Source organism: Myodes glareolus, chromosome 6 (assembly GCF_982192425.1).
Source record: "Myodes glareolus chromosome 6, mMyoGla1.1, whole genome shotgun sequence".
In the NCBI taxonomy this organism is placed as follows: domain Eukaryota; kingdom Metazoa; phylum Chordata; class Mammalia; order Rodentia; family Cricetidae; genus Myodes; species Myodes glareolus.
Genome location: NC_142031.1, coordinates 76,837,327 through 76,909,415, shown reverse-complemented (window position 1 = coordinate 76,909,415; position 72,089 = coordinate 76,837,327). Strand labels below are relative to the sequence as shown.

Genomic DNA, 72,089 nt, shown 5'->3' with positions numbered 1-72,089 from the left:
AAATCAATGAGACAAAGAGGTTGTTCTTGAAAATCAACAAAATAGACAAACTAAATAAAAGACAGAGAGAAAATATCTAAATTAACACAAACAGTAATAAAAAGGGGACATAAGAACAGACACGGTGGAAATCCAGAGAATCATCAGGTCATATTTTAAAAACCTGTACTCTACAAAATTGAAAAACTGAAAGGAAATGGACAACTTTCTGGAAAAATTTCACTTACCAAGATTAAATCAAGAACATATAAGCAAATTAAATAGACATATTACTGCTGAAGAAATAAAAATGGTAATCAAACGTCTCCCCCCCCAAAAAAAAACAAAAACAAAAAAAGCCTAGGACCAGAGGGTTTCAGCCCAGAAGTCTAAAAGCTTTTCAAAGAAGAACTAATATCACTGCTCTTCAAATTGTTCCACACAAAAGAAACAGAAGAAACAATGCCAAACTCTTTTTATGAGGCTGCTATTACCCTGAAACCTAAACCACATAAGGACATTTACTAAGAAAGAGAATTACAGATGTTGGCTATTGGATTGCTGTATATTGCCTTAATTATGTTTAGGCATGTTCATTGTATTCCTACTGTCTCCATGACCTTTATCATGAAGGGATGTTGTATTTTGTGAAAAGCTTGTTAAGAATCTAATGAGATGATCATGTGGTTTTATATTTTTCAGTTTGTTTATATGATGGATTCCATTGACAGATTTTCATATGTTGAACCATTCCTGCAACTCTGGGATGAAGCCGACTTAATCATGGTGGATGATGGTTCTGCTATGTTCTTGGACTTAGTTTGCCAGTATTTTATTGAGTATTTTTGCATTAATGTTCATGAGTGAGTGTGGTTTGTTTCCCCTGTGGGAACCCCAGTGGCATATCATGACTGACTGGAATAACAGTCACCTGATCTCTCAATAATTCATGTTATTATTTGTATAACTAGAACCCTTATGCTATTTCCTGTCTTTTCATTTTTCTTTTAATTATTCCTGAGGCTTATGCCTTTTAACTTTTCCTCAAAATATCTACCAATACAATACCATGTTATTCAAGATAATTGAAATTATCATCAGCAAGCATATAGTATGTTCTAGGCAATGACCTAGGATGAAACTGTTTACAAGCAAAATATGATAATTGTTTATTCCATTGCTTGCCACATAACGATTCAATAATAATTCATTGAATGATTGGTTGTTGTTAATTATACTTCAAACATAATAGCTTTTCATTATGGGATGACAACCTGAAATAATTATAAAAATTTAATTGGTAAGTAAATATTAGGAAGATAATGAGTAGTAGAAAATGTGGCTTGAGAGTTATAAACACAGCTTCACACACACACACACACACACACACACACACACACAAATAAATACATGTTCTATAAGTTCCCAAAAGTTTGAAAAGCTGCAATAGTAAATATGGACCATGAACTTTACCTCAAAATTAGGATAGTTTTAAGTGAGAGTTTCTGAAGAAACTTTTTCTTTCTTCATAAATCTTTAACATATAAACTAAATAAAATCAGAATATATTGTTATGCAAAAGATATTATTAAGATTTCTTATATGACTAGATGGTCTTCCTATAAAATAAGGCTAGGACTATTTCCAATATCCAAGTTCATGGGTCAAATTAGAGAACAGGCAAGAATCGAAACTGTCAACCCTGAAACATACATACAAATAACAATATATGGACTCAACTGATTCAATTTAGGAATATATATTTATATACTTATGCAATATAAATGCAATAATGATTGCAAACAAGAGATTACATGAATATAAATAACAGTGTCAAGGGGTATATGGGAGGGTTTTGGGAAAGAAAAAGGATCAGAGCTTGTAATTAAGTTATAATCTCAAAACTGAAATACAATGTTAAGGGTTTATCTGTCAGACTGTCTGGACACAGTAGATGAGATTTGTGGAGGAAGCAGAATTTAGAACATTGCCAAAGAAAACTTCTATTAGGGACTGTCCCTGATGTGGGATTTCCCTCTGTGTACTGTGAATGTCATTGATTAATAAAGAAACTGTCTTAGACTTGTAATAGGGTAGAATAAAGCTAGGCAGGGAAAACTAAAATGAATGCTGGAGAAGGAAGGCGGAGTTTAGAGAATCCATGGAGCGGCTGCCAGAGACAGACTTGCCAGAACTTTGCTGGTAGGTCACAGGCCTCATGGTAAATTTAAATAATGAAAATGGGTTAAGTTAAGATGTAAAAGCTAGTCAATAGGAAGTTAGAGCTAATAGGCCAAGCCGTGATTTAATTAATACAGTTTCTGTGTGGTTATTTTAGGATACTGGCTGACCAGGAAATGAACGAAATGGTCTCCTACAACATGTCCCTACCTATTCTTACCAAGCAATGGACTTTATGTTGTTACCTCCTATAATTCTTATGTTGTCCAGGTTTACAAGGGCCTCTCACTGTGGATAGAAATCAATGCAAGCTTCTAATCATTTATGGAATCTTATGGACAATTTCTCAGTGTCCACTCAATTTGGATAAATATATGCTAAAGCACAGCATTGAATATAGCAAATATTTATAGTGTATTGCCTCGATGCCATATGCAGTTCAATATTCTTTCAATAGAGAAAGAAGTAAGATACTTGCTCTCTAGACTGTAATATATGGACATTAGGAGACAGGTCTTAAATGTCTTCAAACACATAAAATGAGAAAAAATTAAATTGGAAAAGTTAAATGGAAAAAAATAAGAGAAAAATGATAAAGTGTTGAAGAAGAAAAGGATTGACTAAGCTGAGAATGTCAGAAGTGACTCTGACAAGTTCAAATGCTATGGAGAACTAGTGGAAAATGAGAAAGTGACCATATGTGAAAGGTCACAGAGGAAGCAGAGTTACTAAGGATGGAAGGAACTTGGAGTGGGGCTAGGTCACAGCAAGGAGCATGAGAGTAATGAGCTTGAGGAACAGTGAACAAGATGAAAAGGAGACAGAAAATCATTTTTGAAAGGCTGTTCAGTCTGTAATAAATGGTCTGAATATTGTCCTACCAAAATAGGAAGTTGCTAAAGGTTTCAGCAGAGGTGTGAAATTGTTCGATTTATATGTCAGGCTGTGACTTTTATTTGAGAAAAGACTCAGGAAAGAAACAGGGAGACTCATATTAGACAGTATGGCAATAGTTCAAAGGATAGTCCCTCTGTCTACAATGGTATGCACACGAGTGAACTGAAAATGTTTACAATTCTTTTGTTCAGGAGAGGAAGAAAGTGAAAATTTAAGACACAATTTCAATGAATTTTTTAATAAGAATTTAATTTAGATGACAGGAAAGCTAGCCCAGTTCTTTTAAAGAGCATTGAATTCAAAATGTATACAGAGTCCAGCAACAGGAACACAAAATTTCACCAGAGATAGAGCGGACAAATTTTAATTGTGTGCAGAAGTTCTTTTCACAGTTTATCCTTATGAGATAAACTTTGCTCCAAGCATATTCTTGTGTTCTTTCACTTCCTGAACTCAGCATCACATTCAGCTATGTGGTCTTTACTTGAATAGGTCTCATGAGTATGCACATACTTATATATTGCCATCAGTTCTGCTCAGTTTTTGTTAGGTCATCGTTTAGCAACCTCAAGTACTTCCTTATCTAAACTGCTAAGTATTGAAAGGGTGAGCCTTATGAGTCAAAGTTTGCATAGATATAGAATAGGAATTAGGTGAGACTTGTTTCACATCCTGACTTATTAGAAGTTAAGACTTAATTTCTAGACATGTAATAAAAATAATTTTTTTCCCAAAGTACAATGCCAATCTCTGATAAACTTTACTGACCTAAGATAGAATGATAAAAATAGGATAATGCTGCTTTGATCCCAACATCTATGCATGTATTTTTAAATTTATATTTATATATCCACATTTGTCAACTCTCTTTTCTTGAAAAGGTTTGAACATTATTTTGATATTATGTCCTTTAGGCCTGTTCAAGACTTCAAGTACCTGCTGAGATAGATTATATATCCTATTAATAAATGTCATATCTAAGGGAGTTTTAAGATACTGGGTCATAAGTAAGAATAGGTGATTGCAAATAATGACAGTAGTTCCTACTGCAATCACAGTTGGTACAGGAAAGAATGATCCCAATCAGCAGAGATTCTTTTATTAAAATAATGTGTCCAATGCTGTGTATGTCTCTTTAAGATACACTGAAGGATTATGGGAGTCCAGGTTGTCCATCCTTTGTGAGTTTGTGTGTGTGTGATCTGAAATCCTATTTGAATAAATTATTAAGCTGATATATACATCAAGAAACTGAACTTCTCATAACCAATAAATCATACTTGATTAAGTTCTGAGAAAATGCCCACATTCAAATATGACTTTGTTTATTAAATATAATATATAAAATGTAGCTTGCCAATTAAAATTGCTCTTATTTATATATATGAGAACATGTTCCCATAAACTATATAATGAAGAATGAGTTTAACAGTACTAAATATGAAGAGTTTGGAGTAAATACTGCTAAAGTTTGCATTAAATGACTATATCAGAGAGGTTTAAAATAAATGATTTGATAGAGTTGCATTTTCATGTAAATCCATTTTAAACGATGCATACTAAATTCTACTATAAAATATTTTCTCTTAAACAGACCAACTTAATCTTAGGAATGTTTTGTTGTAGATATTCTGAAATTATTCATTCAGGCTAAAGACAAATACAATAATAAGAAGAAATTGAGTTGCAGTTTCCTATGGCAGAAGAAATTGCTACTACATAATCTATGAACAGGTACATTAAAATCCAGTGTGACTGTGGGAGTTTGCCAATCTTTAGGGAATTGTACATGCGTGTACACAGGAATTATGAATATGAGACAATATCAGAAGTAGATCCAATGCTCATCAGCCTTTCAAAGGAAAAGGAATTGGCTTATGAATAACAGTAAATTATTAATAGATATAAATAGCAAATATTGAGGTAGTAATTGGGTGTGTAAGGTAAGAAGCAAGGAGACCTACAGTATCTCAATCATAAACTAGAGAAGTACAATGAAATTGGACTGTGGCATGATAAATCAGAAGAAACCAGAGAATTGTAGTTTCTTCCTAGTTACTCCTCAAATCACTTCAGTCTGTGAGGCTAATAATCATAAATGCAGAGAGTGAGCAAAGTTTAATGTATTAAGTGATGTTTCAGCATGAAATTGGAGGATTCCCTGTCCCACCCTATCCTGTTGCCATCTAAACGATCACGATCATACAAGAACTTAATATTAGTTACAAATGCTTGGCCAAATAACCCAGGCTTATTAATAACTAGCTCTTACCTTTAAGTTAACTCATTTCTATTCATCTGCTTTGCCATGTGCTCTAATATATCTAATATCTAATATTTCTTGGTCCTTCTGTGGCTAACTGGCATCTCTCTCAATATGACTCTCCTCATATAAGTTCTCAGTTTGGTTGTTCCACCTAACCTTATTCTTCCTTGTTATTGGTCCAACAGATTTTATTATTAACCAATGAGAGGAATACATAGTCACAGCATATAGAAAGATCAATCCAATGCACAAGCATATTCATGACAGTTTTGTCAACTAAAGCCAAATAAATGCTATGCTATCTGAAATTGGAGGTTGGAGAAAGAAGTCAAATTAGCACTTACTTTACTTTTTTTTGTATTTTCTTAATGCTCCTGATGTTACACTACATGACAGAGTCTGAGGACAGGTTCAATATTTTTGTTTAGGAAGGGTTCATGGGACTGTTAGGTGTAAAAGCTTTCTAGCTATAAGGTCCTTCTTTAACGATACACTTTAAAGACTCTGATAATTTTACAAAAGCTGCTTTATTTTATTGCATATGCCAGAATTTGAAAGCTTTGATCACTGTGATTCTATTACACCATTGTGGCAACCTGGTGTCACTATTTTGATCAACATCTTGGAAGTGGAAGGCATCTAGACAACTAATGGCTTCTCTAAGGGACAGAGTCATGCAATCAGAAATGATATAAACCAGCCCTGACAGAGAGTAAATGTTGCATAGGATATTAGATGGTGTTATACTTGTGGATTCCTGATAATTTCCTTAGTGCCAGGTTTCTCATTAGTCATATAATGGATTCTTCAACCAAGATCTTTTTTGCTCTTCCTCTCTGTCCTTTTCCTATCTTGACCATCTTGTTCCCTTATATTCTTCTCCTTCTTTCTCTCCCTAATAGTGGAGAGTGTACCCAGACTGGTGTTCCCCTGTAATCATATTAATGACTACCTTAATTGTCATTATATAAATTTTATTAAGCAACTGATAGAAGCTCATACAGACATCCACAGATAGTACAGGACAGAGTTCCCAGAGTCCTGTCAAAGAGGGGGAGGAGTGATATTATGAACAAAGGGTTCAAGACCATGATGATGATAACCACAGAGACAGCTGATCTGAGGTAGTAGAAGTTCAGACTCTGACTGACAGTGAGGGAACCTGAATAAGCCTAAACTATGTCCTCTGAATGTAGGTGACAGTTATGTGGCTGGAACAGATTGTAATGCTACTGACAGTGGGACCGGGATTTATTCCTAGCAATTGAACTGATTTTTTGGAGCCCATTCTCCTTGGAGGGATACTTTGGTCACCCTTGATAGAGTTTGGAGGGCCTTGGTCCTGCCTCAAATAGATGTGATATATTTTGTTGACTATCCACGTGAAGTTTTACCCTCTCTGAAGAGTGGATGGGGGTGGGGTGGTTGAAGGTTGGGGGAACAAGAGGAAGCGAAGAAGAGTTGTTGATGAAAGGCTGCTTGTTAGTTCCCAGCTTACCAGAACCTGAATAATCACACAGAAACTATATTAATTGCAATACAGTTTTACAAATAGCTTAAGCATATTTGTATAGCTCTTATATCCTCAACTAAACCATTTCCATTAATCTGTGCATCACCACAGGTCAAGGCCTACCAGCAAACTACAGATAGAGGCATCTGTCTCCTGTGGATAGGTTCATGGCTTCTCCCTGACTCTGTATAACCTCTCTATATTTCTACTTCAGCCTTGCTTTACTCTATTAAATCATTGGCCTAAAGCAGCTTCTTTATAGCCAATGGCAATAAAACATATTCACAGCATACATCAACTCCCGTACCACCTTTCTTTTTATATCTAAATAAAAAATAGCAGACCTAATCAGAAAAAGATTGCAGATACAATATGAAGAAAGATTTAGGTGAAAAAGACCTCTAAATAGAACACAGTGTTGGATAAACGTACATGGGCTTGAAAGAGAGAAGAAAAATAATATAGACAATTATAAAAGAATTAAATGGTTTTAAAAATAAAAATGTCCTGACCTAATTAATATCCACCACCATCCACTAGACACTACAATCTGCTAGCCCCATGATGCCCCCCAAATTGCCTACCCTCCTACAACCTCTGTCCAACTCTGAAACACAGCTTGATACATTACAGAGGGGACCAAAGGGACCAATAAAGAATGACCAGCCATGTGGTGTGACACCACACTCTCTCAGATTTCCATAGTAGGACAAAATACAAAGCCCTTCTCTGAACTGCCTCAGCTTTTCTAGCCAGCCAGAAGGAGAGTTTCCTGCTGAGAGGACCAAGGGAGATCAACAGAGAGTACCAAGAGGTGAACTCTTGGTCACAGCAAAAACTGTGAATGTACAGAATGGACCTAGAGAGCAAACCAGGAGAGAAGACCAAGAGAGTATGCTAAGAGATACCTGAGACCTCAGTGGCTTCCTGAAACACAGATATTGACAGTATAAAACAGATTAAGAATTATTCCCAAAGACTCAGACAGTCACTTCAAGGATTGGACTAAGATGCAAAGATACTGCTGGCATTGACTGAAGGAAGAAATGGGTAAGTGCCAATGCAAAATTCATCCAACAAGCTAAAAAGCATATGGTTACAACAGAACTGAATAGTCACATAACAGAAGGACTTGATCATTCTGGCCAAGAAGAAACAGATGAAAAAAAATGTAAACATAGATTTAAGGATAATGGAGACCTTTAAAAAAGACGTTAAAAACTCCCTTAAAGAAATGGAAGAAAAGACAAACAAAAATTTAGAAGAAATTAATAAATCCCTCAAAGAACCACCTCCCCAAAACAAACAAGAAAAAACAGTCAAACAGGTGAAGCAAACAGTTCAAAACCTGAATACTGAAATAGAGAAAAGAAAGGGAATTCTGAATGAGGAAAATCTGGGTAAGTGAACAGGAACTACAGAGGAAAATATAATCAACAGAATAGAAGAGATAGAAAAGAGAATCTCAAGTGTTGACATTATAGAGGAAATCAATTCACTAGTGAAAGAAAACATTAAATCCACCAAATTCTTAACACAAAACATCCAGGAAATATGGAACACCATGAAAAGACCAAATCAAAGAATAATATAGATAGATAAATAGATAGATAGATAATGATGAAGAAGAAGAAGAAGGAGAAGAAGAAGAAGAAGAAGAAGAAGAAGAGGAAGAAGAAGAAGAAGAAGAAGAAGAAGAAGAAGAAGAAGAAGAAGAAGAAGAAGAAGAAGAAGAAGAAGAAGAAGAAAGCCATAGAAAATATATTCAACAAAATCATAGAAGAAAACATTCCCAACCAAAAGAAGGATATCCCTATGATGTTACAAGGAGCTTACAGAACACCAAATAGACTGAACCAAAAAACAACTCCTCACCATATAATAATCAAAATGCAAAACACAGAATAAAAAAGAATATGAAGAATTGCAAAGTAAAAAGATCAAGTATCATATAAAGGTAGACCGATCAAAACTAAAACCGACTTCACAATGGAAACCATGAAAGCCAGAAGGTCCTGGGAAGATGTGCTGCAAAACTAAGAGATGCAACCCCAGACTATTATTCTCAGCAAACCTTTCAATTACCGTTGTTGGAGAGAACAAAATATTTAATGACAAAACAATATTTAAACAATACCTATCCACAAACACAGCCCTACAGAAAGTACTAGAAGGAAAACCCCAATCCAAGGAAGCTAACTGCACCAATAAAAACACAGGTGACAGATAACCTCCCACCAGCAAAACCCAAAGAAGGGAAACATACGACAACTACCATTGAAAAAATAGCAGGAATTAACAACCACTGGTCATTAGTATGTCATAACATCAGTGAGCACAATTCACCTTTACAAAAACATAGGTTAAGTGAATGGATAGAAAAAAAAGGATCCAGCCTTCTGCTGTATACAAGAAAAACATCTTAAACTCAAAACAGACATTACTTCAGTGTAGAGTAGGAAAAAGCTTTCCACTCAAATGGAACTAAGAAACAAACAGGTATAACTATCCTAATATTTATTCTATTATCTAACAAAATAGATTTCAAATTAAAATCAGTCAGAAAAGTTGGAGAAGGACACGTTATATTCATAACAGAAACAGGGCGCATCATACCCCCTACACTTATTAGTAGGAGACTTCAACACTCCTCTCTCACTACTGTGCAGGTCAACCAGACAGAAACTTAACAGAGAAATATGAAAACTAACAGATGTCATGACTCAAATGAACTTAACAGACATCTATAGAACATATTACCCAAACACAAAAGAATATACCTTCTGCTCAGCTTTTTAAGGAACTTTCTCTAAAATTGACCATATATGCATTCAATAAAAAAGCAAATCTCTACAGACACAAAAAAATGGGGTAACTCCCTGCATCTTGTTGATCGCCATTGATTAAAGTAAGAATTTAACAGCAACACTACTCTCAGAAAGCCTATAAACTCATGGAAATTGAACAGTGAACAATTGAAAAAACTTAGGTCAAGGAAAAAGAAAGAAAGAAAGAAAGAAAGAAAGAAAGAAAGAAACTAAAATCTTCCTAGAATTCAATGAAAATGAGGCACAATATACTCAAACCTAAGAAAAACTATGAAAGCAGTGCTAAGAGTGCTAAATTCCACATAATGAAAGTGGAGAAAGCTCACACTAGAAATTTAGCAACATACCATGAAGCTCTACAACAAAAAGAGGCCAATGCACCCAGGAGAAGAAGAAGGCAGGAAACAATCAAATTGAGTGGTGAAATCAATAAAATAGAAACAAAGAAAACAATTCAAAAAAATTGATGAGAAGAGCTGGTTCTTTGAGAAAAACAAGATAGACAAACTCTTATCCAAACTAGTCAAAAGCCAGACAGAGAACATTCAAATTAGCAAAATGAGAAAATAAAAGGAGAACATAACAACAGACACTGAGAAAATTCAGGGAATAATTAGGTCATACTACAAAAACCTGTACTTCACAAAATTGGAAAGCATAAAGGAAATGTACAATTTTCTAGATAGATACAATATACTAAAATTAAATTAAGACAAAGTGAACAATTTAAATAGACCTATAAACTGCAAGGAAATAGAAATTGTCATCAAAAACTTCCCAACCTTCAGAAGCCCAGGTCTTTATCATAGCAGCATTATTGTAATATCTAGAACCTAGAAAAAAAAGATGTTCCTCAGCCAAAGAATGGATAAAGAACATATGGCACCTTTACACATTAGAGTACTGCTCAGTGGGAAAAAAAATTCTGAGTGAGGTAACCCAGACCCAAAAAGATGAATATGGAATGTACTTATGTACACAAGTGAGTATGCGCATAAGTGAATAGTACATAAGTGAATATTTACCTACTATTATGTACTTATGTACATAATATGTATTATGTATTTATGTATATAAGTGAATAGTAGGTACTATGTAGATAGGTGAATAGTAGCAATAAACAAAGAATATTGAACCAATAGTTTTTGATTCTAGAGAAGCTAAGTAATAAGGTGAGCCATAAGAAAAACATATATAGATCCTCCTGAAAAGTCAAAATAGACGAGATTGCATGACAAAATTGGTATCATGGATGTGGAGGTAGAAGGGAAAGAGGAGGGAGAAGGTGAGATGTGAGGAGAACTTAAGATAACACGATAGTCAAGATGGAGGAAGGATAAAGATGAGAGCAAGGAAAGAGATATGTTGATTGAGGGAGCAATCATGAGGTTAGCAAAAAATCTTAGCTCTAAAAAAATTACCATGAATCTATAAGGATGACCCCAGCTAAGACCTAAGCAATAAAGGAGAAAGGGCCCAAACAGACCTTCCCCTGTAGGGACCATAGAACCTTCATCCAGCAATTGATGAAAACAGAGACACGCATTGGAGCACTGGATTGAGCTCCTAAAGTAGAATTGAAGAGTATGAGGAATAAGAATATGAGCAAAGAGGTCAAGACAATGGTTTTTATACCCACTGAATCAGTCGATCTGAGCTAATGGGAGCTCATCAACACCAACCAGACTGGGAAGGAACAAGCATAGGACCAAACTAGTTCCTCTAAATGTCATTGACAATTGCATGGCTGAGGCAGACAGAGGGGCCACTGGCAGTGGCACCAGAATTTATCATTACTTCTTGTACTAGCTCTTTAGGAATCTATTGTCTTTAGATAGATACCTTGGTCAGTCTGGATATAGTAGGGAGAGCCTTGAACCTTCCCCAAATAAATATGCCTTACACTCTCTGAGGAATAGATGGAGGTGGGGTGGGGTTAAATGGATGGAATGGGAGAAGGGAAAGGAGTGGAAACTTGGATTGGTGTGTATAATGAAAAAAGATATTTTGTTTTCTTTAAAACAAATTAAAAAAACTTTAAACAAAGACCAGACAGTCATAGATTAAAGGGGTACAGAAAAAAAATAAGTCACATAAAGATGGAATATACACAGAGAGTCTGGATTATGTATATTAATGTGTTTTCTTTGAATTTTTTACTGGAGAGGAGCTAAGTATAGAGAGACGTATCATTGTATGGGCTGCTAAGCTAAACCAACTGTCAAGTATTTTATGACCTGACCAACAAACCTCTCTACCAATGCAATAATTCTAATCAGACCAAATCAGACTGAATTAGAAGAAACCCAGGTTTAATGGGTGGCAGTTTTCCCATGTAGCCCTAGGAAAAACATCGAGGGAGGAGAAGGAGAACCATAATGACCACCAGAGAGAGAAAAGTGGAGACCACTTGTTCATTCTCGTGGGGGGGGGCAGTTTAAATAGATATGGGAGTAGATCTGACTCTCCCTGGGGAAGGGTCATCATTTGGCAAACTTTCTCGAAGGTAGAGTTTGGAATGAGGCAACTCCCAGTGAAGGGAGCTTGAATTGAAGTTTTCTGCCCAACATTTCAAAAATAGATGCCACCGTGTGGGAATGAAACCCCCAACTAAATATTCCAGATGCTTCATATAAAGGAGTGCCAGGGAACTGAGGTGATGCTTCCAGGCAAACATTCCTGACTCTCTTTGGATAAAGGGGCAGCAGCTCAAGTCTGTCTACTCCGGCAGTCATGGAGTGACATGGTAGAGGGGAGAGCTTGGAGTCGGTGGGCTCACACTCAGTGAGAAATGTGGCTGCAGAAGCATCCAGTTACTGGCATCCTGGGGATATTAGGCATCTCTTCCCTGAGCGAGTTGAGAAGGCACCTGGCTAGGAGGAAAAAATATTGTTATTAACCATCTTGTTTGTACCGACAAAGATGAGTGTGCTAGGACAAGGAGCAGATAGGCCCTTTATTGTTGAGTCTTGGAAAACCAGAAGGTGGAAGGTCTTAACTGCTGGAGAGACCAATTATCCTGAGTAGGGGCCCGCTTGTGCCTTGAGTATCACCATGGGTATCCCAGAAGCCTGACAGCCGAGGGAGTGGTGATGATTACTATGTGAGGTCCTATCCATTGAGGTTCAAAAGACCTAGGAACTATCTGTTTGAAGAGGACTCTGTCCCCTAGGGAGAGTAGAGCAGGTTCAGGGACATTTGGGTCCACTGGTGTGGAGGCAGGGAAATAGCTTTCAGCATTAGAAAAGAGAAGGGACCTCAGAAGAGAGAGGTAGGGTAGGTACCTAACCACTGCAGGAGTTTGGGCTGGGAGATGGTGATTGAGGAGAAAGGGCCTGCCATAAAGGAGCTCAAAAGTGCTCAGGCTCATAGGAGAACATGGGGTGACCTGCAGAGAGGTAAGGGCAATTGGTAGAAGGGAGGGCCAAGACAACCTGAGTTCAATTGAGAGCTTCATTAACTGTTGTTTGATGAATCCATTGGCCTTCATCACATTTCCCAAGGATTGTGGATGGAAGGGGATGTGGAATTTCCAGGAAATGTTGAGAACTTCTAACATAAATTCCATGGTTCATGGGATGCCAAATGGAGGAATGATGTGATCCAGAAACACATGAGCAACCACATTTGTTGTTTCCCTTGAGGCCAGAAACACTTCTATTCTCCCTGTAAATGTGTCCACAAGTATTAAGAGATAATAAAATTTTGAGTAGGAATATGGGTGAAATCATCCTGCCAACCTTTGCCTGTTTGATGTCCATGAAGCTGATACAGGGATTGACATATATGGAGAGCCCTCTTTTCACTAGCCTGGGAACATGTCTGGCAGTAGGAGTGAACATATGAAATATGATCTCAGAGATGGGTAAGGACAAAGAAGGAAATAGAACAAAGCTTTGGGCTCTATTTAAGGTCTGGTGGATGTCTGAAATGATTGAAAACACCTGGTCTTGAGGAAGGATGAGACATTTATTGAAGTATAACCATTTATCCTTTCTTTCTGTGGACCCTTTTTATGCATTTGTCCCTCTTTTCTGATTGGTAACAGGGCTGGTAGGAACAAGTCAAGAACAAAATATGTTCTGTGGAATCAAAGGAGGTGGAGGCCAGGCTTCAGGCCACTGATTCAACCTTGGCATTGTCTAAGGCCACTGGGTCCTTGGAGGATTTGGTGTCCCCAAAAGGGATTTATGGATACTTCTGGAAGGAGCTGGAGGACCTGCAAGAGGTTGGATATAAGGGGTCTGTTAACTATGGGAGAATCTTTGGTAGTAAAAGAAAGCCCCTTTCCTTCCAGAGTGCAGAATGGGTATGGGCTATTTAAAAGGCATATTTATAGTCAATATAGATATTAGACTGTTGGCCTTGGCTATCTGGAGTGCTCTATCCAAGGCAATTAATTTGACCTTTTGTGAGGAGGTTCCCATTGGCAAGCAAGTGGATGGCTTCAGCTAAGTTAGTGGAATTGACCACTGCATATGTTGCCTGGCAGTTTCCTGATTTGTTTATAAGGAAAATTGGCTTGGCCTATAGCATGGGAGGAGGAAGGCAGAGTTAAGAAAGAAGCAATGGTACTGCCAGAGTCAGATATGCCAAAACTTTGCCGGTAAGCCACTGTCATGTGGCGATACATAGACTAATAGAAATGGGTTAAATTAGTATGTAAGAGTTAGCCAATAATAACCTAGAGTTATTGGGCCAAGCAGTGGTTTAATTAATATAGTTTTTGTGTGATTATTTCAGTGTTAAGTGACTGGGAAACAAGTGGCCTCCTTCCAACAGTGGTTGATCGAGAAGACCCTGCCAAGGTGAGCTTAAGGCCTCTACAGCCACTGGGTAATAATGAGATGAGGTACCAGAGGGGGAAGGAAGAGGAAGGAGAGTTGCAGGGTTTAGGGCACGACTGGAGGCCAAAGTAATTTGGGGGTTTGCTAAAAATAGTAAGTGAAAAACCTGGGCTCGTGAAAGCCCAGAGAGAGAGAGAGAGAGAGAGAGAGAGAGAGGAATGACTCGGAATGTCTGAGAGGCAGTGGGTGAAAGATACCATGTTTGGCATCGACAAGATGATCTAGAAAGCCTAGATGATCTAGAGTGAGTTCAGCTGCTGCTCCCAGAGCTCTTAAATATGGCTCCTATCCACAGACAGTGAAGATCAGCTGTTTGGATAAAAAAAAAAACAACCCAATTTGAAGGCCCAACCTGTTGGGTTAGAGCTACCATGGCCACTCCTGACCTTTCATCTGTATAAAGGTAGTAAGGTCTCGTGGGGTCTGGAAGAGCAAGAACAGGGGTTGTTATGAGGGCATCTTTCAGTAGAGAGAAGTGGTGGTAGACAATGGCCATTTGGGTGAAAGGACCCTTGGGAGTCTCTCTGGCTGCCTGGTACAGAGGTTTGGCTGTAATGGCAAAGTTAGGAATCCAATAAAGGAAGAATTCTAGCAAGCCCCAAAATGAGAGCATCTGAGCCCCTGTAGTTGGGTTCTGTAAATTCTGCAGGGTCTGGACCCTATCAGAGGTGAGGATATTAGACCCTATACTGAGTTGAACACCTAAATATACCACCACGGGAGAGCACAGCTTAGCCTTAGCAGATGAGACTCAGTATCCCAGGGATCTGAGGAAGTTCAGGAACACAGAGATGGCCTAAAGGGACAGAGACAATGAAGGACTGCTGATATCTTCAAAATTCTGGAGAAGCATGCTAGTACCAGGGTCAAAGTTTGAGAGATCCTGAGCCAAAACTTGGCAAAAGTAATGGGGCTGTCTCAAAAGCCCTGAGGGAGAACAGTCCATATTAGCTGTCTTGAGGACCAGGGTCAGGGTCTTCCCAGGTGAAGATAAAGAGGAATTATGGGTCAGAGTGTAAAGGGACAGTAAAAAAAGGCATCTTTTAGGTCCAAAACAGTAAAGTTGGAGGTAGCAGGAGGGACATTAGATAGGAGATTGAATGGATTTTTAATCAGTGCGTGAGTTGAAAAAACTGCCTCATTTATGAGGCTGAAGTCTTTAACCAAAAGGTAAGTGCCAGAGGGCTTTTACATGAGAAGGATTAGAGTATTGCAGAATGAGTTGATAAGAATTAAAAGTTCTTGAGATAAGAGGTGGATAATAACAGGCTTAAGACCTCCACAGTGGGTTTCAGGAATAGAAAACTGGGGTCTGGAAGAAAAGGACGAAGGGGCTCTAAGGCAAACTACGACTGTCTGGTGGTGAGTAGCAATTACAGGAGTGGAAGTATTCTATACCCGGCGACCTACTGAATCAGGGAGGGTAGGGACAGGACAGTCTGGGATACAAGCCTGTGAGACTATTAAGGTGAGAAGAAAGTATGACTCAGGAGAGGGTGTGGGGGTCAAAGTGAGTGTGGTGCAAAGCTGATGAGAATATCTTGGCCAAGTAGAGGTACAGGGCAAGCAGGTATGACTTGGAAAGAACGAGAAAAAAAATTGCCCTGCAAGAATGCAGGGCAGTGGCAGAGTCTTAAGTGGGAAGGAGCAGGTCCTGTCTACACCCATGACTGCAATTAGAAACACAGTTTATAAAAGAAGCATAATAGACCTACCTGCTACCTGTAGCATTACTCTAGGCTCAGAGAGGGCACTGCGAGTTACCTTGTCTAGACCATGTCAATCTTCCACCAGGCTGAGTAGTTTGAAGGCTGGCACAGTCTCACTTACCAATGTTGGTGAGGCTGGACCTCCATAGCATTGCATAGAGGACAAGACGACATGGGGGCATTGTGAATTCCAGTGTCCAGGCTGCTGGCAGATAGGGCATGGCTCATAGATGGTGTAGGAGGTTCTTCTGTATTTGTGTTGCTTTCCTTGGTTGTTAAAGAAACTGCCTTGGCCTATTTGATAGGGTGGAACTCAGGTAGGTGCAGGACATAGAACTGAATGCTGGGAAGAAGGACAGACAGGCAGATGCCATAGCTTGCCTGCCTGAGACAGACACTGGTTTGACTCATGCTAGTAAGCCACAGTCAAGTGACGAAACACATTAATGGAGATGGGTTAAACTAATATGTGAGAGTTAGCCCACAAGAGGCTAGAAATAATGGGCCAGTCAGTAATTTAATTAATACAATTTCTGTGTGGTTATTTCAGGGGTTAAGCTAGCAGGGTAGCAGGATGCAGCCTGCTCCTCCCTACTACACATAGGCAGCAGAAGCCCAGGGCAATAATGTGCCAAATGGCCACATTTGTAACAAGCTCCCGGTGAGGCTGACTTAGGCTGAGCTCCAGGTTGATGGAGCCTCGTAGATGACTTCCTTTATCCCATTTTTGAAGGTCCTGGTGGCCTCAAGAAAGATGCTCAGGCTTGGGCATGGAGCCTTGCTACCAACTGCAACCTCATCTGTTAGGAGGTTTCAGTTGCCTCTTCTTGGGTGTTAAAAACTTTAAAAGCCATTTTTACCAATTCATTTATGGGGCTTTGGGGACTATCCTCAAGCTTTTTATTTTTTTCTAATATCTAGTGCTGACTAAGAAATTGATTGGGTAGACAGGACTGTGGCTCTAGCTGGAGAGGCTGGGTGCAGTCTAGAATAGTAAACCATTGTCTCTTGTAATTGGTTTGAAAAGAATGGCCTGGTGTTTTTCAATTAGCTGTGCGATCTCCCAAAGTTTGTCAAAACTAACTACTTTTTCTGAGACTATTTCCATACCCTGAAGGAGGCAGCAGACCATGATGTCCTCTGTTGGCTGTTGTGGCCTGGTTGATAATCCCAGTATGGTTCTATGGCTGGCACAGCCAATTCCCCCCAGAGAATCTACTAGTTGGTTCTGGTCTATATACTCTTTATTTACTGCCTGAATTCTACTCTGCTCCTCAGGAGTGAGAGTAGAGGCCTGGATGACATAGAAATTATGCCATGTTAAATTGTAGGCCTTGAACACAGAGTGAAACTCCTTAATATAAACAGAAGGAATAGCAGATAATGAATCCAACCACTTTTCTATTTGAGAGAGGTCCGGAAGAGAGGAGGGAACATGGACTTTAACAATGCCATCAGCTCCCGCTACCTCCTAGAGAAGGCAGAGAAGGGAAGGGTTATGGTGAGACTTGGTATGATAGGAGACAGGGGAGGATTGGGAGATGTTAGTCCAGTGTGTAGAAGGAGTCCAAGAAGTGGGTTGTGGCATGAAGGGGTAGGGAGAGTATGGAGAGGTGATAGGAGGAAGGGGAGGGGAAGAAAGTGGGTAAAGAGAAGGAATTTGACCTTCAAACTTTTCTGACTATGAAGGGAGTAAAGATGTGTAGGTAGGGGGAGGAATGTGGAGAATGTTATACCACAGAAGATTGGGTAGTCAGGGTTTGAGGGAGGGGGACAGTGTCTCTGGCAGCATGGTCATGGCAGAACTTTCAGAGTCCCAATTCCCAGATAGTTGGGAATCTGGAGGATTTGTGACCCTGGTGATCAAAACCCATGCTTTAAGACACTGTCTTCTGAGGGAGGGTTGGGAGCCCAGCACCCACAAACTATGGACATATGAGAGTTCTGTCTACTTATCTCCACACTGGCAAAAATATTTGAGGTCCCAGAGGATGGAAAATTTAAGAGTTCCTCTGGTGGTCATCATGTCCCATTCTCAAGGTCATATTGAGGTGAGATCTTCGTACATAGAGAAATTAGTCATTGGGAGCATATGGTATTGGACAGTCCCAATATAGAGAGATTTTATAAAAGACAGCCAAGGAGCAATAGAAAATATGGCTTTAAATTTCAAGAGCCCATTTTACAAGTTTATGCCAAATCTCAGGACATTTGTGTCCACTGTGATAAGACTCTTGAGTAAAAAACAGAGGGGTTAGAAGAAATGAGTGGGCAGATATCTCTATCCACTCAATCCCACATCAGCAAAGACTGCCTTGCTGCTTATGAAGTTGGGCACCTGGCACAGAAAGTGACTTATACAGACGCCTGGACAAGCAACAAACATAAATACAAATGGGCCCTGGACACTACAGACATGTACTTGAAAAAGGGAAATCACCAAAACAAGCCGATTTTAGCCTTGCAGAGAGCACGGGTGAGAATGGTGTTTTCTGACATGTAGCCCTGGGCCAGTGGGAAAAGCAGCTCCCTCCACTCCGTGGGACCTCAAAATGTTAAGTATTTTCTGACCGACAAGCCTCTCCACCAACACAGGAACTCCAATCAAACAAATCAAACTGAATTAGAAGATGCACAGATTTAATGGGTGCATGCGCTTCTGTGTGGCCCCTGGGAAAACACAAGGGGCAGGGAGATCTGGCTTGATCACCACTGTAGAGAGATAAACAAAGACCATGAGTTTCTTCTCTGGGAGTCAATTTAAATAGCCTGTGGGAAGGGTCACCCACCATTTGGCAAGGTTTCTCAGAGGTGAAATTTAGGCTGAGCTCACTCCCAGGAAAAGAAGTTTGGAATGAAGTTTTCTGCCCAACATTTTAAAAGTGGATGCCAGGGGGGTGGAGTAAAGACCCCAAGTAAATACCAACATATATGTTTTCTTTGCCTCAGAATTTGGGTCAAGGAATATGTGGCTTTGGAAAAGAGGTTCTTCTTTTGTTTCCACAAAGGATAGGAATCTCTGGATTTTTTCCAGACTAATGTGGTTTAATGGACCAATACCACATAAAAGGTCACCATTAACACTCCCCAAAATTACTTTGCCCAACAAAAAGCAGGTAGCAGTTTGGAAAGAACTATGCCAAAATTCTCAAATATTGTGTATTAATGTTTGTTTACATTTAAAGAGGGATATGCTATACAGATAAATACTTTGCATTGGTATAGATTTTGGTTTATTGATACAAAGTTAAGATCAATTTTGTATATGTATATTTCTGTTCTTGATTAAGGTATTGTGTTTGTGAAGCTCATTTAAAATGCAATGTATATTTAAAACTATAGGTTAGTAGACACTCATCTATAATATTCAAGCTTGTAATTATGTTAGTTAGGTTTTCTAGATTAACAGAGAAATATTTCAAATGGATAGTACTACTTCAAGCCTCTCAAGGAATAACAGAAAATGGCATTTAAAATGTTTTAGTAACTTAAGACTTTTCATGACAATGAGACCCATCTGCCCCTGGCAGCACCAATTACCTCAAAAGAAAGATGAGCATCAAAGAGGCTCCTTGTGGAGTTGGTTAACCATTTCAGGAAGAAATTTCTGTTGCCTGGACTGCTTGATGTTAAGCAATATGAACTGGACATGGAGGGCCCAAAGAAAAATAAATGATTGCTGAATTTGCTTAAAGGTGAAACAGTTCTTTGGACTTACTGCTTCATGAAAGAGACTACCAGACAGTCTGCAGGACAGAGAAGAGAGTAACTTTCCAACTGCCAATGTAGGTTGAATTATCTTAGAAATTTCTTTCATCATGGAAAAGTCTGCCAAACACTATGGCCTATAGGGTGAAGAAGGATGTTTCAATGGTTCAGAAGAATATGGGTGACTGTTCAGACAGCAAGATGTCTCTGTCAATTTTAGAGTTTTGGAAGTTGCTTCCAATCCACTTCTGATTTACTTAGGTAAACCTTCTGGTTTACTTAGGTTTACTTACTCCTTCTGGAGTCTTTAATGGAGTTGAAGAATTGGTAGTTATAATTATAGTTTTCCTTAGTCATGAGAAAGAAAAAGTAGATATAAATGTTATAACCATAATTCATTCTTAATACCTCTTATGTTATATGGAATTTTACTACATCAAAATTAATACCTTCCTTTTTATTTAAACAGAAAAAAGGAAATGGTTTGGGAATTCCTTCTGTCAATGTTCTGCTTTTATTGATTAATGAACAAAACTTTTGCAGACAGTGGCTCAGCAGAATAGGGCAAGGAGGGAGGGAGTTCCAAGCAGATAGAGGAGAGAATAGTTGGAGTAAGTGAGAAGCCATGGAGTTGCCAGAGGAGAAAGGCAGGAGCCGTCAGCTGGAAACTTGAACCTTGTGGTAAAATATAAAATATTAGAAATGGGTTAATTTAAGATGAAATAGTTAGCCAGTAGGAAACTAAAGATAACAGGACAAGCAATTATTTAATTAATACAGTTTCTGTGTGGTTATTTCAGTTCTGGGCATCTGTGTACAAATAAGCAGTCTCTCCCAACAGAGAGGTAACTGGGATAAATATGTAAAATGAGAAAAGATTTATTTTAAGATATAAATAAGAAAAGAGAAAAGAAAGTAAAAGTTGAAATCAAAGACAAAAATAACAAAGAATCATATATACTAATTGAAAGATTACATTTCTTCCAAATCCAGCTAGATAGTATTTATGATGTAGAAAAAAACAGCAGAAGAAGTTTAAAACCTGCATTTTCTATGTGTACATTACAAACTAAATGACATGAACAAGAGTAAGATAAATATTAGTACATATCCAGGGATGGAAATCAACAAATTGGAGCAGAAAAATATTTCCTGTAATTGTGGACACAAATATAGATGCAGACATAGATATAGATGTGCATAGGATACAGGCACCTTTTTGTAGATGTGGCTGTAGATATAGATATACATGCACATATGGATGTGACTGAGGCTGGGGTATGGTTGTAATTTAGATGTGAGCACTATTAGCCAAACAGAGAGGCAGAAATTTTGGAAGAACAGCCTTAATAATACATAATTTCTGATGTATCAAATATTTGCATGCTTTTCCCTAAACAAAATAGCCCGTTCTTCATTAGATTAATGTGGACTATTGTGAGGCCTCTCTTAATCCCATAAACCTGTTGAGATACTCTTCATAGACATTTTCATGCAATTCTTCCCTTATTGACCTTGGCCTCACAGTCTCAGATAAATACTAGATTAAAGGTTTCAGAACGGTAATGGAGAGGGGTATTCCTCTATAGGTCCATGCAGCAGCCATGGCATCTATGCTGAGTACAGAATTTAAGATATTTTAGGCTCACTCATGTTTCTTCCAGAAATACTCAACCAGGTTTTTAAAGTAAACTCAGTGAACTCAATGGAACACTAGGATGAACTTTTGTAGAATTATGCTTCATTTGATAGACATTGCTTACATCTCCCCATGAAGGAATTCTCACAACAGAAAAACTTAGAAGAAAAAGAGAATAAATGAAACCAAGTATTAATAAAGCAAAGCAAACACAAGCAAGACAAAAGTGACAGAAAATCTAAGGAAAATAAAAGATTAAAATGAAAGGCAAATATAATACAAAAATATGACTTGAAAATTTTAAATAGAGAGGAAAAACACAGAAAGAAAAGAGGGTAGGTAGCATTCTCAGTGAGAAATAACTCTTCTCAGTTTTGGAGGAGATTTTGATTTAAATGGGAACTCTGTCCCTTGCTTGATCTGGAGCCAGCATTAATAAAACAAGTACAATCTTTATTAGCAAGTGGTGCACAAGTCAACAGCCATTCTATACATGTTAACTCTTAATCTCCAACTGAAGCACTTTAGATTGAAGGACTAGTAAACAAGAAACAATGAGTGCACATCCCTCTAAGATCATTTCAGAAGAATGAATCTTGCAGAATCTAATCATTTCTTAATCTCAGAATGTAGCAATCAGAATTTATTCCCTGACAGATTTTTCCACAGTTCCAATGGTTGTAAATCTTCAATTGCTAATAGCTTTGACTCCAAGGTCCTTCTTAACGACCCCAGGTCACTGGAGATTTTAATACTTAGCAATTCTAATTTACTTTTTCTTCAAAACTCAGAATTGTGATTTAAAAAATAGACATATAATATTATTGTTCTTCAAGTACTTTTTCTTCTGGTTTGCAATTGTTTTTAAATGGTAGAAGAGTGTAATAATGAGGATCCATTATCAAAACAATTGGAACACTGAGTCACCATAAAGCCCTTTGTCTAAATAAATCATGATGGTACGTTTGTATAAATGATAGTCTTATAGCAATTTCTGCAGTATAAACTCAAGGAAGCCAAATAATGTTGTCTTGCTGAAAGAGCTTCCATCTCTAAGAATATTAAGTAAAATTGGCTTTTCTAGGAGAGAAGTTTCAAATAATTTCTTTCAGAGTGGCAAATGCAATGATCGTAAGTACACAGGCTCCACACACATAGGGCCCACCCTACCAAATGCCCCAATTTTCTGCCCTGGTCATTCACTCATCTTTTTTCAATGTTTGCCACAGACCTTTGTTTTGGAATTTATTAGAGATATAATCCTCTTAGGACAGTTGGGAAACATAAATAAACATGGGCTAAACTGCCCACTATACAATTCCACCTGATATCATTGTTCTCTACAGAGTTCCACTCATTTCCTTTTATGCTAGCCAGAGTTTAGAATAGTTATTCAAAGTCCTCTCAAACAGCATACTAATGTGACAAGGCTTTGACAAGGCTAGGGCTCCTCTAAACAGACTGTTCTCATTTGCAGGAACATCATGCACATAATTAGCCTGAAGCAAAGTAGGTTTTAGCAGTTCTTCTGAATATTTATTCATTAAGTGTCTTCACTATGTTAAAGTGTTTCTGTCTAGATAGCAAACTACAGAGGTCCCTAGTGTGTCCTTTCTCATTTCAATCTCTGAGGTGTATCTCCAAAATCATTTTAGCATATGTCTTGTGATATCAGATATTTCTGATATATTAGGAAAAATTTAAAAGTAAAGCATAGAAATTAAAGAATGCAAGTGAGATCCTACATATGATTCCCCTTACATTCCATAGGGAAAACACTGAATTTTCTTGGAGATGAGGCTATTCTTAATATTGTCTTCAAGCTCTTAAAAGAACACTGCGTACCTCAAATAGTGACTCTCTGTTCATGCATGTGGTATTCATGCAGGTTTGGGTCAGTCTCCACCAACTCCTTTCTTCCTTTCTTTCTTTCTTCCTTTCCTTCTTTCTTTCTTTCCTTCTTTCTTTCTTTCTTTCTTTCTCTTGTTTATTTTGTTTTATTCTTGAGGGCATAATATAATTGCAGCATTTTGTCATTCCCTTTCTTCCATCTAAACACTCCCATATACCCTTCCTTACTCCATTTCCAATTCATAATGTCTTTTTCATTAATCTTCATTACTTGAATATGTATATATGTATAAACATACACATTTTAAAATGTACCCTCCTAAGTCTATATAATGACAGCAATTTATTTTATAAATATATAAACAATAATAGTGCAAGAGCTGACTTACCATTTATGAAACATAAAAAAGAATTTATTACAGGCTTCCCTAGCTCCTCTTCAAATACTTTGCAAAATGTGATCTTACGACAAAGGAACTCTATACACTCTATTTTCCATATCCCTTCTCATTGTCAGATTCCATAAATCTACTTGTTAGAAAGAGTTTCATCAGGTTCTATATTTCTACTTCCTGTACTCAGTCAATACCAGGATATTTGTGAATTTCTCTACTTTCACAAGACTGATTTTCTTTAATATATATTATAAAAATTACCTCTTAAGAGTAAAGGATTTTATACACATTATGGAGGTGCCAATTGATTAGTCCAGCATAGATCTAACTATATTAATTTCTGCTTCTTTGAAAGCTTATATCCACTATGAATTTACATTCTTAATTTTGGAATGTCACAGAAAATCATCATTAGGATACATATCCACAGACATATTCACAGAAAACCATCTATCTCAAGACAATAGTCAGTTTTCAGAAGCAATACATTCTAAATTCAAAAGGAGAAAACGAATATGTTTCCAACTTCCATACAATTGGTGAGATGTCTGAATGCCCACCGTGAAGAAAGAATACTATATATGTTTTACTGTGTGATATTGCTTATGATTTGCTGTATTGCTCATTTTTGAAGAGTGTCCATTTTAAACCTGCAGAGAACAAGAAACAAACAGATAAACAAGCTTAAATACAATCAACCATTACTCAACAAAGTATCAGATGATGGCTGAAGTTCCATGGTTGAAAACCAGAAAGAATATGAAGCAGATTCTTTCCATGGCTAATGATGACTTTATGTGCTTATAATTTTAAGTGAGGAAAAACATATTGCAAGCATTTCCTTTGCTTTGACTAGTTTTGTTCTTTGGCTTCCATCTAAATTATGCCTAGTTTTTTACACATCTCTTTTGCATAGGAACTTATGTGTAGTCATCAAACAATACCATGAAAGAAAGCTTTCTGAGTTAGTGAGGAAACTGTGCAAAAATATAATACATAAAGTATACAACCAATTGGGTGAGATTTCTCACATATTAAGCATATATTTTCATTCCACCAAAGTAGGAAAAGTATTAAAAATATGAAAAAAAATCAAAATGATAGGTATTAGTATCTTGGGTCAAATTCTTCTTTGTAACACAGGCCACAAATAATAAACCTGTTATCTTTATTCCAACACACTTTTTCTTGGGGAAAAAATGTCAACGGATCAATGTTTTTTTTTCTCCTCTGTTGCATCACTGAGTCTTTTGAGGAGCAGAAGAATTAGTGATTCCCCCCCAAAAGCTTTCTTTTTTCTTTCTCTCTGGGTTTCCATGGATACCACCTGAGCTCTGAGGCAGAACATCTCTTCTGTATTACAGCAATTATAACTGACCTTCCTGCCCTGTTTCTTCCAGCTTACAGTTACTTTCTCAGATTTCCCAAACTGATTCTTTGTAAAAGGAACGGCAGGCTGCCTTCCCACCTGGATCCCGGCTAGCTTACCCCTGAAATAATTACACGGAAACTGTACTTTTTTAAACACTGCCTTGCCCATTATCTATAGTCTCTTATTGACTAACTCTCACATCTTGACTCAACACATTTCTAATTATCTGTATGTCACCATGAGGTCGTGGCTTACTGGGAAAGATTCAGCATGTCTGACCTGGCAACTTCATGGAGGTGGCTCTCTGCCTCTCCCTGACTCTGCTTCTTTCTCCCAGCATTTTGTTCTGTCTACTCTACCCACCTATGTTCTGATCTATCAGGCCAAGCAGTTTCTTTATTAATTAACCAATGAAAACAACAGAAATACAGAAGAACAACCTACATCAATTCTTTAGTATATAAAAACAACCATCTATTCTATCACATTGAGTTTATTCACTGACTTTCTCTTGCCAAAAAATGATTTCTAGCTCATTTGTATGATATATCAGAATATTTCTTGTCCCTATTTGATCCATATTTTTCTATTTCTTCTCAACAGAATTTAACAAAACTCTACAGAAAGCTAATAGTTCTTCCCACCTGCCTGTATCACACTTGCTCAAGTCTTTAATCCCTTTATGCAAGCTCTTTGCATTTGAAAAACATTCACTTTTAGTTATTCAATCATTGATCTTAAATTTTCTTTCAAATTCAGCAGGGAAGATTATTTCAGAGTTTATTGCCCAGTTAGTCATAATTATTAACCAAAATAAATAAATTAACTTTACCAATAATAATGACCTCTTTAAGTATTTTCCCCCACAAAGTAAAAATTGATTTCCCCATCTTCTTGCATAGCACCTGACTCATCTCCAGCCATGCTGCCTATTCTAGATGAACAGTTGAGTGAATGAGCAGTTGGGAATGGAAACATTCAATTTACATGAACTCACATGTCACAGGCATCACTGTAAAAATGAGGCTGAGTAGAAAAAGTGCTGTGGACAATTAAACCTAAAAAAAGAAAGAATCATAACTACCATACATTAAAATAAATGTTAAAATGAGTTTGTTGTATTTATTTTAAGTGTGCTCAATTTGTTTGGTTCTGGAAAATTTTAACGCTGAGTTTTTTTTTTTAAATCATATATCTATCAAAGGACACAGAGGACTGCTACTCTTTGGCTGACTTTGGCTACTCTTCTATAAATCTATGGTAGTGAGCTGATCACCAGTGACCCAAAAGTCAGGATGATCATCATTCAACAGATATATATTTGAGAACCCAAAAATATCAGATATTTTTTCCTCTAAAAATATACTGTGTTCCATAGATTTACTAGTCATCGATATATGGCTACAGCATAAAATACCCCAAAGCAACATATCTACTAATTATTGGCATACTTACATTATTATGAATTAATTTCCTCATTGATCTGAGAATAAAACATCTCCCTAGGGAAGATGATATGGCAAGACTGTCCTCTATTTGGTCTTCAAACACAAAGGAAATATGTTGCATAAGGATGTTATTGAGTTTATGGTCTTGAAGATGACTACTACATCAATGCCTTAGTAGCCTCTTCTCTCCTTTTAGTGATAAATACATTCAATAAGAATATACATTTATATGAACTGGCCATTAGGCATCAGTCACAATAGATAAGGATCCTCTGTAGGCAAACTCTCATACTGTGGCAGAAGTAAACAAGCTATGGCTTAAGATCAGATATAGCCTGACACCTGTTTTTGTAAATAAAGTTTTATTGAACCATAATGAATTCCCAATTGTTCACATATCATGAATGTTGCCTCCCTCTCCCAACAGAAAAAGTGAGCAATTATGTCAGTTTACAATTTGAAATACCTAAACCATTAAGTGTTTGTGACTTTATGAAATTTTCCAATCTGCTACTCTCAGAACTAGGTTGAGTTTTTGTTTAGAATATCATTTAATAGCATAAAGTATATCTATATATAATATAAATAGAAAAATTATAAGTATGCACTATAAGTATTATACACCTTACTTAGTACGTAAAGCTTAAATACAATATAAAAATAACAACAAAACCTACCCCTTTGAGGTAATACGTTTCTGAAGGAGCAGACGAAGCTTAGGATCTGTGTAAGAAGAGCAATTGCTACGTCCTATGCCTATATTTCAACCAAATCATTTTTAGGGTTCCAAGACATGGCAAATATTTTGAGAAAGTATAATGGTTTGATATCTATTTTTAAAATACTAACTTACAGACAGACATGACTTCCCTTGTCTTCTCTAATTAACTTGTTTTAAGCATAACAGTAAACTACATTGGAGTAGCCAGGTTCCTGGACAAATATACTCTTTTTGTGGACCCTACTGTGTTACTGGTAGTTTCTTGAAGTTTCTTCAGTAAGTATGATTTTTCTAAGAATTCCAAGAAACAAATAAAGGCATGGGGTGGAGGTAGAGGGTTCTCATTCTTAAGTCCCTTTGTCAGGTTTGCTGCTTATTGTGAGTTTAAACTTACAGGGAGATATGCTTGCGACTCCGATTCTTCCATCTATATCAACACTTTCAGGTTTGCCTTCTGCAGCTTCTTAGTTTTATTGTAATCATTATACATCAAATTGTGGCATCAACAAAGCAACAGAAAATCCTTCCCACCTTAAACCAAAGCTCAAGAGTTCTGTTGACATATTTTTGGCATCATCACACTTTTCTAGCCTGCCCTGAATTCAGCTGCTGGAGAATGAGATCTTATGTTAATCTTCTCACAACTTCCACAATGCTGCCATAGCTCTCCCTGGCATGTCTTGGTTGGCAGTTTTCTCTAGGATTTATTCAACTTGATAAGTGATGTAGGACTCCCCTCTGTATGCTGTAGATGTGTTGTATTGCTATTGGTTAATAAATAATCTGCTTTGGCCTAAGGCAGGGCAGGATATAGCGAGGTGGGGAACCTAAACAGAGATAGACAAGGAAAAAGGGTGGAGTCAGGCAGACACCATGTAGCTGCAAAAAAGAAAGATGCCAAAATCTTATGAGTAATCCAGAGCCTCATGTCAATATGCAGATTAATAGAAATGGCTTAATTTAAGATGTAAGAGCTGTCTAGAAATATGCCTAAAACATTTTTCAGTATTGTAATTACCAATGTTTCTGTATGTTTATTTGGGACTGAACAGCTGTGGGGCCAGGTAGAACAGAAACTTCTTTCCACAGATAGGCCCCTTCACATGAGTCTAAGCAAACAGTCACTTTGCTTCACACATACAGTGTAGACGACCTTGGTTTTGCCTCAGAGTGATGTGCCAGACATTGTTGACTCCCCTTGGGAATTCTTACCTTCTCTGAGGAGTGGATGGGGTGTTAAAAAGTGGGAGGAGCAGGAGGTTGGGAGGTAGTTGGAACTGGAATTGGTATGTAAAATGAGAAGGCCCTGTTTAAAAATAAATAAATAAACAGAAAAAAGTATTGTTAATGTTAGATTCTAATCAACAGCAAGAACTCCATTTTATTCATTTTTTCTACACTGAACTGAAACCCACAATTTTCTCAGGCTTTACTATCACCCTACCCTCATTGCATAGTTATCAATCCTTTTATTAGAATTAGGCCAAACCGTAAAATACAATCATCTTCTGAGTTATCTGGGTCACCAAACTGCCCAGCTTCCTGATAGGCTGAAGTGTACCACTTTGGAAAGTCTCCAACCACTTTTGCCCATATTACATTAATGTGACCTGAGGAACAAAAACTATCATTTGCAGTTTTTCCCTTTAAAACTGGCTGCTGCCTCACCTCAGGGGTATGGTCTGGAGCCCAATTCCTGCCACCTCCCTAATACCAGTTTTTCTAAATAAATTTTTAGCCTGCTCCAAACAAGTCTTTTATGATGGATTATTCCTGGATCTTGGACCCTAATATTTGTATGTAGAATAGAACTGCTGTTAATTCTACCAATAAAGAAATAGAAAACTGCCATAGTTTAAAGTCAAATTTAAAGCAAGCTTTAATTAAATACTAGCCAGATGGATGGACTATGGCAAGGTCCATACCCAATTTCCAGAGTATGGCCCAGAATCACAGATTTTAGCAGCTTAATAAGGAAATCCCACAATTTATTGCATTTCCCATCAGATCCAATCAGGGACAAGCATACATCTTGATGTACCTTCAGTCTGTGATCCTCCCAACCACATGTGATCAAGTGTACTGATGAAGATGGGTCAAACAAACGCGTTCAGGGGAGTGAAAACATGTGACTTCTTATCTTCTATAGACAATATCTGCCAGCATTTCAGAAACTGTCTGTCCTTGGGCAATGGACTTTCAGATCAGGAACATTTTTGTTTTATGGAACTCTTAGGCATAGTAATTAAAATTTAAAAATGTGTCTTTGACTATCACACTACCAAAACCTTATATAAAATTTTTCAGTGGATGCCATTCTGTTTCATTATTACAACTGAACCACTTATGCAAGTTAGGAGGGATTTTAACAAAGACATTGGAAAGAGACAATTTGGAAACCTGTGGGAGAAGAATAAATTTGGGGGAGACTTACACATCAATAAATATTTCAACCTCTCAATAGCAGATTTTACTTAGCATAGAAAAAGAAAAGTATATATGAGTATATATAAACAATATTACATGTTTAAAATGCAAAATATTAAAGAAACAGACCAAAAAAATGGAAAACATATGTTAAAATTAATTAGAGATTTAATCAAGAGTAGATTAGACAGATTGAATGTTTTTGATTCAATCAATTCTCTTTACTTTTCTTGACAGGGTTGAAAGATCTCTTAACAGAGTGGGAAATATTTGGATATGCTGAACAACCATTATTTATGAGAGCTCTAAACCTTTGGTCAGGAACCACAGTTCTGTTAATACGGGAAATATAAAGTAGAAAATTCAGTGATGGTCATATTAAAGATTGAAATGAATGACCTTGGATCCAGAATCTGGATAGTGTATGCTCTTGAACTGTTTGAATCTGAGGAAGGAGCAACAGCTGCTAAAATATATTTGTTTATAAATGCTGCTGAATTAATCCAAGATAAGTATTTTGAAAATACCTTGACTTCAAAATTGAAGTCAAATGGTATGTTATTGGAGAAGAGGTTTTGCATTTGTTTCCACAGTAAATGAAAGGCTGTGGATTCATTCCGGGTTAAGGAAAACCAGGTTTGATCAATAAAGACCCATTGAAAAATTTCCGATAGGAATGAATGGCCTAGATGTCTGAGTTCTACATCAAGAACAGACACAAGACTGCTGAAAGAAATGATCAAGCCTCACAAGATACTCCAATCAGGACTTGATCATAATTCTAAATTTTCTTGACATCCCATAAAATTATCAGCACCCCCAATCAATAGGAAGTAGCCTAGCAAACTATGCCCACATTTCCAAAAAATAAACCATGGATATTTTCCTTTGTTTAGAATCTTGGTTACAAGTTGCTATGGATAATGGTCAGGAAAAAGTTAAACATCAGATATTATATTCAGACTTCTTGTTTTTTTTCAAATGGGGGAGTGCTGTGGGACAATGTTCATTTATCCTATCACTTGTATTATTTTTAATAAAATGCTGATTGGCCAGTAGTCAGGAAGGAAGTATAGGTGAGGCCACCAGGCAGGAAGTAGAGGCGGGGCAATGAGAATTCTGGGAAGAGAATTGTGACCTAGACACAGAGGAAACAAGATGTGACTGTCTCACCAAAAAAAGGTGCCAAGCCATGTGGCTAACATAGACAATAAAAATAATAATAATTTAAGATGTAAGAATTTGTTATTAAGAAGCCTGAGCCAATGGACCACTCAGTTTATAACTAATGTAGACCTCTGTGTATTTCTTTGGGACTTAATGACTGTGGGAACTGGGCAAGACAGAAAACTCAGTCAACAGACTACAATTCTTCATGCATAGGAATTATAAAGTAGAAAATTCAGTGATGATCATATTAATGAACAGGATGAATGATCTTGGAATTTGAATTACATATTGTTTTCATGTTACTTAGAATGGTCTAGTCAACAACTGAAAACCAACATTAAGGTCTCATGAAGCTGTAAGTAAAATCAAGGATTCCAACTGCAATGTTAGTGTGTTGATTCAGATTTGGTATGAGGGATTGAAAAAAAGATGAAGAGATGCCACATGAGTCATTTTGCACATGACTTTAGGACCAAGTAATTTCCCAGAGACTGGCTTCAGCAAAGATTCAGGTCCCAGGGAGGATGTGTGAAGTTGGAAGGGGATGTGTGTGTGTGTTTGTGTGTGTGTGTGTGTGTGTGTGTGTCTGTCTGTCTGTCTCTCTGTCTGTCTGTCTGTGTGTTTGTGTGTGTGTTATATATGGGTGTATCGGGGGATGATATGACTGCCAGCAGCATTTAATTGAAGAATAGAATACATTTTTTATACTCTATCTTTGCACATAGGATAAAATGTAAGAAAGGGGGGGCATGTGAGATAGAGTGTGGCTTGAGATCAGGGGTTGAGGAATTGACCATGACCATAGGCACCAGCCATATGTTAATGAATGGGCCATAAGTCCCTCTTGCCAGAGATAAAGAGAAACACTGCTTTATCAAGCAGGAACTTTCCCCAAGCCCCCAAGAGAATTAAAACTTTTATCCAAATGCCTGACCTTAGGATAAGTACTTTTGAGAACCAAACCCTGTACTACAATTTCTTAGTCTTATTATTTGGTCCTGTTCCTCTCATAACTCTCTCAAAAAGAAGGGTCCTGGGGATATGAGGAAAGTTCCTACTTACTAAAGCAGTCATACTCCTTATTTCTTGCAAGAGGTATCGGTGAACTTTTCATTAACATATGGCTAATGCCTACTATCATGTTCAATGCTAGACTTCTCAATTCCTGATGTCACACTACTCTCCAGCTCACATGCCCCCTTTCTTCCATTTAATTATATGTGCAGTTACAGAGTATAAAAGGTATATTCTTTTTCCATTTTGCTGTACCATTCTGATTCCTCTATATTTATTAATTGAATTAAAGAACTGAACTGTAGGATTTCATCCTTGGGATCAGGTGTGTCTAGTAAATCTCTAATTTTCCTGTTCTTGGTGTAATTAGGAGGGTACAATGTAATTTGGCCACAGCAGCAGAAATTTTTTTCCAAGAAATTATTTTGTTTGGAGAGGCTTCCATTGTACCCATTTTTATCATTTACCAAAACTCGCACAAAATTGTCAAAAGGAAAGACATTAATAGCGAGAATCATTAAATATGAAAATAAAAAGGTGCTGGAGAAGAGTTGTCTGCAAGGTGTAAAAATGCTGAAACTTTGTCATGCAACAATGGTCACCATGCAGTCCATGCCATTAGTTTCTTTCTTTGGTCATTTTTTTAAAAGTTTTTATTTGTTATTAGTTTTTTGAAAATTGTATATGTTTTTATCATAGTCTCTCTCCTTCCAGTCTTCCCTTGTCCAGTTCCTCTTTGCTACCCAACCATCTTTGTGTCCTTTCTAAAAGCAATAAATGAATAAGTCTAAAAAGCCATAACCAAAAACCATCTAGACCAATCTGTGATGTCTAAATATTCCTGAATATGTGGTCTTCCGTTAAAACACAATTGACTTACCAGAAGTTATGCTCTTAGGGAAAATCATCTCTCCCTCTTCTAACTGATAGTAATTGTCAATAATTCCACAGCTAGGAATTCCAGGGATTGCGTACTCAACTCTCACCTCTATGCTGAGATTTTCTATGGCTTTGATTAACACAGGTTTTGTACATACTGTTGACCAAATTTGGATATTGCAAATAGATAAAACGACATAGTAGCTTTAGTAGCTACAGGAAAACAATAGCAAAATAGAATTTGTGGAACTTTGAATATTTAAGGAGCTCATTTTCTATACCTACAATACATATTCATGTCTCGTGATCTGAAAAAGTGACAATTATCTACTGTATGACACACGTGTACATCCAGGTGCTATGTAATGTTATATTAAGCCTCGAGCTTCCCAATCTTCACTTGAAAAAAAATTTAAAAATTCCAAAATTTTACTATCAATTTCAAATTTGTCCTCACTGGTGGTTTTCCTTCTTATTAGAGTTGTTCTACTTTATAGATTATATACAATGTGACTCAACAAGATGCCAAAGAATACCCAGAAACAAAGGAAGTACTAGAGTTGCTGCTCTGTGAGTTTTCCAGATTTCCTAAGCTCTCCTGCAGTATTTCCCAGTAAACACTACATCAGCTTTAAGTCTGTTTTAAAATTATTTTCCCTTTGTTTCTCTCTTTTTTGTTCCTTTAATGCTTCTCTTGGTATCCATTTGTAACGACCAATTACCTAGATAACTAGGTCATAGATATCCCAACAGAAACATATCTGGCCCACAAACATCTCCATGGCAACCCACAAAACGAAATATGATAGTTTCATTATTTAAAAAAATATATTTTCAGCACACCTGAAAGCTCTGGAAAAAAAAGAAACTGGATCACCCAGGAGGAGTAGAAGACTGGAAATAATCAAACTGAGGGCTGAAGTCAATAAAATAGAAACACAGAAAACAATCCAAAGAATCAATGAAACAAAAAGCTGGTTCTTGGAGAAAATCAACAAGATTGACAAACCCCTAGCTAAACTAATCAAACGGCAGAGAGAGAACACGCAAATTAATAATATCAGAAATGAAAAGGGGGACATAACCAGAGACACAGAGGAAATTCAGAGAATCATTAGATCTTACTACAAAAGCCTATATGCCACAAAATTGGAAAATGTACAAGTAATGGACTTGTTTTTAGATAAGTATCATTTACCAAAGTTAAATCAAGTCCAGATGAACATTCTAAATAGACCTGTTAGTAGCGAAAAAATAGAAGCTGTTATCTAAAACCTCCCTACCAAAAAAAGCCCAGGACCCAGATGGTTTCAATGCAGAATTCTACCAGAACTTCCAAGAAGAGCTGATACCTATACTTCTTAATGTATTTCACAATATAGAAACAGGAGAGTCATTGCCAAATTTTTTTTATGAAGCTACAGTTACCCTGATACCAAAACCATACAAAGATTCAACCAAGAAAGAAAATTACAGGCCAATCACACTCATGAACATTGACGCAAAAATCCTCAACAAAATACTGGCAAACCGAATCCAAGAACACATTAGAAAAATTATCCATTATGATCAAGTAGGCTTCATCCCAGAGATGCAGGGCTGATTCAACATATGCAAATCTATCAATGTAATCCATCATATAAGTAAACTGAAACACTTCTAGGAGATATAAATCATGAATTCATCAGGAGTATGTTATTTATTGCAGTTGGAAAGGAAAGGCAAATGAGTACCTCAGTTTTCATCAGCAGCATGAAGTTTTAGGTGGATAAGAAATGTACACATAAGAAAAATCATGCAACAAGTCAAATAATTAATCATGAATAAGGAAAGATGACTGAATCAATGACAAAAGTAGATGCTGTTAGCAAACAGGAATTGTAAATCTGAGGAAAAAATATGGCAGATCACACATGAGGGAGTGTAAAGGATGATGTGGGAAAGCATACCTGAGCCATGAGAAAAGCAAAAAGATCCCAGAAAGTCAGAGAAGAAGCAACCTCAAATTATCCTCAGAAATCCAACTACATATAGTTTGTTGCTGAACTACAGTTTTACAGTACTTCCCATCTTACTTCACAAGGTGAGTTCTGATTCTTTCCTAGACTCACAACCACTAATTCAGATGTGAATTCTGATTTTGCTTCTAATTAGTGCCTACAGTCAATGGATCACTGAAACTTAATCTAGAGTCTAATCTGTCTCCAAGCTACTATCTTTTGTCTCCCCTATCACCAACTCAGATCAAAATTCCTGTATCTCTTACTGTCATTTATATCTTAATGCTCTTACCACACACTGGCCTATTCAGTTCATGGTGATGTTCTGCCATGTGTGGAGTTTTTGAATCAGCACACTCTATTGAACTACATGTTTCCTCTGGTGTCCCTCCAAATATGATAAAATATGCTATAGCATATGATCTGCTTTTGTCCTTCATGTCTATCTCTGTACCTATCAATGGGCTTTAACCAGACTTGGCATGCGTCTCAGTCTCTCTCTTTACAGGTGTAGTGACATTTTCCTGTGGTTCTATCCATGCCTAGTTCTTTCTTTGTCTTCATGTCTCATTTTAAGGACCTCCATATATACTTCTATTTCCTTAATCACTATATTTCACAACGCATTTTTGAGGTACCATTAATCCCTGGTGATAGTCTTTGTTTTTTATTAAGCTCTGAGTACTCAAAACATTAAAACATTGCCTGGCTTATTAACATTATATTCTCAGAAAGAAGCACATATCTGAGATTATAATTAATATATAGGTTAAATCTGTGTTCCGCAGACCTCAAATATACATTTACCTAATTATGTCAATGTTTCTTCTCAATTGCTAGACATGATGTGATCTGGTCATTCACTTATATTCCAAAATACACAGTTATTAATGAAAATAGTGTATAAATTTAAGCCATTCCTGCCCAGCACAGAGATTTTTTTTTTTTGCTTTCAGACTCAAAATTCTAATTTCTGCCTATTTTCTGCTGTTTCTCTTTAAAGTTCATCCTTCATCAACAACTAGAACAGGTGTTCTAACCATCCAGCTGTCTTGAAGAGAATCCCAACCCACAGTGCACTTTTCTATCCTGTGCTGAGAGGTAACAATTGAAAGTGTGCTTAATCTGTTTCCAGAAAATTTCCAGTAACATGTACACAAAGTTCAACACTGGAAGTAAAATCTTAGTTGGTGGTGGCATTTCTATTTCTTTATAAACTTTTCCCATAGGACTTTCAATTGCCTTCTTTAAAAACATTGTCTGAGATGCCATTAAATTGGTAATATTCAGATTGTTTCTCTATAGTCATAGTGTCACAACCAGAGGAAAAAAAATTGGCTTGTCTATGTTTCCTTTACAATATCCTGAAACTTGGAGCAGCTCAATATTATTGTATTGTGCAATTGATTCTTCATCAATATTAAACATTTTACTAGCTCTAATTGAAAATTCTACTAAATTGAAAAACCAAGAAAGAGAAAAGAAAAGAAATAACTACTAAGTGTAAACAGAGTACCATTAAGCTAACATCTATCATATAGAAACATAGAAATATTAGAATATTTTGTGATTCTTTCAAAATTTAAATGCAATACACAAATTAATCATACCTCATAATTAAATTTCCTTACATACATATCTGTTTGTTTTAGATTATATATAAGTACAATCACAATTAGTGAGCTGTAAAAGGACAATGAGTTGCTACATAATAGTTTTCCACTGAGGCTGATATAATGTCTTACAGCAGTCCAGAGTCAGGCAAATAACTCAGTAAGAACCTTTTCCTATTCATTGTCTGGTGATTAGTCTACTGAAAAATCCCTTGCTAAATTAATTGACTAATCATAAAATCTATCAATGAGAGAAGGATTTGATTCACAGAGTGACTTCACTACATCTAAAATAATGTGAATTTATTTTTTAATGATCACAAGAACATCTTAAAGATAATTAAATAGTAATGCAGACTATATTACCTATATAATATATATAACTATATATATATATATATATAGTTATATATCGTTTTCTTATGAGAAAAAGACATATGGAAAATAGACTGCAAAATCTGATCTTGCAGCATCATACGTAAGAGTGCTGTAATCCGGATATTGCTTGAGTATAAGAATTCATGTGTCACAGGGTGGTGGGGCATGCGCCCTTAATCCCAGCACTCGGGAGGCAAAAGCAGGTGGATCTCTGTGAGTTCAAGTCCAGTTAGTCTACAAGAACTAATTCCAGAACAGACTCCAAAGCTACAGAGAAACCCTGTCTCAAAAAAAAGGGGGACTGGAGAGATGGCTCAGAGGTTAAGAGCACTGACTGCTCTTCCAGAGGTCCTGGGTTCAATTCCCAGCAACCACATGGTGGCTCACAGCCATCTGTAATGAGATCTGGTGCCCTCTTCTGACCAGCAAGCATACAGACAGACAGAACACTGTATACATAATAAATAAATAAATCTTTAAAAAAAAAAAGAATTCATGAGTCAATGCTAGGTCCTCAGTGTAATGATGTGAGAAGCAGTGTAGCGTATAAGAGGTGTCATACAGGAGAAACCAATAGGTTTCAGGAATGTGTCTTAATAAACATGTAGAGTTATTAAAAGAGCCATTGATTTGATCTCAGGAGAATAAACTGTGAGTAAGGCCAAAATTTTTGAGGCTCCATAACTGTGAGTAAAGAAACCTTTGTTCCTTTTCACAGATTGAGCATCTAACTTTTGTCTACAATAATTCACAATAATGCAAACTGAAGTACTGCAGGCCCCCAAATTATCCTGACCTTCCTAGTGATAAGAAGAATTTTGGATAAGGAGATTGTTATAGAATCATTTCTAAAAATAGAAATAAAATGAGAATTGATGTTAAAGCACAATAAAATGGTTCTCCAACTCAAGATGGAAGATTCATAAAGTATATATTCTCCTTCTATATTTATGACAAACCTTGTGACATATGAAATTTGTTTACTCCCACATGTATCAATAGATGTCAAAGAGAAATGAGCCAGAGACTTTTAAAAACTTCTATATGATACAAAGCACATAGATGAAGGAACATAAATCTGGTAATGGTATCCTAAATGTATTCAGTGGAAATGCTTGAAATGGTGCATGCTAAGAGCAAGAAGCTAGATAGTATACTAGTAAAAACTAAAGAGCAAATTAATGAGCTTAGAACACATGGTAACAAAGTGACAAACACATGGAAAACCTACAGGAATAATAATATAGGAAACCGAGGATGAGCCTAACTTCAATGTATGGTGGAGCATTTTTATAGGAAATTTAGGAGAAAATTGTGGGGGGAAACTCTGATAGTGAACTGAGACAATGGAATCTCTCATATGTATTAAATGACACATCTAGTTATAGTACATCTACAGTTAACAACTTCAAGACACAGAAAAATATTTTCAAAAATTATTTAAATTTAACACATACAAAAACCATAAAAATAAACATGTTTATAGATTGCTGTGTGATTTTTGGATATACATATAAATTACATGATGTACAAATCAAATTGAATAGCATCTGTCTTTCAGCTTTTAAAATAGATTGATTTGAAAAATTCATTTATTTATTTATATCAATTAAATTTTTCTTCCCTGATTCCTCCAACACTCACTTCTCCTCCCTACCCACTGAACTTTATTTCTTTTTCTCTCTAAGACAAAAAAGCATATGCACATACAAACACAAAAATGGGAATTAAAATAAGCAAATAGAAGATCAACATGACAATACATAAATAAATAAATGTACAAAGAAAAAAGCTGAGACAAAGGTTGCAAAAGTACCATTGAACTTATTTGTTGATTTTTAATTGTTTTTATTGTGCTATATATTTTTCTTCCTTTCCCTCCTTTCCTCTCCCCTCCCCTTATACCTTCTCTCTTTGTCCCTATGCTCCCAATATACTCAAGAGATCTTGTCTTTTTCTACCTTCCATGTATGTTCTCTTTGTTGTCTAGATTCTCTGGGATTGTGAATTGTAGGCTTTTTTTTTGACATTGTGTGTAAAAGCTACTTATGAGTGAATACATATGTTTGTCTTTCTGTGTCTGGCATACCTCAATCAATATGTTTTCGAGATCTTTCCATTTACCTGCAAATTTCAAAATGTCATTTTTTTCTGCTATGTAGTACTTCATTGTGTAAATGAATAATTAATCCCTATAAAAACTAGTTTCTCATATATAAATGATGAACAGATAAATGCATTCATTGTATTCTCTCTATATATACAAAATCCATTTATTCTTCATTTTTCTGAATAATAACCTAGTCTACACCATCATTATGTGCAGATTACCAACAGTATTATACCGTGCTTCCTGTGTCTGCATGTGCTATAACTACTTCCTTCCTCCAGTTTATATGTTGCTCACAGAACATTTTCAAAATATGTAAAGGTATGACTTAGTTAAAGTAGGCAGGGTCTTGTTGAAGAAAGTGTGTAACTATGGAAGAAGGCCTGGAATTCTCATATATGCTCAAGTCATGTCCAGTGAGTCAGCTCACTTCCTATGGACTACAGATCAAGATGTATGAACTCTCATTTCCCTCGCCAGCATCATGTCTGCCTGCATACCACCATGCACTGTCAAGATGATAGTGGACTAAAACTCTGAAACTGTAAGCTACCCAAATAAAAACCTTATATAGTTTGAAATATATCCTGTAGGATATTTAAACTACCCAAAGATTACTTTTCAATTACATTAAAAGTAAAGTCCAGCCATGCAGAGGAATCTCATGCCTTTAATCCCAACACAGGAGGTAGAGACAGGTGGATCCCTGTGAGTTTGAGGACAGCCTGGTCCTAAGACCTATCTCCAGGAGAGTTAGGGCTGCTACACAGAGAAACCCTAAATTGAAAGACCTAAATCATTTCCAAACTACTTACAAGGTTTATTTTTCCAAGTGTTTTAGCTTGTTTATATGCCTGATTTTTCTTAACTCAAGTAACATCTCCTTCTAATTATAATCAAATGTGATCCCTCTACATGCCAGGAATTATCTGTCACATTATTTAATAATGTTTGAGTCATAGATATTTGTGTGATCTGAGTTGTATTACTCACATATCTGTCTAATTTGTTATTGACTATTTCATTCAACCTAATCTAATTCTGACCAAATATCTCTTCTACTTTATTTTATTAGCCATTATAGAATAATCTATATTATTGTAATTTAGAAAAGTGACAAAAATATAATATATGTTTAATAAATGTTATTAAATTAATATCCAAAGTAGCAGTGCAAAGATAATGTGTACAAAATTGCCTGAAGTAAGCTAAAGAAAGATATTCTGGCTGTTTTTCTGTTAACTTGACACAGTTAATGTTATTTTGAAAGACAAAATATCAATTGAGAAAATGTCATCAGTATATTGGCCTATGGGCAAGTCTGTGCTACATTTTCTTGATTGAAGATCGATGTGGGATTACCCAGCTCATTGTGGACAATGCCAGTCTTGTGCTAGTGATCCGGTGAGATGTACAAAAACAAACTGCACAAGGAATGAAGAGCAAATAGGTAAGCAGCACTCCTTTATGGCTGTGGATTCACATTCTTTTTAAGTTTTTCTGTCCTGCCTGAGTTCCTGCCCTAAGTTCCCTATATGTAAGATGAAATAAACTCTTTTTAGCTGCCTTTCATCATGTTCTATCATATCAATCAAGAACCTATGACAGATGTGAAAAATATTGTTGTATCTATTCTAACAATATACTAAGCCTACTGTTATGTGATCTTGTTTTGACAATCTGCCCTATGTTTAGAGAGTAGCTTTACTCATCCTAGTAATTCCCTAGTTCACATCACATGACACTGAAAGTAATCTGACAAACTTTGACAAGAATGTTTAAAAATATCTTTATAGACCAGGTTGTAGTATCATACATTTTTAATCAAGTGACTCAGGAGTCAGAGGCAGGCAGATATCTTTGAATTCAAGGCCAACCTGGTCTACAAGAGCTAGTTCCTGGACAAGCTCCAAAGCTATCGAGAAACCTTGTCTCAAAAAATCAAATAATAATAATAATAATAATAATAATAATAATAATAATAATACTCTGTTCTTATTTCAGCAGAGAATTTAGCAAAAATGAAAAATGTACAATCACATTGTACATTAATTTTGTATTAATAAAATCTTTCTAATGCTACATTTTTCATTTTTCTTCCATTTTAATTTCAGTCCTATTTCAGTTCTTCATCAGTTTATTTTTTATTAGCTTCATCTTCAATTTATTTAATTTTGTCATACTTTTTGTAACTTTTGAAACTTATTTTAAATCCTTCCTGAAATAGAAAGAAGCTATGAACCAAAAAAGAAATTCTGTATTCTAGTTAAAAGTCAGTTAATGTAATTGAAACTGAAATTGAAAGTGGAAGTATAATAAAATTCAAACCATGTAATCTACCTTGGTCTTACAAGAAAATAAACATGAAAATTATGTTAACTTGACCAAATATTGCCGGACTTATGTTTTAAATGAATTTACATTTATTCTAAGCCTATTTAATGTATGTTCATCATAATCATGAGAGAATGTGTGAGAAGCAAATTTCAAAAACTACAAATTATACCTCTGTCCTTATTTCAGCAGAGTATTTAGCAAAAATGAGAAATGTACAATCACATGCTTGGTTAGTGTGATAGTTTAAATATTGATTCCCATGATATCATAGGGAGTGGTACTATTAGAAGGTGTGACTTTGCTGGAGTAGGTATGGTCTTGTTGGAGAACATGTGTAACTGTGGAGGCAGGCTTTGAAGTCTCATATATGCTCTAGCCATGCTCAGGGAGTCAGTTCACTTTCTGTTGCCTACTTCTCCAGCACCATGTTGCATCATGATGTTAATTAAAACACTGAAACTGTAAGACACTCAAGTAAATGTTTTCATTAGTAAGAGTTTCTAAGATTATTGTATCTCCTTGGCAATACAAACTGTAACTGAGACAGTTAAGGTATACAGATTACTCTTGTAACCCTGTCTCAATGTGTTTGTCATTCCTGAGTTTCATTTGTTACAGAACACAGCTGTGATGAACATGAATAAATGGTCTTGATTGGCTTTTGGTTCAAAAGCTTTCTCCCAGTTCCACAGATTGGACAGTTCTCTGTGAGTTGCTCTGCTGGGTAAAGCTTTGGTGTGATGAATAAATGGAGTGGGGATTGGTCAATCACATCTCTTTCCTGAGTAAGAGTGAATTTGATGCAGGTAATATAAAAGTAATGGAAGCTATCTCCCAAAGCAAAGCAAAGCAAAGCAAAGAACATATCCCAATCTTAGTTTTTTGAAGGTGCAAGTAATTCTTTTTTTTTCTTCCTTAAAGCCAATTATGTTTCCCAAGGTTTAGTTAGTATATTTTCAGAAGGGAGCATGTCACATGATGTTGCCCACCGAGCTTCTCTGTGAATACCCAGACCTCGAAACAGGCGCGTGCTTTCCTGACTCGAGTTCACGAGAATGGACGACTGTCCTAAGGGTTTAAACACACAGACACAAAGAGACCTGCTCATTCACCAAAGAGCAAATGGCCACTTTATTAAACTCAAGTCGGGTATATATTGTAGTGGGCAAGAGGGCAAAAAGGCACGGCCCCCTCCCATCAGGAGCAGTGGAAGAAGATGATAGGTGCCCAGTGCCTCAGGCCAGAAGCTGCTGGGAGAGGCAGGCAGGGCAGGCGTATAGGGCCCCGGCTGGAACCTTGTTCACAGGTGGAATTACCATAACAAAAGAGAGCCAAGTTCTTTCTAAGCTATACCCTCAGGCCAGTGCAGAGCAGAGAGGCCAGGGAGCCAGAGGTCAAACAGCCCTGCAAATCGCCACAAAGAAAAGGGAAAAAGACCTGGGTACTTACAATATGAGGATATCTTGACAAAGTAATATACATTAAATAACACCTACCAATTCTAATTGAAGGATAAATTCTTTCCAGTTGGAAAAAGATTTGTTTTTTCAAAACCAAGAAAGTTCTTCAAATATATGACCCTCAACACACACACTTATAAAAATATGAAGTTAGTGCTTATCCTATCTAATGTCTCAATCCATCAGTCCTGTATAATCCTCAAATATATAAATCCTAAATAGTGATAACTGCATTAAGAAGATGTATTGTGTCAGAAATTATTAGAGCAATAGAAATCTGCTCTCATGAATGGGATTCATACATTAATGGAAGTGACCTCATTGAGATGCATACCCCCTTTCATCAACTTGAAAATACATTAACAAGTCCCTATGAACAAGTAAGCATGCTATTACTAAATTTATTAGGGTTACAAAATCAAGGCAACGGTATTACCAAAAAGCCCATTCAAGAATAGTTGATGACTTACAAAAAGCTACATACCTAGAACTCTCTGCCTAAATTTCATGCAGCTCCATATGAGTTTTCTCCCCAGCAATTGTTTATTGCTATTCTACCCTTTAGTTGGGGCTTTAGGCATCTTGTTACTTTCTTGACATCCTGAGATACCCAAGTTGTATTTACTTTCTGTGTCATTTGAATCTTTTTTCTCCCTCCAGAAGAAAATGTTTCAGTTTTACACACAACCAAGTTTAGGCAGTTGAACATGCATAATGAAAAGGCACATTCAAGTGATAATTTTGAAAAAACATTTTTTCACACCATATTAAACTCTCTTTTCAAAATTCATGACAACTGCTTCTTACCAGTAGGACAGCAAAAGCTATTCCTTTACTCTGTAATACTTTTTCATTACTGATGATAACTGTGAAAATTCACTCAAGTTTCTTATTTGTATAAAGAAAAAAACCAAAAAGTCTTATCCTCTCCAATAAGGGTTCTTCATATAACAGTTTTCTAATCCCTCACCATACTGTTGTTACATACTGATTATAACTTAGGGTTTATCATTCATGAAAGTCAAACAACATAGATATAATTGTACAGTTTCCTATACTCATACATATATTCTTTGTAACTTATTCAAGAAATATAAAAGTTCCAAATAATTTTAGCTCAAATGGCTCACATATCTACATTCCCCACCACAGTGGACATATGGAAGACATAAAATGTCTTTCCTGGAGTGAAGAAGGACACTTAAAAGAAATCCTACACTAACTCAGAATTGAGAAATAGGTGGTTATTTATTTAGGAATAAACTCACAAATCAGAATCCTCTAATGGAATGGAGATCAGAAAACGAAACCTGCAACCAGAATAGAGAGGTAGACGCAGACTCTGCAATAGCGTATATAGTATAAGAGGCCACAACTTAATGGGCGGGTAACCACTAGCTATAAGGCTTCCTATAGCACCTCGCCCTTTTGTCTAAATAAGAACGTTTTAGCCTAATAGAAAATTATATACAATAAGAACAAATATATTCAATGATTATCCTATTCTAAGTAGTTTAACTCTTTTATAGTAAATAACTTGGCCAAGTCATGATAGGAAAGTAACCACAACTATCTAGTCTTGAACCCCATGGAAGATCCAACAAGGGAAATAATATTACTAAAGTAAGCAGGAAGTGCAATCAAGCAACTTCCAAAATGTGCAACAAATGACAGAGACAACTGGCTACCTGGGCAATCACCCAAAGTATCATTTGCAACATCGAAGGAACCAACTTTGGCTAAGGATTAGAATAACTGACAGACCATTTCAAAGGCAGGAAAGTTTTCAAAACTGTCTAACACTTTCTTGGCAAGATTTCACAGTACTGCTTATCCATTTGCAGATACTATATATCTTGTCAGTGGTTGAGGCACAGCATTTCTTTGCCCAAAAGCTAGTTAGGCCAAGAGGAAAACAAGCTCCAAGTGGAGTGTCTTCTGTGCTCAACATTCTCTCAGTAATAGATCAGTGCTGCCAGGAGTAATCGTATCTCACTTCAACAGAACCCTAAGTTATTTAAATGCCATATTCTACATCTCTTTGAAGAGGTTGAAGATTACCTATCTACACAGAATATTATCTCTATGTATCTCTAGGACCTTATTAGTCTAACTATAAGTATAGCTCAACATAGATGAGATGACTATTGACCTAGAATTCTTAATACCTAAGTAACTCAAAGACTAAGACTTCATATTAGAATGTTATACAATAAACAATTGTGCAACAAATGAGAACAATAGCCTCAAATGTAAACAATGTATGAGTATCTTGATCAGAGGTAGAAATATACATTACAATATGATAAATATACATCAATATATAAAAATGCTTTAAGCAGAGATAGCATGCATGCATACAATATTTAATATAATTTAACTTTGTATCAATATACAAGAATTTATAGCAATATAATTGCCTATAAATAATCACTCACAAATATTTACTCTATTACTCTTTATTATTATTAGCGTGAGTAAACTCTTACTAACCTATTATCCCATCTAATATCCCTTTTTGTTTTCAAATTGTGTGGTATACCTGTAACATGCTTAATATTATAATAAGCAAAAAAACTTTTTCATTTTTCTAAAGACATAAGCTAATTATCTGTCTTTATTTGTGAAGGTATACCCACGATTGTCATAACTTCTAATAAATGTATTATTACTGAATCAGCTTTTCTGAGCTTAAAGCAGTTGCCCACTGAATACCTGAATAAGTTATCATGGTGTTGCATACATTTTCTAATTTTCCAAATTCTGCAAAGTGAAACACATCCATCTGCCATATTTCACTCTTTTGAGTACCTGTTGGATTAGTCCCTGCAGGTAGCTGTGTTTGGTTATAGAAACAGCAAGTAGGGCATCTCTTCATAATCTCCTTAGTTTGTTGCCATGTAATAGAAAGCTTTCTTTAAACCTTTGCTATTGACATGATACTTTTAATGAAATTTTGATGCCTATAATATGCATCCAATCAATAATTGATCAATTTCTGCATTACCTTGTGCTAGAGGACATGACAGACCGGTATGGGACCAGATGTGTGTTATGTATAGAAGACAAAGCCTATTCCTGTTTATGTCTTGTACCTGTAAAAACAATTAAGTCAATTTTGTGTCATTTGAATAAATTCAGCAGTTTTATTATGAAAGATAACTCTTTCTGCATATTGTGAATCAGTAACTATATTAAGAGATTCTTTAAAATCCCTTAGCACCATGAAAATAGCATATAATTCTGCCCTCTGGACATAATTATAAGGACTTTTTTCCACTTTACTTAATTCTTCTGATTTGTATCCTGCCTTCCCTATTTTGTTGGTATGAGTATAAAAGGTACAGTTATTGGAGCTTTCAGGGAAGAATCTAAGAAGTTTTCTTTATAAGGTTAAGTCTATTGATTTTGGAATAATTGCTATTAATTTCTCCCAAAAAATTAGCACAATCTCTTTGCAATGGTTTTTTGTCTTCCCATAACATTTTATTTCATCAGTAGTAAAAGGCACTATAATCTCTGCTGAGTCTATACCTGCTAGTTGACAAAGTCTCAATTTACATTTTATAATTAATTCAAAGACTTTTTTCACATAAGTTTTTAATTTTTTTACTTGGTTTATGTGGTAAACAGATCCATTCTAAGATAATATCCCTCTGCAAAAAAAAATCCTGTAGGAGAAATTCTGAAAGGCAATATGACTAGAATACAGTAAAGATTTGGATTCACCCTATCCACATGTGCCTCCTGTAATTTTTCCTCAACAATTGTTAATTCCCTTTCTGTTTCAGCTGTTAATTTTCTGGGACTATTCAAATTTTTATCACCATCTAAGGTTTTGTTTAAATGAATTATTAGTTCACATGTTATCCCAACAGCTGGTTGTAGACTGGAAATGTCTCCTAACAATATTTGAAAGTCATTAAGATTCCGCAACTGGTCTCCCCTAATCTGTGCATTTTGCATCATAGTTTTCTGCAAACTTATTTTATAGCCTAGATAATTGATAGAATCTGTTCTCTGTGTTTCTCAGAAACAATTTGTAATTTCCATTTCAGCAAAACTTTCTACTTCTTCAAACATTCTTTCTAATGTATCTATGTTCATATGTCATCCATGTAATGGTAATTTATAGACTTAGGAAATTGCTTACTTGTTATTTTGAATGGCAGAATTGGCACATTGTGAGGCTATCAAGCATTTCTTGTGGGAGGATTGTCCATTGATATTTCCTGGTAGGCTGAGAATTATTATAAGTAGGCGCTATGGGGCAAATTTTTCTCTATCCTTTTCTTGTAAATGTAGTGAGGAAACAATCTTTTAAATTAATTATTATAAAAGAGGCCATAATTTTGGTAATAGAGACAGCAGAGGAGTTCCAAATTTTAGAGGGCCCATTGGTTGAATTACCTTATTGACAGCTATTCATAAGAGCCCCAGGGAATGCAGCAGTCGCGTGAGTGCTTGGAAAATTTCCAAGTTGTCACACACAGTAAACTCTGCTGTGGTGGGGATTCTGCAAAAGAAAAAAAAATAGATTAAAATGAGAAAAGTAGTCAGGGTTGGGAGAATGGCTGGGCCGTAGTATGGCTATGCCATTAGGCCATCCAACCGGTAGGTGTGGAGTCCGAATCCAAAAGTAGTCAAATGAGGAAATGCATAAAAGAAATCTCACACTAACTCAGAATTAAGAAACAGGTGGTTATTTATTTAGGGATAAACTCACAAATCAAAATACTCTGCTGGAATGAAGATCAGAAAATAAAATCTGCAACCGGAAGAGAGAGGCCAGAAAAGAGAGTGGATGCAGGCTGAATCAGCATATACAGTATAAGAGGCCGTTCCCCAGGATATAACCGCTAGCTGTAAGACTTCCTACAGCACTGGGGGAAGTGACAATTGTTTACAATGAAATTGTTCAACTTTAGAGAACTAAATGCATTTCATATTTTTAGTCATTGTCTTTCACTGTAAGTCTCTATTATCTGTAGGTTATATTATTTTGCTCAGAATATCAGTGGTATAGAGTACATAGTAGCAAATCAACAAAGTTCAAGAAATACTCAGGTTATATAAAACAGAACTTTTTCAGATTTCCCCTGAAGGATTAGTGAGAAAACAGAGCATTTTCCTTAATTTTGATTCAAACATGATTCCCATTAGATAGTTAACCAAATTATATCATTTGCTAAAAGTCAATAAATGCTAATTATATATATATATATATATATATATCACATTGAATTTAATATATTATATATGATGTAAATAGTTATTATGTTATTCTGCTAGGGAATTATGACAAGAAAATCATGAAAAACCCAGGCATTTTCAAAGTAAAGTATTATTTTTAAAGTTATATATTGATAAGTTCCACCATTATTAACAGTTCTGTCCTGGTTCTTTTCACGTTATTACTTAGTTGTGTCATAATGACTTTAGTATTCCTATAAAAATTAAAACTCTAATTTTCTCACCTTTATTTTAATATAATTCATTTAAACTTTAATTTTCATTAAAATAGTAACTGGCACATCAGTAGATAGAAAATGTATGTGCATGTGTACAGAGACTTTTATTCCCCTAACTAGTCAAGACTTATTTTGTGGTAAAGTATGTCTATAAAAAACAGCAGCAATTGTTATTAAATCATTTGTGGCATTGAATTGAAAAAGCTTATTATTTATCTATTGAGAATAAATTTAACAAGCTGATTTGTAGGAATTTACATTTAATTTAAAGAGTTTCACCAAATCTTTATATATAAGATTTTCCTATATTTAAAGGAAGTTCTTTATATTTTACTTTGAGAAATTTTTTTCTCTTAAATAGTAACAAATTCCTTATTTACTTTGTTGATTTATCTGTAGATTTGGCTTCTTAAAATTATAATCATTCTTGTAAAGTTTGAAAACTTGTCTACTTGTGAATACTGAACTTATTACAAGGGGAGGTTCTGTATGCAAATTATGCTGTTATAATTTACAATGTAGAGATAAACATGAGACAATTTCAAAATCAGTGATGACAGCTTTTGTCAATATATATCTTGGAGTAACTAAATGTGGTCATATTAACAGAGAAGTATAGCTGTTTTTCATGAGAAACTATAAAAATTCTTGTTATTTAAAAAATTTGAGCCCTTCAGCGGGGTCATAGGATTCCCCCAACTCAGCCTGCTTTGGAGCTGAGGGTCTGGGGACAAAGTGGTGAGTGAAACTGTGCAAGAGTTACTTTGTTTCACTGAGTCTGCACACAGCCCTTTTGTCTGTGTGGTCCCTGGCCAGCAAGTGGCCCTGAACCTATACCAGAAGATCCATCAGAGAGTTAAGTGTGTTCCCGATCAGCCGGCGGATGCCCCGAAAAGGGAGCACAGACAACTTTCAAACCAAAACTTTCTGGTCATTCAGCAGGACTTCTCTCCTTGGCTACTGTCTCTCTCTTCCTATCCCATTCCAGCTTGCTTCCAGGTTCCCCTTGCCTTCTGTGGGGTCATAGGATTCTCCAATTCAGCCTGATTTGGAGCTGAGTGTCTGGGGACAAAGTGGTGAGTGCAACTGTGCAGGAGTTCATTTGTTTCACTGAGCTGCACGAAGCAAGCTCACCCTTTTGTCTGAAAGGTACCTGGCCAGCAAGTGGCCTGATCCTGTACCAGGAGATCCATAGGACAGCATTTGAAAGAAGAAATGAGCAGGTGCCAATGCAAGAATTTCTCCAACAATCTGAAAAACAGCCTGATAACACCAGAACCTAGTGAACATACAAAAGGAATACTTGAACACCATAATCCTGAAGAAGTAGAAGAAGTAAACATTATGAAAGTGATAGAGTCCCTAAAACAGGATGTGAAAAACTCCCTTAAAGAAATGAATGAGAAGAATAACAAAAAATTTGAAGAAATGAATAAATCCCTCAAAGATACCCTAGGAAACCAAGAAAAAGCAATCAAACTGGTAATGGAAACAGTTCAAGACTTGAAAACAGAAATGCAGGCAATGAAGAAAACACAAACTAAGGGACAGTTGGATATGGAAAATCTGGTTAAACAAACAGGGACTACAGAGACAAGCATAACCAAGAAAATACAAGAGATAGAACAAAGAATCTCAGATGCTGAAGACACTATAGAGAAAATAAATACACTGATGAAAGAAAACAGCAAATCCAACAAATTTTCATCACAAAACATCCAAGAAATTAGGGAAACCATAAAAAGACCAAACCTAAGAATAATAGGGGTAGAAGGAGAAGAATTACAGCTCAAAGGCCCAGAAAATATATTCAACAAAATTATAGAAGAAAACTTTCCCAACCTAAAGAAGGATATTCCTATGAAAGTACATGAAGCATACAGAACACTGAATAGACTGGATCAAAAAAAAAATCATCCCCTCACCATATAATAGTCAAAACACAAAACATACAGAATAAAGAAAGAATATTAAGAGCTGTAAAGGAAAAAGGTCAAGTAACATATAAAGGTAAACCTATCAGAATTACACCTGACTTCTCTATGGAAACCATGAAAGCCAGAAGGTCTTGGATAAATGTGCTGCACAAACTAAGAGACCACGGATGCAAGCCCAGACTATTAATCTCAGTCAAGCTTTCATTCATTATCAATGGAGAAAACAAGATATTCCAGGATAAAAACAAATTTAAATAATACATAGCCACAAATCCAGTCTTACAGAAAGTAATAAAAGGAAAATCACAACCCAAGGAATCCAACAATGCCCACAATCACTCAGACATCTAGTAACCCTTCAATAGCACAACTCAAAGAAGGGAAACATACAAACTCTACCATCAAAAAAAAATAACCAGAGTTAACAACCACTGGTCTTTAATACCAATGGACTCAATTCACCTATAAAAAGTCACAGGTTAAGAGATAGGATGCAAAAACAGAATTCAACATTCTGCTATTTAGAAGAAACACACCTCAACCACAAAGACAGACATCTACTCAGAGTAAAGGGTTGGGAACATGTTTTTCAATCAAATGGACCTAAGAAACAAGCAGGTGTACTATACTAATATCTACCAAAATTGACTTCAAACTAAAATCAATCAGAAGAGATGGAAATGGACACTTTATACTCAGAACAGAACAATTCATCAAGTTGAAGTGTCAATCATGAATATCTATGCCACCAATATAAAAGCACCCCATTATGTAAAATAAACATTACTAGAACTCAAGGCACATATCAAACCCCACACACTAATAGTAGGAGACTTCAACACCCCCCTTTCACCAATGGACAGGTCAATCAGACAGAAACCTAACAGAGAAATAAGAGAACTAACAGAGATAATGAATCAAATGGACTTAAGAGACATCTATAGAACATTCCACCCAAATAGGAAAGAATATACTTTCTTCTCAGCACCTCATGGAACCTTCTCGAAAATTGATCACATACTCAGTAACAAAGCAAACTTCCACAGATACAAAAAAAAATTATTAGTAACCACCTGTGTCTTATCGGATCACCATGGAATAATGTTAGAAGTTAACAATAATTGTACCCCCAGAAAGCCTACAAACTCATGGAAACTGAACAGTGAACTACTGAACCACCCCTGGGTCAGGGAAGAAATAAAGAAATTAAAGTCTTCCTTGAATTCAATGAAAATAAAGACACAACATACCCAAACCTCTAGGACACTATGAAAGCAGTGCTAAGAGGAAAGTTTATAGCACTAAGTGCCCACATTAAAAAAAACAGAGAAAGCTCACAATAGAGACTTAACAGCACAGCTGAAAGCTCTAGAAAAAAAGAAGCAGACTCACCCAGGAGGAGTAGAAAATTGGAAATAATCAAACTGAGGGCTGAAATCAACAAAATAGAAACACAGAAAACAAACCAAAGAATGAATGAAACAAAGAGCTGGTTCTTTGAGAAAGTCAACAAGATTGATAAACCTTTATCCAAACTAAACAAAAGGCTGAGAGAGAACATGCAAATTAACAAGATCAGAAATGAAAAGGGACACATAACAACATACACTGAGGAAATTTAGAGAATCGTTAGGTCTTACTACAAAAACTTATATGCCACAAAGTTGGAAAATAGACACTGAGGAAATTCAGAGAATCATTAGAACGTACTACAAAAAATTTATATGCCACAAAGATGGAAAATGTAAAAGAAATGGACTTGTTTATAGATAAAAACCATCATCATTTAAAATCAGGGACAGAATATTCAATTTCTAGAATCAAATTTTCTTGTCAATTACATAGGTCCCTTACTTGTTATTGCCATAACAAGTAAGTAGAGCACAGTAGCATAATGCCTAATTAAAACAAAGCAGAAAAGTGTTTGGGTTGAGGCTGGCAACATATATCCAAAGAGTCTGGAATGTTTGGGTGGAAAATTCCGTCACAAGCTCTGTCCCTTGGGAGTTGCCTCAGACTCTGTCTCCAAGAAATTCCACCACTGCCACAGGGTATTTAAACTGCCTCTTAGAGAACAAACACGTGGTTTTCGGGTCTTCCCCACCCCCCATCTCCTCTCTGAGAGTCTGGAAGGACAAAAGGGAGCATTGGTATCCATTAAACCAGGACTTTTTCTAATTTTGTTTGATTCGGTCTGATTTGGATTGGATGAGGTTTATTAGGGTGCAAAAGTTTTCATCTGGAGGTTCCACTGAGGCAGATGTTTTTCCCACCAGTCAAGGACCACTTGTTGGGAAAATACCCTTCTCCTCCATACCTGGTTTCTACCAGGCTAAGATCAGTTTCATCTGGGTAAGTTCCGACTTCCGTGTCATTGCCTCATTTGATTTGGACTGTCCTGTGACATGCCCTACCACGGTCATGCCAGGCTCCCGACCTGACCTGGAAAATAACCTTCTTTGTTCTGGGAAACAAGGATCTGGCTTGTCCTTTTGGGGTTTCTTTATCAGGAGACATCTTTTTAAGGAATTTTTCATGCGCCTTTCCTTTTTGACCCAGTATCTACCACAGTGGACACATTGCACCAGGCTTTGAGTCCTGAGTCCTGGCATGGACTAAAGAAAAAAAAAATCGAGGCCTGATCTCTAAACACCTTTGGGCAGCCTTTTACAAAATCTTTAAATTGGGGCTAACTGACACCTTTCATCCCTTAATGCCTAAAACCTTTTTGCCAGCATAAAACAAAAAAGCCCCCTATATGCCCTTGGTTTCTGGATGTGGTGCTCCTGTTCCCACTTCCTAACCTCCCCCCCTCACTCCCCCATCCAAGCTGTTTACTGTTTGTCTGCATTCCTTGAATATAATCTGGTCACTCTGGGATTCTCTCTACAATGGATCCATTTCCCCTGTTTTTCCACTTTAAAATTGCATAGGTGTTGCAACCTTATGTTTCTTTTCTCCCTTACAGCATTTACTGATCTGGCCCTTAATGGGATCTCCTGTGTGCTTGCCTGGCTTATGCAGACTACGCTAGGATTTTACGTTGGTTAACTGACAAAAGTTTCCAAAAAATGTTTTCTTTGTCTGTCCGCTAATATAAATGTATAAATAGTGTGGCCACAGTCTTCTTGTTTTGTGTTTGTGTGTATATGTGTGCTTGTTTTAAAATCTATAAAACTTAAAACTCCAGAAAATAACAGCTCTGGAAAAATACAAATATGTGGATAGTCACCATTTTTGGTTGTGGTTAAAGTAAAAACATCAGAACATCTTTGGTAAAAATACCCACATGCCCTAAACTTACCAAGGAGACATTCCACCTCCAATAAACTTTGACTTACTAAAATATTCCTTCTTTTTGCATTGGTAAGCTCTAATTAATCGGGTAAACTTAACCATATGTAAAATTTAACTTATATGTCTAATTTGGATATACCTGACAAGTAATGGTACCCTAATTCTCAAGTTCCTTTATGGATCTAAGAATATGGCATTGAGAGTATGGAATTTAACAAAAAAGCTTTTTATGACAGAGAGACATGCCAGCTACTGCAGCATCCTATAGCTCCTCCAAGAAGATTCATTGTTGCAGCAGACCTTCCACCTGGAGGCTTGCCTTTCGGTATCGAAAAGCCACCCACACAGCAAAAAGCTGCCTTTTACTTCATCAACATCCTGGACACTACACTGGGGGATCAATGATCTCATCCTGCCAAAATATGAGACTCAACCCTACCCCCACAGCAAAATCTTTGGGCCTCCTGGACTCGGCAGCTAATAGCATGTACTGCTTCTAAGACTGGGATCCGCCAAAGACCAGGAAGAGTCTTGAAATTGACTGTGTAGTTGAAAAAAATATTGTCTCATTTCTGCTCATTGATCCCTGTCAGATCTGTCTGATGACATTTGATGACTTAAGGTACTGGCAGTTCATTACTTCATTTGTTAAGTTTCCTGTTAAAAATAAAGACAGATGTTCCTCTTTCACAGGCTTCATAGGACAGGATTATCAGGTTTCAGGTATATCGTCAAAGGTTTAGAGTTTTCAAATTCCTTTATCTGATCTGGTAAAAACTAAGTCTCCAGACCCTATTTCAACCCAACCCATTTTGAAGCATATTTTACAGTTCACTCTTGCTGTCTGGTCCAAGATCAACTTACAAAGGGCCTTCCAGATAACACCAGCACCTTCACCAGTTCCTGGAACTCCACCACCACTCCTGGCTCAAATGGACACCTATTCAACAACTAAAATCTGATTTTAAAGGATGTATATGCTCTCATGTCTCACTTATCCATGCCTTTCCTGTACAACCATTCTTTCGGGCAGTTAATCACCCTTCCCATGGTTAGTGCCACTGAAAGAGCCAGTAATAACAATGTATTTTTTTTCCTAGCCACCTGCCTTCTCATCTCTCTCAAGGAATAGATACCTGAGGTCCCCAGGATGACAGTTTACAAGATGGCTCTCCAGCCACACCTTCTGCTGAGTTTGAGCCCATCATATTCCAACTCTTCCCTCTTCCACATCACCCCATAACTGGAGAAAGTAGCCAGAGTTGAGCCACAATTCCTATACCCAAAGAATCTGGAATGTTTAGGTTAAGGTTTCACTCCAACTCCTGGAATCCATATATCCATGGAGTCTGGAATGTTTGGGTGGAAGGTCCATCCAAGCCCCTGACTGGGATGTACAGCTCTGTGTTTTGTTTAGTTGTGATTTTCTGGATTTTTCTCCATCCATTACAAACTTCTGTGGTTTAAGGATAAATGTTTATAATGTAGTTAACGATTATTTAAAGTGGTGGCTATAGGTTCTTCTCCATGATTCAGGAATCCAGTAGCCTTAGGTAGCTGTTGAGATTTCTAATACCAGGTATACTTTCCTTTTTGTTGAGCAAACTTAAGATAGTGAACCTAGTGATAAAAGAACATGAAAAGAGAATCAAGTAAAGTTTCATTTAGGTAAGTACATCATCAAAATTTGACCTCTTATTTATTTATCAGTTGCCTTTAATCATGTCTTAATAGTCAACTTGGAATTACAGCTCAAATGAAATTTACCAAAGAATTAAAGCAATATGATTTATAGAGGATTAAAAATTAATAACTGGTATAGATGAATTGCAAAAGAACAAAATGCAAACATCTTGAAGTTGGGAAACTAAGATTTAGTGAGATAAAAGAAATATTTTGAATTTACTTTAAAAATAGAAACTCAAATGAGAACATGTCCTCTCCCTTTATTTACCCTCAACAAAATGATAGACGGTTATTGTTGAGAGCCAGACTGATTCAAGTCTTTCTCAGAGGTCCTGAAGAAAGAACAAAGGAAACACTAGTTCTGTGTCTTTATTCAGGAGCAGATTCAGGCTGGATGTGACTGGATTCAGCACCTCTGAGAAATTAAGGTGTGGTTTCTTTTTATATAACTCTTTCACTGGCTTTTAGTTTTAGTCTTAAAGCAGCTGTGTCTGAAGCATACTTGAAGCAGGCTACCTTCACCTTGGACTTTAACACCTTTTTATAGTAAAGACAAACTAGGTACATATCTCCTTATGACTAATCTTCTATTTCTCAAGGACAGATTATACCCCACCTGTCACCTTAACTACAAATTGTTCTGTACTGCTTGTTCCAGGAAGTGTGCCTTTGTTTCAAAAAGTTGTTCTGAACATCTTGCAACCCCACCCTTCTTTCTAATAGTTATTATAGCCACCTAATATTATGACTACTTTATTATGATCACCTGGTTATGCGTATGTTATGCCTTTATTATAAGCCCAACTATTTATGCACCAAATCCTCTCACTTCTGAGCTATAAAAATCTTTTCTTTCTCACATTCAATGTTGATCACTTGAACCCTGTCTTTAGGGGAAACAGCCTGTGTACGTGAATAAAAAAAAATGCTTGTTTTAATTAGTTCCTTAGTTTAATTAATTTGGTCATGGTGGTTTGGTTTGGTAATCTTCCTTCTTGTATCTTTGGGATTAGCATTATTCAGTATTCTCTTAGCCAACAATGTCTGATTTAGTTTTGTGCTTACGTTAGCCATTTCCCGACTGCAAATTGTTGTGAGATGCTGTACTTTTTAAGAAACTTGAGTAGCATAAGTCACCACCTTAACCAAGACCTCCTGGTTCTATTTCCCTGTTTATTTATCATTTTGTGGTCTCCCCCTTGACACATTGCCATTTGGGACCTTTATTCCTGGAAGTTAGATTCAGAGTCCAGTTCATATAGCATATAGTAAAGCAGCCCAAGCAAGAGCAGTTTCTTGATCAAATGGCTGGTCTCACCACATCAAAAGAAAACTCCACATGGCTTCTTCCATTCCTATAATCCTCTTGAAGTAATTTGTGCTGTCAGGAACAAACGTGTCTCACTGTCAAGGAAAATCTAAGTTCCTAAAATATTTTAAATGCCATATTCTGTAAATTTTTTAAAGTCTTTGAAAGTTGCCTATCTATTTGAAGCATATCTAGAAAATCTAACTAACATGACTATAAGTTTGACTATTATAAATGATTATTTGTATTTTTAACTATAATTTAAATTTTAAATCAGGTGCAAAAACATAATACTTTAACAAGAGTAGAAGTATAAATATGGCATAACAAAATTGACCTGAAATATTTTTATCAATGAACCAAAATCTGTATCAATGTAAAGTATTTTGAGATTAACAGTTGTTTTTTGGACTAAAATAAATTTAATAATCTACCTTTTTAATCATGTCTACATCATAGCCCCCTTTTTTATTTAGAAAGAGTTTTACTATGAACATTAACCATTTGCAACTAACCCCCTTAAATAAAAAAAAATATAAACAATACTTTGGGAAGTTGGGCATAGTTTTCTATACTACTGTCTGCTGATTGGGGGCAATGGTAATCTTATGGGGATCCTGAGAAAATTTAGAATTATAGTTAAATATTGGCTGTAGTAGGCTATGGGGCTGCACAGTCTCAACCAGTTGTTTTGAAGCTCTTCTGGAAGTTGAATCTCCTGGTTCATTGCTCCCATGGAGACCTCTCAGGGTGTCTGACTGGATCAAATTATATTAGCCAGAAAGAATCTACAGCTTCTCATCTTCTGTTGAAAGAAAGGCAGAATTTCTTTTCCAAAGCAATGTATACGTAGACCAAAAATTGAAGTTAAGATACCGTTATATTTGTTTATCTTAGCAGCCTACACAACAAAATGTCTTTCTGCAATTAGGTCATTAACAATTAAGAAACTGAAAAAAAAACCCACAGTAGTGTACATAATCCAGAGGCTCTGTGTATTTTTTTTATCTGTACATGGCCAGTTTCTTTTATATTATTTTTACTGTTTCTATAATGACTTTATTTTATTTTTAAATATTTCTATAATTCTTTATACTCATTTTCTGTTTTTCTTAAGCCTGTGTACATTATTTATACATATTGTGACCCATTTAGATATTAATTTTTTAAAATTTATTTTTTTTCCATTCAAAAATTTACACTTGCTCCCCTCCTCCCATTCCCTTCCGCTCCCCCACTCACCATCCTCCCTCCCTTTCCCTTTTTAAGAGAGGGCAGGGAATCCTGCCCTGTGGGAAGTCCAAGGCCCTCCCCCATTTATCCAGGCCTAGGAAGCTTTGCATCTATATAGACTAGAGTCTCAAAAAGCCAGTACATGCAGTAGAAACAAGTCCCAATGTCTTTATCAATGGCTTCTCAATCAGCCCCCATTTTCAGCTGCAATCAGAGAGTCCGGTTTGATCATTCAGTCCCTGTCCAGCTGGATTTGGTGAGCTCCCATTAGAACAGGCACACTGTCTCAGTGGGTGGACCAACACCTCCCAGTCCAGATTTCCTTGCTCATCTTCTCCCTCCTTCTGCTCTTCAACTGAACCTTGGGGGCAGGTCCAGTAAATATTAATTTTTGACTGAATTTAATTTTATTGTGTATCTGAAATCTTTTTTGATCACTGCTTTAAACTGTAAAATAGGCATGACTAGGACCAGAGTGGCTACTTTGGCTGCTTTTTTCTGATCCACATTGCTTTTCAACATGGCAGAGGTAGCAATGAGTGTCATGCTTATCCCCATCCCCAATGCTGCCATCAGGTAGTGTGCAGAAGGTACTCAAACCTTTTTTGTATCTATGGGCAAAAGTTAATTCTACCACAAACCACAGACTGATTAGCCTCTCTGTATCAAGGCCTCTGTGAGAGTCTAGAAACACGTCACACTGCTTAGCACATGGTGGCAAGTGACCGGCTCCATCTTGCAGGAAATTGTTGGGAGACATACATCTTTGTACTGCTGCTGGCATAAGACTGTGAGACTAAGAAGCTCTATGCAGCTCCATTTCTGTGCATTTATAACTTTTTAAAAAAACTTTCTCAGGCCCTAAAGAAATTTGAGAGCCTCACATTGTTATGCCATCTATAGTTGGGGGTTTCTGGTCCTGTCATATATATATATATATATATATATATATATATATATATATATATATATGCACATACACACATTTTTATTATAACAACTCCAAGGCTTAATATTAATTATAAGTTCAGGCTTATTATTACCTAGCTCTTAAAATTTAAATTAACACATTTCTATTTGTCTATATTTTACCATGAGGCTCATGGCTTTTACCTCACATTTTGCTTCCCTGGTGGCTGCTGCCATCTCCCTTACTCCACCTTCTTTTTCCCTGTATCTTTGCTTGGATTTCCCACATGGCTCTCTTCTGCCTGGCTATTGGTCCAATCAGCTTCTTTATTAACCAATAGTAATAAAACATATTGACAACATACAGAAAGTCATCCCACATCAGTATCTTCTCTCAGTGTCTCTAGCTCTCATTTCCTCTTCAAGTTAAACACTTTAGTGTTTTACTATAGATCATGTCATTTCAGAGACCAGAAATCTTATTTTAAAATGTGAGTAATGGAAGAGATTACTGGAATTTGGCATTTTTGCTTATAGGTCACTTCCTAGAACTTAAGATTCTCATCAACTGTACAGAAGTCTGAAAGTTATTATTCATATATGGAAGTAGAAGCAAAATAAGACTTAATAAAGAGCTTTTCCATTTCTGTCACACAGATCCACTACACATTTCAGTTCCTTTACTTTTCATTACAATATCCTTAAAGGGAAGACAAGTTGCAATACCTGGAATGAATCCCCAAGGTTACAAACTAGGAAAGAGGACCATTGGTGATGCTCCTCTTGAATGTCACTGTGGCATTTTTAGATGTATCTTGAGAGCCAGGGAGGAGAATCAGAATTGACTTTCTTCCACGCACCAACCAACCAACCCCCCACACAGTGTTTCTCCTTCTACTCTAAGCAATTTTTGTATACTCAGCAAAGCCTTGAACCACAAGTTAAACCAACAACTTGTTGTTGCCCACAAAGAATGAGAGGAAATTTTTCTTTCCCATTAGGATTGCAGTTAAGTTTTGAAGCCAGTTGATGGAGTGTAAAAATCAGATGTAAATCTTCCACTTGACTTTTATTTCATAATAGAATGACTGCAACTGTCTTAAGTATTTCAGAATCTTCATGTGAAAGGAAAGGCAGCATTATTCTAGATGTCACAATTGAAAAGAATCACAAACAAATAGCTGTGTTACTGCTGTCTAGTCTTTATTGATCCATAATTCAAACAAGGCTCAATCTTCTTTTAAATCTTAGGCTTAAAAAATAGTGTCTCCTGTCACTTTAGCTCCAGAATCAGTAAAATTTAACATTTTTAAATGTGACCCCAGGGACACAGATACTTTTGAAAGCCAGGTAAACTAATAGCTCCCATCATTTATTTTTGAACCCAATGAAGAATAATAGCTATTTTCATCAGGATATATCTATGTGGTGGATTGAAAGAAAATGCAGTCAAAGGTAGTGCCACTATTAGAAGATGTGGCCTTCTTGTAGTAGGTGTGTTCTCATTGGAGAAAGTGTGTCACTGTGGAGGCAGGATTGAGGTCATTGCAATGAATTATTAAAATTTGCTGCAGGTTTCCCGGCAGACAGGGGGCAGTGGGTCCCAGGAGCAACCAGTACTGGACAGGGCCGGGGCACGAGACCACGCAGCAGGTCTCCAAAGGTGGCTGGTCCCCTGGGCGTCCCCGTGCTAGCCATGTGGGCTGCAGGTGAGCAAAAGACAGGCACACCATGTAGAGTAAAGTTGGACATTTATTAGGTGGGTTATGAAGGGGAAGGGGAAAGGGGAGAAGTGGGGAGAGAGAGAGAGAGAGAGAAAGAGAGAAGAGGAGAAGGGGAGAAGTGGGGAGAGGCAGAAGCTGTCTCCTCAGCGGAAGATGGAGAAGACCAAGGCTGCAAGCAGCTAGGGAGTAGGCATGGCTTGTCTCTTAAAGGGACAGAATAGATAATTGCAGTCATATTATATATGCTCAAGAAACTGCACAGTGTCTTAATTCACTTTCTTTTGTCTGCATGATGTAGACACAAGGCTACTTCTCCAGTATCATGTCTTCCTGAATGCCAATATGTCACAACCTGATGACAATGGTCTAAACCTTTGAAAAGGTAAGCTACCTCAATTAAATGATTTTCGTTTATAAGAGTTTCTAAGGTCATGGTGTTACTTCACAGCAATAGAAACTCTAAGACAATCTGAAAAACATTCAAGTGGTAAGGTGTCAGACCTTCTGTATAAAGTGTATGGATGAGCTCACAGTTCCTGTGGTCTTTCAAAAATAAGTTAAATAGTTTCTTAAATCAAAACCTTGAGTCAAAGGTCTTATAGTAGCAATAGAAGCAAACAAATGGGTGCATTCTAGATTTCTCTATTCCCTTTCTAAAGCTTATTCCATCTATTTATCCCAAAACAGAAGGTTACCAGGAACAGGGAATTTGGAAAGATAGGGCCTAAACCTAGTATTAGCTGTCATTTCCTACATTCTTCTAGTGTCTCCTTTCAGAATGTCTACCAACACAGAGGCAGTAAAAATATTTGGCAACACATTGTGGGTAGTGTATGATAGGTTGTATGATTGTCTACTGTTGTGTTCGTCTTTCTCTTGTGCTATAATTGTGCATCCTTATTCATTCTCAGGTAAATTTGTGTATCTCAATATATCTAACTGATAACCTCATTTATATCACTTGATCAATTTCAGATGCAAGATTTGATATTCTTTGGCATGTGGACATATTCTCCTTTAATATGATCCAATAAAAGAAAACCAAGAAAAAGATAGTTGTGAATAAAATGTTTATTTTTGTTTTAGCAAATAGAATTGAAAGGATATTTGCAACACTTTCTAAAGTTAATGTAGGATCTCACTAGCCAATCATCTAACCAATAGTGAATATTTAACATATTATTTGCTAGATGGCACATTGCAACTGTAATAATAAAAAAATATGGTTTCATTCAGGTATAGACAACAATAAGAGCTCTTGTAAATGGTTTTGTTCCTCTGTCATAATTGTTCTCATCCATGAAAGAAAAGTCAGTGCGGTAGTCAAATCTTTACACAATGCTCTTTTATCCCTAGGGTGTCTATTTGTCAAAATTATAAAAAAATAAGAATAAGAAGGCAGACTATTCTTCATGAAAATTTACCAGTGGATGCTATGTATGTTGGGTGTTTCCAGGTTCATGATCTCTTATTCAATGATGAAATAGGTGCAAGGCAACACTGAATACGAAGCAAATGGATAAATCAGTTTAGGTGACCTTCCACAGCAGCAGTAAGTAAGGACACTCCAGAGTTCCAATTGTTGTTGTTGTTTGTTTGTTTGTTTGTTTGTTTGTTTTAATGAGGATTAAGAGAAAGAATTGCTTATTTCTAGGCATACATTTAGGTGGGTTTCTATCTTCACTGATTCATTGACAAGCTTGGATTATGCATCCTTTGCTCACTCCTTTCCTGTAATACTTCTGATATTAATTATTAACACATATGCACTGGCAAAAATAAGATGGTGCAAAAGAGATACCACATAGGAGTTCAGTTCTAGCATGCAGTATATATTATTACACGTGCATTCAAAACAACTCTATTAGTCTTTTTTTTTTCTAGTTTTAGACCTGGACATAAGTGGAGTATAATTAAGTAGTAGAACTAAGTTTAATAGTTGTTTAGGTAAACAGAAACTATCTTATTATTCAGATAAGATGTGTAGGTAGTTCAGTGCAGGCAGGGGTGCCACATTGATAGAGTGTTGTTAGATGCATGCCTGGAAAAGTGGTTTGTGGGCATAGAGCATGCTGGTACAACTCCAGCACTAGGTGTTGCTCCTTCAGCTATTTTATATGCGAAAAGGTAATTTACCGGTAAAATTACCTTAAAGTATTTAATTGGCCTTAAGGAAATGAAAATCATCTTAGCTAATCTACTAATTAAAGCCTTTTAAAGTTGAGAGATTTTTCTGACTGGAAAGTAAAATCAATAGTGATATACGGCAGAACCACGGCTGGTATTGATAAACAACAAAACTATAGCTGCTTTGTGACAAAAGGTACCATCCGACTCACTATGGTTTCTGGAAATTGACAGCAATCACTAAATAGCAGTCAGCAAGAAATTAGGGGTCTCAGTTCTACAACCTCCATCCTCCTGACCCCCACTAAATGAGTTCTGTTTACAGTGAGCAGGAGTCCTCACCAAGAAGTATAGCTTTGGTTCGTGCTAGAACCTAAGCAGAAAATGCAAATCAGCCCATAACACACTCTGCTCCTACTATGTTTTATTTCTAATAACAGAGTTTGTAATAAGTATTTACATAACAATAAAGGACTAGTGCAACGATTCAATTGACTTTTAGTCTTCTGTGACTGTCATAGTTCAAGCTACCATGCCCTGCCAACCATCTATATAAGTAGACTAGGTAGCCATCAATAAAGTCAGCCACCAAATTGTTATGACTCGTAGGGTATTGAGATGATAGCTTTAATCCTTAACATCCCAGATTTGTGTGTCAATACCTAAAATCCCTTGAATTGTGGGCAAAGCTTTTCCTATAACACATAGTTTCTTCAGAAAGGAATTTTAATGTCTTAAAGTTACTCACACTGAATTCGAAAGGGAACCTACAGTGAAGGAAGATGCTCTCTCCAGAGTTGGCACAAGCAAGGTCAGTCATGAAGGGTGACAGAGCAGAGATATAATAGTAGAACAAAAACACCCATCATGTCACAGCTAAGTGCAGAATGGCCCCACTTTCTTCCTTGCTGAATTTAAATATGTTCATAAAGTTGTCTTTCCTGCTTCTCTGTGTCTGTTTTTATTTCAGTCCAAAGCAAAGTTCCTAATTTACTATAATACTAAATCCTTTTTTTCTTTATTTTAGCTTGCTACAAAAGAGTCATATTGCTCAATGAAATCTCCAAGTCCAAGCAAAAGATACTGGATGAGTTAGACTAATCACAATACATTTGATGCGCTCCCTTTCTGAATTCACAGTGACTGTCAAAGAGATTCAACCTCGGATGTTTCTTCCTGGTTTGTGACTCTGCTTGTTCAGGACTTCTAGCAATGTATACTGGCTTTTAATCCTTTTTCTTGTCTTTGTCGTGTTGTAGGAACCTTTCTGGAAAAATCACTTCAACACCAATGAGAGTGGAAAAGAATAGATGTTACAGTGGACCAAATCCAGGACAGCTCCTGAAATGCTTTGATACCAGGTACAGTATGATTTTTCATTTTATATCCTAAAGCTATAAGGGATGGTAGGCAAGCAAACAACTTTTTGCAGATACTTATACATAGTAGCCAATAGGTTGTTAAGAACAACGGCCCGCTATTTCAGCTATTCCTCCAGGTTATTCTGTTTGAGTTAACAAGTGAAATAATGCATAGCAAACAAGCAGTAGAAGCAGCCCTTTAAATTACAAAATAAATCACTATTTAATAACTGACCTTTTCTACCTTGTTCTTTTTAATTTCCTCTTCATAATATCTTATGTATTTATGTTGGAGAAATGGGTTGCTTCTCCCAGTGTATCATATGTACACTTCTCTGTTGGCTCATTTGTACCCCTAACCCTAACCATAGCATTTTGGAGGACCACTGTTGTCAAAGAATCTATTTCATTGATAAGAGTGACAAAACTTTCCTGAACAATAATTAAGTTTTTCTTGATCTGAATATAGATAAGGCTATATTGGTCTTGTTGACTGCCTGTTACAGCAGCACTGGTGGTTATAGATTTTGTCAGAGACATTCCTAACATGAATTGTGAAACTAAAATAGGTATTATTATTATTATTATTATGTCTTGAATATAAGAGACATAAGTATGCTGAAGCCTACTTCCTGGGAGCACATCTAAGAGAGTAGCCAAGAATTCCAGTCTTCAGTTTACTCCTGGGTAGTAAGTAGAGATATACTTGGGATGGGTAAAAACAACAATTAGGAACTACTGTTCTTTTACCTAATTTGTACAGGTTTTTTATTATCTTTACATATTAGGACCCATTTTATGATCTGTGCAGGTGGCTCAGTTAAACCTGTCCCTTTTGTGTTGTTAGTCAGGCTATGGTTAGACATTCCTTTTATAGAACAGGTGATGTGGATTATGTGTAAGCACATCCAGAAGTACTCACATAGTAAAGAAACTCATGGATAGCTTTTCCTAAAGCTAGCATTTGAAAGCATGTCTTTTTTGATATTTTTTTCTTCCATTTTACCCTCCTTCCCCAACTCCCATCACAGACCCTTTGTGGCCCAAACAAGTTGTTTTCCTGTGGAAGTTCGCTTCCTGGCCCCTTTTGCTGAAAAGTCCACTTATGACAGTATTTAAGATCAATAGGCTTCCTCATGATCCAGTCATCCTTTATCCTTTGGCCAATTGTCCAAAAGCTGTCACTAGCTGGGGTCTTCTTCAAAAGGAAACACAGGCTGATGTACTGGTGTAGGCATTTCTATCACATGATGGTCTGAAGAATGGTCTGTTGCTGGCCTATTTCTCAGTAGAAACACCCCCTGGAGTAAATGAGGTAAATCCGCTTTAGGGAGCAGTTAGTCATACTAATAGGAGTCTAGAAATATGAGTTGTCCTGGGACAAGGTTGTTCTCCAGACTAATTTATATTATATGATGGGATTACAGATAATCACCCACAAGATCAGGAAGGACATCAGAAAGCAGATGTTTTCATCCTAAGGTCATTTTGTGATGGTGAGTTTCAGAAACTGTTCTCATGGTTCATTCCTGGTTGGGGTGAACAGCTGCCTTGTTATGGGTATGGTGTATTCACAGCTTGATACCTACAATTTCAGGAATTTCTGAGTGTAGTGTTAGTCAAGTCTTTCAATAATTGGTGAAGGCGGGTGTGTCCACAAAATCAGGCCCCCCCCCCCGAGTCCTTTCAGAGCAGTCATTTGGGAGGAGACCAAACATGATCTTAAAAGGAAAAGGTAAAGGTTTGATAAGAATGACCCCCCATTGGCACATAGATGTGAATGCTTGATCAATTTTTTGGAGAAGTGTGTCACTGGAAGTAGATTTAAATATTTGAAGAACCCAGTAGCTCTCTCTTTTTTTCCTATACAGATCCAGATATAGAACTCTTAACTGCTTATACAGCATGATTTCTAGCTGAATGTCACCATGCTCCTTGCCATGATGTTAATGGGATAACGCTCAGAAACTATAAGCCAGTCCCATTTAAATGCTTTCCTGTATAAGAGTTGCCATGGTTATGGTATTGTTTCACAGCAACAGAACATTGACTAAGACAGACAGCAACCACATGTTTGGTACATACAAGGAGTATGTACAAATATATATGGTACCATAAATAGTATGAGTGGCAGAAATTTGTTCAACAAAAGACTATTAGTTGGCAATGTTTGGCCAGTGCTTATTTAAAATTCTATTTATTGATTTTTCTTTTTATTTTCAGGGCAGGCTCTTACTACATAGCCCTTGTTGTCCTGAAATATACTGTGTAGACCATGCTGGCCTTGAATTCAGAGATCTGCCTGTCTCTGACTTCCACGTGATGGGATTCAAGGCATATGCCACCACAACTTGCCATTTATCCTTTTCAATTCAGTCTGAAGATTGGGGATGGTACCATGTGTGCAAATTACACGTTAATTCATGGTGAAGATGGGAAAAAAAATCTATCTTGCCTGAAGTGGTACACCTTATAACCAGCAAGTATCAGAACTCTCTACTGGGTTGAATTCCAGTAAAGTCCACTTCTAAATTAGATGTTCAAATGAACAGAACATCTATTTATTGTATCAGCCTTTGTTGTTATTGTTGTTGTTGTTGCAGAAAGGCTTTTTTTAGCTAGTTGGGTCAGTGTTAGCATCTTCAGTCATATGAAATATTTGCAGGAATTCCTGTAGGTCGTTTTTTTTCAAATGGGTTGAACCTGGGAACTGCAATTCTCTGGAATTATTACTGTACTATTTGTGGTAATCTGCCAGTCTCCTCGTTTTCAGGAGCCCCTTCACAGTTGTGCTTTTCTTTTCTGGCTTATATTAGGGAACTTCAGAAACACTTGGACTGTAAACAAACCTTCTGGGATTAAGGAATGGAGCTGCAGTGCTATGTCTTCCCCTAGGGCAGCTTATTGGTTGCCTGGTCTACAAGTTGGCTTCCCTGACTCACATGACACGACACTGTGAGAGCTTAACAATGCACCACTGCCACAGTGGAGTCCTAGATAGCTTATAGGAGTAGGAATATTTAATTTTTAAAATTTTTTAAAAAGTTTCTTTGTTCTCTGAGATAAGCAGTTCCTTTTCTCCATGTATTATTTCTTTGGTCTCTTTCCCCTGTTGTAGGTTTCAGCTTCCACCATTGAAAAGATAACATATCTGAAATCAGTAGAAACTAGAACTTTAAATTCAGCAGAGAAAAAAGAAAACTTCTGTTATAATTTTCTGCAATCATGGAGGGGTCCTTTCTCCTTTTCAGGCGAATGTGTGTATGGATAACATAGCTGCAATGTTCTTAGATGAGGGAATAGCCTACCATTTTTCTTAGTTCACACTTTTGAATGGGTTAATTCTGAAACACAGTAGACTGGAGTCTGGCAAAGTCTGGAATAGCTGGAAGAGATTGACGTTGGTGAGCATTGCATCAGAAAAGATGTTATTGAATGGGAGAACCAAGTGATCTTATAACTGCCACAGAGTAGGTAAGGAGGAAGCAGGATGGACATAATTTCATCCTCTTGAGCAGTTAATGGAGTCGCTTCCTTGGTGTTGCTGGCCTTTATAGTCTTTGCAGAAATTATGGCCGTGGTCTGGAAATGTTCTGGTAGCAAAGCTATACAAAGTGACTTGGACCAACAGACACCAGGAATCAACAGCCCTGGGAACTGGTCTAGGTGACCATATGATTACATACTGACCTCTCAAACTCTGTTAATCTGAGTTAAATCTAGAGTTCATTCAGATGACCAGTGGACACCAAAGGAAGACCAGTCAATTTTATAGAGTCTTCAATTGGAGGTCTTCATTTTTAATTCTTATTCAGCAGTAAATCTTCTTTTAAACTTGTAAGCACGGTTTATAGGACTATACTTATCTCTTATCGGGACTGTGAGAGTTTTCTAACCAGTAGTTGGAGCAATTTATATGTTCATAGTCCTATGTGGTACATAGGGTGTAGTGAATGTGACCAACATTAAGCAGGTTCCTGTCTGCTTTGCTGCCTGTAGTGACTTAAGAAATCTTACCGTGGAGCCAAACATATATTCCCATTTTGTCACCTCCTATTATAGGACATTAGTCCCCACTTAGGTGAAAGAACCACAGGAAAACTGTAGGTTAGGGCCCAATCATATCCTGTAGTCACAGAGCTTAGAGACCCTTACAAGTATTCATATATTCATTCACCATTCCTTCAGAAATTATACATTTACATTTTCAATTCTGGTATATATATATTTCTCCAAAGACCAATACTAGTGCCTCAGTATTCCTTCAAGTCTTTATCTTGGAGACTACTGCCACCCTGTAACCCACTGAGGTTTCAGATGCAGTCTTCAGCAGGGTGATCAAACCTGTGCTGGCACTTCCTGCCTATATGCTCTACTGGTCTGGACATCCAACCTAGGCTCCCCTTCTTCTATGTGGAGACTTCAGTCCTGGGTCTTATAGTCCCCTTGGTTACTGAAACGAGCTTTGAGGATCCCATTAAGGATACCAGCTTCCTGTAAATCGGAGGGAGCACCAGACTTCCACTTCACACCCGTACTCCTAATGTACTGCCACTGAGAGCTCCTTGTCAGTCAATGTGAAAATGCAGCTGTGCCCAGGAAATCCAGCTGACAGGAAGCTGAATGACAACCTCTTACTTGTTCCCTATTTCTCCTGATTTATACAGCAACATAATTAATAGAGCTATAACTATTTAATCTTAGAGATGTCTTCTTATTGACTCATTTATCACATGATCAAAACCTTGCCTAGCTGGCAAACCACCTCTTATTTCAGATACACTTAATGGAGGTTTTGCCTCTGTCATTACCAAAATAGCTGTACAAGAAACTCAATGCTGTAACAATTCCCTAATCTGGACTATGGATATTCACTCTAAATCCTATTAGGTGAAAAGAAAAGGTGGCTGTGTTGTATCTTTGGTGGAACCAAAATTGGAAAAAACCACTGCACATTTCTGTCAATGACTGGATAAACAAATGCAAAGTATTATTTTTTAATCAATTGGCTAATTATATAAGCATGTTCATTCCTGGATAACCATAAAAATCACCATAGAATTATTAACAAACATTGGGTCTATGAAACCCATGTTGCTTTCAAACCAAGATTAGTTTTAAATGCTTTCAATGACCTTTCTCAGATGATGCCCGGTATACCGCATAACAGATCAACATTTATCTTACTTTGTCATGTCAGGTGACCATTTTCTTTTCTCTCTTGCCATATAATCTTCTGATTAGGGTGTTTACTATGAATTTGGAAACACTATTATCATCAAGAAAGAAGTAACTAATTGCTTTTCATCAAAATGCCATAGAGATACTATAAGGCTAGAAAGGTCAGAGCATTTTATCAATTTCTTAGTTCCGGGAAGGATCAATAGACTTCTGTGAGTGATCACTGTTCTGTCAGTGCTTTCTTCTAAAATAAAAAATACCCTTTTTCAATAAGCAGAAAGTCTTATTTTTTTGCTATAATAGGAGTTGATAAGAAAAATACCCAATTGATTGTCCCATTTGACAGATTCTTCTGCTCCTGACATCTCAACATACAGTATATAATATATAACAACAATATATAACCTATATTTCTTAAAGGTTCATTAGGAAATAGAGTTTTACACATTTAGATCTATCCTTATCATATTTGTTATGTCAGACGCTAAAGCAAATGAACACCCATACGAAGGCTTAAGTCACAAAACAATCCCACACCAGTTCAGAATTATGGATAATAAAAGGGTTATTTATTCAAGGAGAAAACTTACAGATCACTGTCCGAGACAACCATCCTCTGAGTGAACAGGAATAGAGTGTAGCAGCTGGAAGCGGGAGCTGGAAGCAAGAGAGCAGGCGCACAGTTACCTCTGCTTTTTATAGTATAAGAGACCTTGCCCAAGTGGGCTGATATCTTAAAGGCTATTGGCTGAAGGAGCAGAATGTGCTCCCACAGCACCTCCAGATTTTGTTTAAATAAGAAAGTTTCAAACCCAATAAAATCTATATACACTCAAAACAGATATCAAGTATAATTAGAATTACAAGCAGCATAAAGAATATTAAGCAAGGAAGGTATGCTATATGTTTTAGTAAACATTCTATCCTAAGTAGTCTAAGTCTTGTATAGGAAATGCCTTGGCTAGATCATAAGAGTACAGTAACTATGACTAGCTAATCTTCAACCCCATTGAAGGTCTGAGAAGGGAGATGATATTACTTGAGCAGGCAGGAAGTACAATCAAGTAGCTTCCAAAGTGAGCAATATATGACAGAGACAATTAGCTAACTGAGCAATCACCCAAAGTCTTTCTTTGTAAAGTTGAAGTAACTAACTTTGGCTAAGGGCTAGCATAACTGACAGACCATTTTCAGAGACAGGAAATTTTTTAAAAGTGTCTTACCCTGTCTTAGAAAGATTTGATATTCCTGATTATCCATTTCTGGATACTGTGTAACTTGTCAGTAGTTGAGACATTGTCAGTTCCTTACCCAAAAGCTAGTTTTGCCAAGAAAACAAGCTCCAAGTGAAGTGTCTTTGGTGATCAACATTCTTTTGAGAATAGATTGGTACTGCCAGAAGCAATCATGTCTCATGTCAACAGAACTCTAAGTTATTTAAATGCCATGTTCCACAAATCCTTGAAGTGGATGAAGATTACCTATCTAAACAGAATACAATCTCTGTGTTTCTAAAGAACCTAATTGATCTGACTGTATGTACAATAAACATGAACAAATATTGACCTATAAGAATTAATACCTGGGTAACTTAGTAAAACTTCATATCAGAATATTAAAAATCTGTTAACAAATGTAAAACAAATGAGGACAATGACCTCAAAATGTAAACAATCTATAAATATCTTTAACAGAGGTAGGAGAAATATATAATGCAATATGAAATTATATCCTAAAAGTTATATCAATATACAAAACATCCTCAATCAAGGTAGAAACATGCATATATACTATCTGACAAAATAACTTTGCATAGGTGTACAAATGTAAACAAAGGTAACAAATATAATTTGAACTTTTATCAGTATAGAAAAACTATACCAATGTAAATTACCCATAAATAATAGTTTATGAGTGTTCACTCTATTACACACTCTTACTATCCCCCCTTTTTGGGAACAAAAGTTGTTTTCATCCCAACCTTCTATCTAGTACAAGTAATAATCAACAACCTCTGAACAGTGTTCCCAACCCTATGGACAAACTTTTTTTTGGATAGGAGGCATCATGTACTAGAATTACTTCCTGCTGTCATGGAGGTCATGTTCTCTTAATGGGATCCTGTAAAAATTAAGTGGTGGTTAAGATCCAAAATTACTGTCTAGTAGAGTTGCAAACAATGTCTTAGCAGTCAATAGGTTTTGTTGTTATTGTTGTTGTTGTTGTTTTTTAAAGTTCTCATTTGGTGTTTAAATCCAATGTAGTCTACTGTATCCATGGAAAAACTGAGAAAGCTTAAAAAGTAATTCTAAATTTTAAAAAAAAAACATAACTTGACACAGCTTTTTACTCTTTGCTGGTGACTTGCTGCAGCTCCCTTGAGTGAGATTTTTTCAGTCACAGCAAAAAAACAAGCAGTGGTTTTAAAATGCCTGCTTCCTGGGCTGTGCTGCCAATGTGACCACTGGCTCTAGAGATAGAACATTTGGATAGGGTTTGTGAACAAATTGCTGCAGCTAACTTAATGACAGCATGGATTTGCTGTATGCCTAGAAGTGGGATGATGCACACGGCTAAGAGGCACCACCATACTGGACTAGGCAGGGCAAGCAGGCACTGATGTATTACCTGAGCAATGACACAGCTTAAGTTTTTAAGAAGTGATTAGCATTTTAAAAAGTATTCCTGGACAGTAAAGAATTATCGATTCACAATAGGACAAATTCAGGCATAAATACCTCTAAATAGGTCACAGTACTGGATAAATGTATGTAAGTTTGAGAGAGAGAGAGAAGAAAAAGAGTAAAGAGTATTGTAAAAGAAGTAAATGGTTAAAAAAGTAAAGCCTTTGAAGAGACAGAGTGCAGACAATTATAGATTAAAAGAGTAAGGAAAAATAAGCCTCATAAAAATGGAAAATTCACAGACAGTCTGGATTCTGTATAATGTTGTGTTATATTTGAATTTTTCACTGTGAATGAGGTAAGTACAGAGAGACATTTCAAAGTATGAGCTGCTAAGCTAAACCAGCATGATATTATATAGGTATCTTGACTTCAGAATTTGGGTCTGAGGATGTGGTGCTTTGGGAAAGAGATCCTTCTTTTGTTTT

General features: G+C 36.6%; 1 long non-coding RNA gene across 1 annotated transcript; it reads right to left on the bottom strand.

Annotated features, from left to right (window-relative positions):
* Positions 1-26,140: 26,140 nt before the first annotated feature.
* Positions 26,141-54,712, bottom strand: LOC125388268 (uncharacterized). The gene is made up of 5 exons (XR_007228170.3): positions 54,584-54,712; positions 47,153-47,258; positions 45,750-45,837; positions 28,567-28,660; positions 26,141-26,243 (listed from the first exon to the last, which is right to left on the bottom strand). It is a non-coding gene; the product is annotated as an uncharacterized LOC125388268 (long non-coding RNA).
* Positions 54,713-72,089: the final 17,377 nt, after the last annotated feature.